This window comes from Molothrus ater, chromosome 24 (genome assembly GCF_012460135.2).
Source record: "Molothrus ater isolate BHLD 08-10-18 breed brown headed cowbird chromosome 24, BPBGC_Mater_1.1, whole genome shotgun sequence".
NCBI classification, from domain to species: Eukaryota; Metazoa; Chordata; class Aves; order Passeriformes; family Icteridae; genus Molothrus; species Molothrus ater.
Window position 1 is genome coordinate 6,024,704 of NC_050501.2, and position 67,985 is coordinate 6,092,688.

Here is a 67,985-nt window from a genome sequence, read left to right on the forward strand (position 1 = left end):
TGGCTGAGACCCATTTCCTACAGCCCAGGGGAACCCTGGCTGTACCACCTCGGTGGGACACCACAAGAGGGAAGCAGCACCCCTGAGAATTGTACAAATCCTGAGCCAGGTCTTACCACTCCTCCAGGACTCACTGCTCAGGGCCAGCAGCGCTGGAAGGGGTGGCTCAGGGGACACCACAGCTGCGAAAGGCATCCCAAGGGGAGTGCAAAGCTGCCACAACACGGCTGCCTGCACGGCTTTTTCATTGCTAGCAGCCCCAGGCCAGGGCTGCTCTTCCTGCCTAGGGTTAGGATTAGTGTTGTCAGAGTGATTAATAGATATTATTAGAGATTAATTAGAGATCGATATTGGAGTACAGGTTGGACATACAAATGGGGACATGCAGGACTGAGACCACCTGAGCTTAAGAACCCCCGTCCACACCCAGAATGAGGGTAATTTCATCAACACTTTTAGCTTCAGCAGAGGTGTGATGGAAGGAAGTGCCTGATTTTACACGGGGCAGATGCTGAGCTACTCCGTGCACTCTGAGCAAGAGCTGGGTTTTTCTCTGCAGTTCTGCAGCTCAATTTAACCCCCTTCATCTTCATAACCTCTCCTTGAGGTGTTATTTTCTCCCATTCTTTCTGTGGATTGCACAGAAAGGTGTTTAAAGCAAGTTGTGCAGCCTTGGATTTCAGGGAACAAGGTCATCGTGGACTTGTGTAAAAACACACTTGTGTAAAAACACACTACAACAAGCAGGCGAAGAGGCAGCTGTGGGGTACCCCAAACCTGCCTGGATTACAGTAAAATGCTGTGCCCAAGCCAATGGAACAGGACCCCCCTTCCTAAAAGCTTCCAGGATCCCTCATGCAGGCAATGGGATCGTGAGTTCCCTCTGCTGGAGGAGAGCACTGAGCTGACAGCGTTCCCTTTCCCCCAGAACAAACAATTCACTGTCCCTCGCTGCCCTGGGCTCTCTTGTGAAAGAGGAAATGTCCCAAACACCCGAGGCACGGCCAGGATGTGTGACAGCCACAGAGCAAGGGCAGGGCTGTGGGTTCCAGCCTCCTGTGCCCCTCTCCTGCCTGCTCTGTGAAATTCAGCTGCTGCTGGAGGTGACAGCAGCCAGCACTGCCCAGCAAACCTCAGTCCGTGACATCTCAGCAGAGATGGGTTTATAAAACATGGGTGTTTTAACTGGCCTGGGGACTTCCTTCCCCACTGATTCCCCCAACACTCATCTCTCATCCTGTGTTTCAGGAGTTGCAAAATACCCCAATGACTCGAGAGGCTGCCCAGGAGGTGACAGAGAAGAGCCCCAGCCCCACATTTGACTCCTGCTGCCGGTCAGGGCTGGGACAGTGGTGGCTGTTCAGTGCAGGTTTCAGGCACAGCAGGGCAATCCTGATTTCCTGACTGGGATTTCTTGGTGTTCCAGGCTGGAGGAGTCCTGGGCTTTGGGCTGAGTGTTGCAGCAAGCTGCCCTCCTCTTACATCAGGCTCCTGCATGGGGTAACAACACAGGAGCGGATGTTGCCCTCAGATCTCAGTGCTGCTGTTTCCTGCAGCCCTTCTCAGGAACATCTCCCAGGCAGCAGGAATTACCAACTGCTGGTATTAAACCTGACAACATCCCTCCCTCTGGAGGGAGATGGATTTAGCAGACAGATGGACTTCTCATACAGCAGGGCTCACCAGGGACCAACTGCCTCGAGTTTCCAAACCTCCCCAACCAAACCCCAGCATCCAAACCAAGACATTTCTTCATTAAGCAGCCTCCAGCATCACCTTGGCATCCATTACCTGCAGCCAGCATTCCCAGGACCACCATAAATCCTCAAACCTGCAGTTGTGCAATATCCAGCTAACATCCTTAGGAGCCTGGAAACCACTGAACACCAGGCAAGGGAGTGAAGGTAGCAAAATGCCATCCCTGATGTTATGCTGCTAGGGGAGAGAACCTGATTATAATGTTAAAATAACTTCTGTGCTGCCTGTCCTGGCCCAGCTCTCTCCACTACGCTGAAAAAACTCAGAAAAGGCTCAGTTCAAAGTCGTGTGCTGGGCTCACAGCAATCAGCCAGCCCTGATCTTCCTCTTCCACATCTGTTCTGTCTCAGGCTGAATGACAAGGACAGATCTCTGCTCCCCAGACCCTCCTTGCAGCTCCTGTGTCCATGAGGGAAGCACAGGGCTTGTTCCAGCTAAAGGTCTCCTCTGCACAAGCATGAAAACACAGGCAGTGCCAAGAGCTCCTCTCCTTGCACTGCCTGTCCCTCCTTTTTTTTGCTTTTTTGGCCACAAAGCTGCTTTTCCCTGCCCAGGGGACATTTTCCTCTTGTCAGATGGGCCCCTGGATTTGTTTGACCGTGGCCTCTGCCCCCTGCCTGCCTTAGCTCCTGGGAAAAGTGCCAGCCCATATCTGGTTCCTAGGGGAGAGCTGACCTGCAGCATCCTCCATGGGACAAGTCCCACTTCCAGGGTGGAAACCCCTTGCCAAGAGCAGATCTCCTCTTCCTCAGGAATTCCAGCCCCAGGCATAGCTGTGCATCCAGCCTGGCAAGCCCAGGGAGTCCCAGCCCCATGGGCTGAGAGCTCAGCTCCACAAGAAAGAGCCAAGTCTGGCCCTTAGCTCCAGGGGCTGTGGCACAGAGGAGCTGAGATTCCCTGGGCTTCTGCACAGGATGAACTCTCTGATCACAGCACGGCATCTCCTGCCAGCAGGAAGGCCCAGGGTAGGGAATAATTGCCAAAATAATGTGGCCTTGCAATAGGGACCCCCCTTGGCAACAAGATCAGAGCCCCAGCAAACAGCAGGGAATGAACAAGGAGTGAGTTATCAGGAACAGAGCCCAGATCAGATACTTGGGAATGCAACATATTCCTGATGCACCCCAGTGACTGCAGAGGGAAACCTCCCCTCCCATCAGATCTGCTGCAAGCCCACTCACTCCAGCCTAACAGCTCCAAAGGCTTTGGGGGAAATTCAATTTCCAAATGAAGGAGTCCTTTTCCCTCTCAGTGCCTCTCAGTGCCTGATTCCAGCTGTGGGGCTGGCAGTGCCCTGCACACAGCAGCACCAATCCTGCTCCACTTGGGATGGCTCTGCCCTCACAGAGCCACCACAGCATCCTGCTGATTAAAAAGTTATGTACCAGTTGCTTAGATAATGTAAAATTAAATTTTCCTGCTGCAATCAGCCAGTGCATTGTGCCTGCAGCACTCTCTGAAAGTGCTCTTGAATATTTCATGTTCAGAATATCTGAGAGTTTTGAGCTTTACAGTAAAATAAAATGTCCTAAATGATCACCTACTACAAACATGTGCAGCGATTTATGCAAAAAATTGTCACTAATGCTTGCAAATTTCACTTGCTGAAGAAACAAAGTATCTTTTGCTTTACAAACATTTTAGTTTATATGTGATTTCCTGGTTTAGTTGCAGAAGTTTTTCCATTATTTTGGAATCAGCTGCTCATCCTGGTTTGTCCTGACCACATTAACTGATGCCGAGTGGAATTCCCTCCCTGATGTAAGACCTGTCTGCCTCAAATGCCACACTGAAGATTATTTGATTCTTTATCAGCTCTGCCCATTGTGACTGCCTGAGGGACAGTGAAACCCAGGACGGGGTGGGTGCAGAGCAGCTGCAAGTGCAACTTTGGGTACAAAGCAGGGCAAACCAGGGCTGCTCTCACTGCACCAAAACCATCACAAACACTGAACTCAGCGTCACATCCCTGTGAGACATTTGGAAATACCTCTGCCAGAGAATCAGGGAATGCTGTGGGCTGGAAGGGACCTTAAAGCCTGTCTAGTGCCATCCTTCCACCATCCCATGTTGCTTCAAACCCCATCCAGCCTGGCCTTGGACACTTCCAGGGATCCAGGGGCAGCCACAGCCGCTCTGGGCACCCTGTGCCAGGGCCTCCCCACCCTCACAGGGAAATATTTCTTGGAACCCATTCCCCCTTGTCCTGTCACTCCAGTTCCAACATTAACAATTCCCAAAAGTATCTGTAAAGAGCTAACCCACAGCCTGCTATGAAGCACTTACTTTTCATCTCCTTAAGAAAAGATCCATCCTAAAAACCAGTTTCCCAGCCTCTGTTACACATTGCCTTGCAGTTCATCCCAAAGAGCTGATAGAGAATCCCAGGAATCTCCCGTGCAGCCGAGTCTCCCCAGCCTGCCTTGTGCACGGCAGCACCGAGGGTGATATGAAAAAAGGGCCCAGGGCTGCAGGATGCTGTGGGTCAGCAAACACAAACCACTCACCTCCCCACCGATGCTCTGGGGCTTCCCATGGCTCGGGCTCTCAGGGCAGCTGCTGCAGCTGCGGACAGCGCCTGCTTCCCTCTCCTCTCACGGCACTTCTGGTTTCGTCTGCGTTTCTTGAACCATTCTGGTTCATTCCCCTGGGTTGGAAATCCATCAGTGTGAATCCTTCCTCTGCTTCCTTGCTCTCTGTCACATTCTTTCGGAGAATGTGTGTCGGGTTTTCTTTCCTTCCTCCCTTCTCCTCTGGGTGTTGTGTTCTGCTGCCTGCTCGTGCCACATCTACAACCACCCAAACCCTCCGGCTTGCTGAAATTGTCCTCCCAGTCCCTCTCATTTCTCCTTGTAACTGCAGACTTTGAGGCAAGAGACATTCAGGTCCTCCTTCTGATTTCCCTGGGAACATGGAAAAGTATGGGGGGGAAAAAAAGCAAGGAGGCAGATGTGGAAGAATCTGGATGTACCTGGCTGTGTGCAGGTCTAAGGGCAGGATCAGAAATCTGCTGTCTGTGCCTGCAGCTCCATGAGCAGCACAAACCTCACCTGTGCCCCTGAATATCTCTGTACACAGTCCACTCATGCCAGAGGAACGAGGTGATTTTCTCTCTTCAAGTGGAAGGAAAATCAAGGTCTTCAGCTCCACAATCCGTGTGGTCAGGAAGGACCCGGGGCTGCAGAGGCTGTAGTGCTGCTGTACCTGCTCTCATCCATCCATCCATCCATCCATCCATCCATCCATCCATCCATCCATCCATCCATCCATCCATCCATCCATCCATCCTTCCTCCAGTGACCACTTCCCCCCTAGGCTGGGCTGGGCTGGGCTGTGCTGGTGCCGCTGGAGAGCAGGGACAGCTTTCCCTGCTGGGTGACACCTGGGACAGTATCACCGGTCAGGGGGGACAGGCAGGCTGGCCCCAAATCCCAAAGGAGCTGGCCGCATTGTGGCTGGATGTGACCATCCAGGCTGTTGTGAGGACCTTGGAGGCGAAGCAAGGACGTGATCTTTAACCCTTGGCTGCTCCTTACCTGGCTCTGCCACCCTCAGAGCCACCCCACAGCCCCATGCCAGCCCCAGCGGCGCGGTTCCCCAGCTGGGAACTCGACTTTCCCTCCTGCTGGGATCGCAGTTCCCTCATTCGGCGGCATCACGAGCGGTTACACCCCGTCCTCTCCAAAGCCCGCTTTGCCTCCTCGCCCTCGAGCACCGCGTGCGGCTCCGGGGCTCGGCAGCAGCCGCCGGAGCTCAGCGGTGCTCGGCTGCCCTCTCCAGGGAAACCCGGACAGCGCCCGGGGAAAGCTTGAGGAGGAGGCAGAACCGGGAACTCGGCGCTTCCTCCTGGCCCCCGGCCGGGAAAAGGGGGTTCCCCGGCTCTGCAGGGAACTGCCCGAGCCTTCCGGGGCTGGGAGGGGGTCTGGAAACCACAATAACCATGAGAGGCATCACGGGCTGGGATGGAAGCACAGGAGATGATGGGTTGTCAGCTCTGTCCTAAAAAATAATTCTTCCATTCTTGTTTCCAGGAACTGAGAAATTTTGCAGGAGCAGGTGCAAGATTGTAAAGAGCAGGTGAGAAACAGAAAGATTATTTATGCTGGTCCTGAGTTCCAACAGCAGCACCTAGCTCCAAATCATTCCCTGCTCTGACACAGCTTCACATCCAGCAGCATCCTGTGAAACATGCACCCAAGTTTCCTCTGTCTGCAGGGAGAACTGTTGTGTCGCAGGAAAGATATATTATTATGGCAGCATAGTTAGGAGCTTTTGAATTGACTCTGATTTATAGCAAAAATTGTCCTGCCAGACTAAAGGAAAACCATCAGAGCTGATTGTTGTAATGTAAAGGGTTTTTGCTGGAATAAGCCTGCTGTGGGAACAGCCCCATGCTCGGGGTTGAAGCAATGCTTCAAGGAAAGGGACTGTGAGCCTGGTATCGTTCAGGAGTGCAGGAGTTTCTGTCCCAGAGCAGAGTGAAGAGCCCTGGGGCTGTGCTGGGACACTCAGACACCAGCCCCTGCTGGAAGGGTGTCCGTGCTCTGTGGGAGGACAGGGATTGCTCCTCTTCCTCTGACTGTTGTGTTTGCTGGGCTGAATTTAAAAACTGGGTGGTGCAGATAGGGCTGAGGGTCGGGCACTGCTCACCTTGATAAGGTGTGACTCAGAGAGCCACGGTGAGTGACTCTACTGCACTCATAGTGAAAATGCTCAGAAAAAAAAACCAACCCATCTTTACTGCCGTGTTCAGCACAGCTCCTGAGAGCAAACAGGAGTTTGGGGCTTGGCTGAGGGATTCTCCTGTGCACAAACACCTCTGCTGCTCTCGTGGAGGGAGGAGGGTTCAGGTAGAACTGTTTTCCCTGCTGACAGGACGTGAACCAGGCATATTGATTTACATGGGCTGAAGGTTCCTGCAGGGCTCTGTGACTCAGAGCCGGTGTGGGTTCTGAACGAGGAGCTGTTGAGGCAGAAAACTGGGTGTGACTCGGCAGTCGTGCCTGGATGTGTTTGTTTTCCAGAGTGGGAAAAGCTGTCAGCTGTGACAAAGCTGCTTCAGCACAAGCCCTTTACACCCCCCAGGCTCGGGCTTTGGCTGAGGGCTCTCTCGGTGTCCAGGGGGGTTTTACTCCTGGTGCTGTTTGCTGGGTGCTGTGCACACCCCACGCACCAACGCACAGTGCAGGGCTGGATGTGATCTCACACTCACGAGATCCAGCAGTGCAGAGGATGGAACTCGTGTTCTGGAGCTGATCTGACTCAGGTGCTGGTGGACACCACCTTAATTCACATCTAAAGCGTATATCAATGTACTTATAATGAGATTTAAACAATAAAAATGTGTAGTTTTATCACATTGTTTGGGTTCTTGAGCCTCTTCTCTATTTACCCTGCAGAGGTTCAAATGTGTGCTCAGTTCCTGTAGCTCACTGCTGTGAATATCCTGAGCTTCATTTAATGAACACGGGTCCTCTGCCAGGCAGAATAAAGGATATTCTAAACATTACTGTACACCCAGTGCTTCCATGCAGATTTTAAAGAAAACACAAGCTCACACGTTTCCCTCATAAGGAAACTTAGATTAACAATCTGGTTAATGTTTGGCTCAGGTGGAAACGTCTAACGAGTTTCAAGTGTGTCATGGGGCTCTTGGAGCCACAAAATGTAAATATCTTGGGTTTACTGAAAGTCACCCACTGCCGGAAACTCGTCACTGTGAAATAAAACTGGGGCAATGGTTCACTATTGATTTAACAAATGAGTCATCCGTGCTGCAGACTTCCTGCAGCATCCACGCTCAGCAGCTCCACTGAAACACTCGGCCAGGAGCGTGTGTGTGTGCTGAGATCCAGCTCAGCCACAGCTGGGAGCATCTTAATTTGGGGCTAATGAAGCTCTGGAGGCTTTGTCTTCACTGGGTCTTGCTGGTTGGGGCAGTGCCAGCACAGATGGAGCTGCATCCCTGAGCTGGATTAATGTTTGCTCTGAGAGGGAGTGGAGGTGCTGAGTGAAAAATAAAAGTGGCTGGGGAATTCCTTGAGGTGCTGTCACTGTGGCAGCAGGAGCGTGGTGGGGAGCTGAGGAGGATTTGGGTAACAAAGCTCCCTGGGAACACGAGGGAAGCTGGGATTTATTGCAGCCATCTTTGGACTGCCTGGAGGAAGTGGAACCATCCAGACAGGGCAGACACTTGCACAATAGAAAACTCCTGCCTGTGCTGTGTGCAGGTTACGAGAGGATGCAGTGGAGGTCACTGAGTCTGTGGCACCACGTGTCACAGCAGGGTGGGTTTGGAAGCACTGTCCTGTTCAGCAGCGTTTGAGGGTTCTGCCTCTGGAACTGGGTCTGCAGCACCTGCAGGGCTGCAGGACATCAGGGTGAGCACAGCACGATCCTGGAGGCAGCTACAGCATCCCAGCCTGCCCGTGAGTACCTGAGGTCGATGTAGTGTCACATGCTTAGGAGTCACAGATGTTACATCGAGACCTTTGAAAAGGAAGGGGGTTTAAAAATCAGCATTTGAAGGAGTGAAGTCGCTCCTGTTGAAGGAATCTCGGGTGGTGATGATAAAGGATTGAGACAGAACCTCAGGGTTCAGTCTGTGCTGAGTCTTTAGGATGCAGCAGGAACTCGAGTGCTTCTCTCTGTGTTGTGATTTCCACAGCCCTAGGAACATCTCCTTTCCTTCCACTGCAGGGGAGGAAATCAGCCCAGGGCTCTAACAGCTGAATCAGAACTTTGGAAGCTGGACTTTGTGGTGTTTGGGGTATTTGTCCCTTTGATTAAAAAAATACCCTCATGTTCCTGCTTGGCCTCCAAATGACTCCATTTGTTTCAGTGGAACAGTTCCTGCACAAATACAGGAACGGCTTATCACTGACATTTCCTGCTCCCCCAGGCTGAATGTGTCAGCCTGACCCCAAACCAGTTCTGAAAGACAAGATGTTTCTTTAATTATCTCAGAGATAGTGAGGACAAACAGCCAGACCTTGTGTCATCCTTGTTCTGAACTGAAAAGTACACGCTGTTGTGCTGCCCAGACAAGAGCAGAACATTTGCAGCCTGCAAAATGCTGTTTCTCAATCCCACTGACACGTCCTGGCTTGAGAACCTCCACACGCTGGGGTGAGATCGTGCTTTAGCAGAAATAAACACACTGGAGATAGAAACAAAGCAAAAATCTGCCGATGTGCATTGGAGGAGAGCTGTTAATTAATGAGTGGAATTTCCAGGCTTACAGCAGATATTGTTGTCTTCCATGTAAAGGCAAAAAAAGCTGCTATAAGGACCTCAGCTATTACATTGTGCCAAGAAATCCAAAGCAAAGGGAGAAAAACAAATTAATTTCAGCTGGCTTTGTTCTAACGTACAATAAAGAACAGGAACAAAGGTCTGGGCTTAGGTATGTCAACACATCTTGTGTATTAAAATATATGCTGGCTTTTTAAATAACTTCAGGATGAATACAAACTTCTGTTAGAGTCTTTACCTTGTCCTGGGTTGGGTCAGAGCCCTGTAACACCAGGTCAGTAAGGAAACAGTTTTGTTTTAGGGATGAAACAGGATTTTTTCCCTTCTGTAGTTAAGAATGCAGGGTTACTCAATGAAACCAGAGTGTTTACTTCAAAACCTGACTTGGTGGGGTTGGAACTGAACTCTTTCTTTTCCACTTTCTTTGAAACTTCTTTTTTTCAGCCTTTAATGTGGTGCACAGTGCTAGACTGGCCTCACAGTGGTGGGCAGGGAACAGTCTCACATGTGTGAATTTCTTATGTATACCTAATTTTTAATCATTCTACACATGGCAAAGTGTAGGTTTTTTCTTTGAAACGATCCTTTGAGGCACAATAAGGGAATGTGAATATAAACACAAAGTGCAGCCACTGGCAGGGGCTCCGCATACCCACAGCTCTGTTTTAAACCTGGGAAATCTTTTCCCTGTCTTTTGACCTGAAATATCGCTCTACATAATTTTCAATACTTTAAATTTAAACATTAAATAGTTTAACAAAATGCAGGCTGGGGAATAGGTACAACACACCCGACACCGTCCATTTAACACCAGAGCGCTGCGGCCATCTCCGGGGGGCCGGATTTTACTCTTTGTTCGCTGAATCCCTTCTCTCGACGCCCCTCGCTCGCACAGCCGGGTGTTTTTTGTGCGTTTCTCTTTTTTGTTGTTGTTAATTATTTCACCTCTTTGAAGCCCCCAGCGGCAGCTGGCGCGGGCGTTCCCCGCGATGTTTGTTGTGCTAATTCGCGGGCGGGGCGGGGCTGGCAGCGGGGCCGGGGGCTGTGGCGAGGGGTCGGAGGGGCCCCCGGGCGGTGCCGGGCGGCGGGGCCGGCCCAGGCGGGACAAAGAGCAGCGGCCGCTCCCGCGCTGCCCTCCGTGAGGGGATTCAAATGGCGGCCCCGCCCGCCCGCGCGCCACGGCCCCTCTGCCCCGGGCCCGCCTGGCAACAGGCGGGGCTTGGCTCCCATTGGCGGAGCGCGCAAGGGGCGCGCTCCCATTGGCTGCGGCCCCGCGGCCCCGCGGAGGAGGGAGGAGGGAGAGGGTGTTAAACGGCGCAGGACGCGGCCGCCATTTTGTGAGGGAGAGCGAGGGGCGGCGCGGAGCGGAGCTGAGCGAGCTCTGGGGGCGGGGGTCGGACGGTGACGGCGGAGCAGCGCGGGGTCGGTTCCCGGAGGGCCGTGTGTGTGTCCGTGCTTGTGGGAGAGCGGAGCGGACAGAAGTCGGTAAGGGCGGAGCGGTGCGAGAAGGGCCGGGCGCGGCCGCCGCCATGTTGTGCTCCGTTGTTGGGGAAGTGGGAACGGGGGGTCCCGGCTCCCCCCAGGTGTCGGTGAGAAAAGGGAGAAAGTTCGGAGGCGAAGAAGCTCCGGTCAGCGGGAGCAGAGGGCAGCTGGGCCGGGGCCGGTGACGTTATCTCGGCTTTTGCTTTCAGTCCAAACAAGGCGGAAGCTGGAAATGGAGATGGGCGGCTCCTCTGGAGCTCTGTGAGGGATGGGCAGGGGGCTGCTGAGTTTGGGGAGCGACAGGAGCTGAACAGACTAGAGTGTGTCAAGATTAAAATCTCAGAGATCCCAGGAAAGACTAGGCATGAGTAAAACAGGAAATTAGTGTAAGAGTTATTAAGGAATTACTTGGCTAACGAAGATTAAAGAAACAGCTGACAGAGACAAATGGAGCTCTGTAATGGCTGGGGAAGGTTTGGGCAGTGTGTGGGCAGTTCCTGTATTGTCCCAGTTCCCAAAGTATTTTAAATTGTACTTTACTTTTTCCCTACTAAAAGGAAAGGGATAAAGTTCTTGTTTGTCTGTTAAAATGCTTTGTAAGACAGAGCACGAGCAAAATGTTACTTGGGATATGCTAAATATGATCGTGAACTTTATGTAAGTAGAGAAAGACAAAGCTGTGTCTTTTTTGGGTGGGGTTTTGGGGTTTTGTTTGTAGGATGTTGTCGTCTTTAACATATAAACAGAACAGCAGAGTCTGAATTATTTCCGCTTGCCCTTCTTTCCACCCCGAAGTGAAACAACTATTTCCATAATCTGGATTGAAATTTTTTTCTCGTTTCTGCAGCAGGACTTCTCCCTTGGAGCTTCTGTGCCGAGAATCCGATGTTGGGCTCGGCTCCCTGGCTGAAGACAGCAGATCAGCCCATGAGAACTTCTATTCCCAGCCAAAGGAAGGAGTCCAGCACAAGGCAGCACCTCTTCTTTCAGGCTTGGAAGCAAGAAAGGGGACAAGAGTTGGAGAGTGTGGAATCGGAGAAGACCACTGAGAGGTAAATGGAGGTGGGAGAGGGGAAATAAACCTTGCAGGAGAGCCAGCAGGGAAGTGCTGAGTATGCTGTGCTGGAGGCTGGACATGGGCTTTGGGAATTGCACGTAATCTGCTCCACTTTAGGTGCTTTTCGGTTCATTTTGAGTTTGTCAGAGCAATTTACACTTACCAGGAGTTTGGGCAGTGGCCTTATCAGTGCAAACTTTGCCCAGTCTTAAGGTGCTAACAGGCTGAATTTAAATGTCTCCAGCACTCGATATTGACTGATAAAATCTGGCTCTGCCTTTTCCGGCCAAGGTTTTGTCAGTCCCATTCCTCCAGTTAGACCTTTTCTGAGGAGAGGCGTGGTGTGTTTAGAGCCAGTTCTGGTTAGGTTGTTTTTTATCCCTTTGCTTGAAATCTAAACATTCTCTGTTATACTTTGTTTTAAATAAAAGAGTAATAAAGACTTATCCTGACTCCCCTTGTTTTTCCAGGTGACATTTAAGTTGAAGATGGGCGGTGGAGAAAGATACAACATTCCCGTTCCCCAGTCTAGAAACACCACCAAGAACCATCAGCAACTTAAAAACAGGCAGAAGAGCAAAGACCCCAATTCTCAGATGAAAACCTACGTGAAGAAGGAAAGAGGCCACGGCTGCAGCTCCTCTCCTGGTGCATGGCAGGCCATGCAGAAAGGGGGGAAGAACAACGTTCACTTCCCCAAGAATCCCAACTGGAATGCTGCTCTGTCCAATCACAACCTGTTGTTCACCCCTCAGAGCAACCAGAACTATGCTGGAGCCAAGTTCAGCGAGCCACCCTCCCCAAGTGTTCTGCCTAAGCCACCAAGCCACTGGGTACCTGTTTCTTTTAAACCTTCTGATAAGGAAATAATGACATTTCAGCTCAAAACCTTACTGAAAGTCCAGGCCTGAGGTACAACTTGTGTGATTTTCAGAAGTGATTTCAACTGTCAGGGTTTCAGATTTGAGCATTGTTATTCCAAACTCCAGGTGTGCCAGGACCAGGTGTTCTTGCTGCATGTAGTTAGTCACTTGGAGAGGGTGAAAGTTTACATTCCCCTCATCTTTTACCTCAAAAGTTCAGTGCTGTGTTCACCTCACTGTGAAATAGATATTTTCTTGTAAATCAATCAAATCCTGAGCAGTCACCATTTACTGTATTTAAGAATAAATGGGACTGTGTGCCAGAATTGGAATTGTGGCTTTGAATTGTTAGAAAACCACCTTTTACCTAACTTAATGCAGCATGAACTGAAAATAAAAACGCACTGAAAACTTTAGTCAGGTGATTTGCTCCTTTTCAGGCTGGTGTGAGATTTGCTAAACACTCTGCAGAGCAGAAACCTCCACCTGGGCACCCGGGGAGGCACAGCTGATCCCTGCCCTGGGAGCTTTAGTGGCACTCCTGCAGTGGTGGGTGAGCGTTTCAAGCCCCTGACTCCCATCTGGAATGTTCTGGAAGGGTGTGGAAGAACTCCCCGGGCAGACCCAGCTGTGCTTCCCAGGAATCTCCATGAGTGCCAACTAAAGACCTTGCATTGCCAGGTGACTGCCAAAAAAGCTCCCCCAGATCCTTTGTGTGCCCACTGCACTGAGGAGTTCCAAACCACATTTTTCTATCAGTTTTTATAAAAAAGGTGGAGTAGTTCCTTAGTTTGGTGTTAAATTGGTTCCCCTGTAACAATGAATAGTTTGGGGCAGGTGTTAGATGTTCTCACAGGGAAGACAGAGCCATGTAAATACATGTAAAACATTGTAGCATATGTAAATTTCTGCTGGGCTTTCCTGCACAGAAGTATTTTTAGTACAAAACTGCTGAATGTAAGATGACCATGTTGAGTACGTGGCCTGGTTTAAAAAAATGATATTTTGTTTTAAAAAAAAAAATTAACAAAAAAAAAAAAGACATTTGTGGCTGTGCCCTTGCACTTCACATGCAATGAATATGCACATTGTATTTGGTTCTGATCTCTTTTTTTTTAAGTAAAATCAGTGAAAAAATGCTTATTTAGTTTTTTTTTTTAATTAAAAAAAAAAAAAAAAAAACTTAAAAAAAAAAGCTGCTGGAGTTTCAGATCCCAGATCCTCCTGTTGTGAATGTGTAGGAGAGGAGTGTGTTCAGTGATGAAAAAACCACTGAAGTGTTCAAATCAAGTGTTTCACAAGAAATGCAAATGCCTGGGTTCAGGTGCTGGATAAAACGGAAGGATTGGAATCATTCTGTGTTTCTGAAATGCATCAATGCTCTGTAAAACAACATTTTGTCCCAATCTGCTGCAGTCCCTCGGCAGAGGGACAGGGCAGGTGGCTCCTGAGCTGTCACCCCCGGCAGGAGCAGCTGGACGGTGACAGCTCAGGAGCAACCAGGCTTCTTTCAAAAGACAAGGATTTACTAAAAAAACCAAAGTGCTTTAATTTGAACGGGCCTTTTGCAGATTGTGAAATGTTTGGAGGTGTCTTTCTGTACATTCCAAATGCAGTGGCAGCTGAGCTGAATGTTTACAAAATTCTTGCTCCAAATCACACGGAATTGGCAGTCTCTAAACTTGTGTTGTGACCTGGACCTTCACCAGAGTCTGAGCTGTATCCCAGTTAATTATCTGTTCTCTACTTCAAATTGTCAATTACTGATGATGTTTGTACAAATTGGAAACAAAACATAAATAAACTTTTTTTTTACCCCCTAAAAGCATTCCTTTGTTTTCAGATGGAAATGGAAAAGTGGGATGACCTCATTTTGGCAGTTCCCTTCTCAAGGGAGGTTTCCTTAACTGCAGCCTTCTCTTGATGCCTTTGCAGTGGTTAGGGAACACAGGGCTGGAGAATTAACACTAATTAACGTTCCTGACAAAACCAAAAGCTTGGGGCTCCATCTCCCACACACTACAGCTGGATTAATTAAGTCAGAAGGTGCTCTCAAGTTATAGTCAAAACTTGTACATTTTATTCCCAATTCACAGGGTTATTTGCACAGATGGAACACAAAACTCAAGAAGAAAGGATGTGGGTGAATAAAACATCAGCATCTCCGATCAAACACACTACAGGGTACAGAGTCTTCCCTTCCTACAATAGTCTCAGCAGCAAGAGCATCTTTAGACAAATATTAATTATAGCAATGGACTACAGACTTTTTTAAGCAAGTTACAAGATAAATGGAGAAAACCAGCAATTCTTAATGGGTGATTATGTCCTAAAAATGTGTCAATTGTATCCCTTTGTACTTGCCTGGCAAGGCCCGAGCAGCAGTGCTGGGTGAGGCTGCACTGCCCTGCTCTGAGCACACCCCAGCTGGCACCAGAATCAACAGGCAGGAAAAAAAGCTCTGTCCAAGCAGAGAGCTCCAAACAACATTGAAACCAAAAGATTCCACTTTGAGTAAAACCATGATACTGTACATTAAACATCTTGAGAAGACATAGAAAGGATAACATTGAGCTTTCAGAGACCAGTCTATCAGAGTCCCTAATTAAACACCCAGCTACTTAACCACTAAATTGAAGATTTTTAATTACCAGTTGGGTGCATGGACTTTAGGTGAAAAAGAAGTTCCAATAGAGCCTTCTATGACTGCTGACACCAATCGATTCGCTGCAGATATTTTGGAGCACAGCCATTAATTTCAGCAGAGGTTTTTTTTTACACACTACTTCAATTCTACAAATTTTGCAGGAATGACAAAATCTAGATTTACCACAGAAAAACGTAATTCCCACCGTTCTTGAGACTCCAAAAGAAAGATATCTAGACATGATCTTTTGTAGCCTGCAAAGTTCTTGCATTCCAGCTGTGCATAACCTGCAGGAAGCTTGCACAAGACAGGCTCCTGCTTTTTTTAGGGCAGGACTGGGATACCTGCATCAAGGAAGGGAGATGTTATCTAGATGGGCTGTGGCTTGATTTGCATGAATGCATAAACATTCCCTGCCCTTTTGGCCACATCCTGCTAACTCGTCCCCAACTGAAAGGCCCACAGAACAGCTTCTTCACAATTTTTCCATGGGAGCAAGAACTAGGACAACATCTTTATTCATGCACTCTTGAAACATCGTGGGTTTGTGTTCGGCTTTTCTGGCTTGTTCATATACACAAGTCAAGTCAAAGTTTAGTCCTACCTCTGGGAGAGAAAGAAAGAACCATCAGAACTGGCAGACACTACATTATACTTGCAATGATCTGGCTTTTCAAAACAAAAATTAAACTGTGCTATACATAAACGCTGAGGCACACAATATAAGGACATGCTGACACAACAGTTAAGGAATGGTTACTGTTACTCTGCCTGGACATGGAGATTCCTCCTCCCTCCTCCCACCCTTCCAGCTCCAAGTGCAGCTGGAGCAGCAGCAGCACCAAGCACAGCAATCCCTGCAGGGCCTGGCAGACACAGCCACGCTCTCCCCACCACGCAGGCACCAGGACCCCTCTCTCAAGCAGCAGTTGGCCATGAAGACTATATTTATATGTATATAACTCTATAAAGCTGAAAAGAGTGGGGGTTTCTGCTGCTAGAAGCAGAAATAATCACAGCTCAACTTAGAAAGGGTGACAGTGGCTTTATGAAAGCAATTCAGTGCTTTACAGAGGATTTTTGTCTTGCAGGGCAGAACCTTCAGCTGGGCACACACCAGTGCCAGGAGGCAGCTCCAGCCCTGCTGCCACCTCCCACAGAACCACTGCTGGCATCAGTTTGGATATGGCAATTATAAATTGTTATGGTGATACCATAATTTTGATTCTGTATGAACCTTTAGTCTTTGCTTTTAAGTAGTTTCATAACCTGGCTAATAATATCTGAATTATAACCTATGGGGCAAGTCCATCCAGCAATAGTGAAAGTTAATGACAAAGAAAATTCAATATATTAGAGTACAACTTATGCTTAGTGTTCTCAGTTTGTCTTGTACCCCTTCAAAAATGTGAAGTGACATAATTTATTCAGACACTAAATGAAAAATTCCTGCCCTTACTGAAATACCATAGCAAGGATTTTACTCCATAAGGGATGCATAGCTCTACTCCTAACCATGCTCTGGAGTCAAATTCTAATGCTACAATAATTCCAGTGGATCAGTATTTCCTTCATTTTTTTATTACAGCATGTTTGCTAAATTTACAGCAAGCAGAAAATAAGCTGGGTCTTTAGTTATTTTGATCAAAACATCGATGTTTTAAAGGTAGTACACAATATTTGTTAAAAAGAACATATAAAAATACCTTTTTAGAAGCCTCTATAAGAAAGGAAATACAAAGTTTAATCCCACAACTTTCCTCTGCTAGAGCTGCACGCTAACTGCTACAGTTTTAAATAGACTTTTTGCTGTTTTTAAACTATACATCCAGGAAAGTCTACAAAATTAAAGGAACGTGCATATAAATGATTGCATAGCAGAACATGAACATTAAACTGCAAACAGTAAAGAAAAAGTTAGAAATACTATTAAATGTACAAAGGTTCTAGGATCAACCCCTAAGCACGTTCCGCTGACGAGACCCCAAAGCCATCTGCGCTTCTTTAAAGGCCCTGCTGAAACACTAAACCCAAACCCTAAAACATTTCTCTAAAAAAGAACTTTTGGAAATCAATGTCTTTATATGCTACAGACATCAGACAGCGAGGAACATTAAGTGTTTGATGGTGGCTTTTGAAGGTAAAGAGAAAAAAAAAACAATGCCAAAAGCCATTTCCATAACAAAGGATCTTGCCTCCTAGAGAAATACTGGTAAGATTACACACTGGGTTTGTTATTTTTCACGTTCAATTTTCTAAATATACTGTATTAGTGATAAACTACATAACTAGAGATGCAGCTCTTGTTCATATCCAACTTCAAACATTTGTTCTGAAGGAAAATGAAATCTTTTAACCAAACCACTATCCATTCTGAGGAAGGAGTGATTCAGGCTTGCTTGACCAACTGCTTTTTTTGCTGTGTAAAAAGCAAGCAAGCCTGGTAACCCAGGGAGATGGCTACAGTTTGATACCTATGAATACACCAACTAACCACAGGAGTCATTGGCATAAAAGTTTAGTTCTTATATACTGTACACACACAACTCGAAACGATCTACTTGTATCTAACAGCAGGAAAACTAAGCAACTTCATGGTTAACTGCTCACTAAAACTGAGAATAGATACAAAAAACTGCATAAAATGTACACACAACCTAATATTTAGTTTCTCTGCCGTTTGCTGAAATCTGAATTTCGATTTTCCATTTCAAGGTGGGTTTCTCCCTCACTTTCAGCACCAGCAGCCAGGGCAGAGGCAGTGAAGCCTCTCCTCTATCCCGGGGCTCTGAGCGAGCTCCAAGAGCAGCTCTCTCTGCCCGTGTGGAACATGCAAGGTTAGTACCATCTCTCCAGACAGCAGGCTAAAGAGAAATCTCCCAAATCTCCCTCCACAGAGCTCCATGTGCCAACCTGCTGGGGCTGGGGGGCACGGAGAGCACCGAAACCTGCCCTGGAGCCATGGAAACAAACTCTGCCAGGCTGATTTCCCAGCAGCCAGTGTTGCACTACAGCTGTCCAGTTTTCCTTTTCCTCACAAAGTTTAGAGAGTTGAAGAACCAGTTCAACAGCTGGTTTAACTGCCCAGCACAAACTGGTACCAATTTCTCTATGGGTGTGACATTTGTAAAAGGACAATGTTGCAAGTTACGATCAATCAAGTCATCACCAAATATCTAAGCATTAAAAATGCAAATCTTTACAAAAATATACATAGAGACACCACAACCAAATCAGTAGCTGCCCATGACATTTAACCAAGTGGACAATCTCTCTCCCTCTCTCTCTCTCTCTGTGGCTTCTCAACACTGTTTTAGTTTCAACCATTGTCGGCTACAGGGAAAACTGACAAAGAAAATATTTTTTAGCACTGTTGCAACATCATATTCCTGATAATTTAAGTAAACTGAACTGTGTGTAAATGAATCTTACATGCCTAAACCAACATGGATACACTGTTAGTGGCCACTGGACTTGGGACTAGTCCAAGACCTCGATCTGGATTTTGACCTAGATCTAGAATGTGATCTTGACTGTGATTTGGATCTAGCTGGTTCTTTTTTTCTCGACTCCTTCTCATATCTTGAGCTGGACTTATAGTGTGTTTTAGAATCTGTTTTAGAGGTGCCTCTAGATTTGGTGTGAGATGCAGACCTAGACCGTGATTTAGCCTTCATTTCTTTCTTGGGCTGTGACTTGGATCGTGATCTTGAATTGGACTTAGATCTTGAAAAAGATCGATTGCGGTGTTTGAACCTAGCAGAATAAAGGGGAGAGAGGAGATTTGAATGTAAAAACACTATTCTTAGACATCTAGTACATTAAAAATTGTTTACCGTTTTTGCAGGAGAAACTTTTTTTTTTAAACCTATAGTTAAAGGAATACAGTGATCTAGCTTGCAATTTAAAGGGTGTAAAAAGTGATTTTTACCTATCATTGTCCGAATGGCTTCTGCTACGACGGGGTCTTCCAGTAGGTCTACTGCTAAAAAGGTACATCAGAAAAAGTAAACGGTGACAAATACCTAGGTAAACGTACAAATACTTTACACATTCTATTTTCAAGCTGTGCATTTGCTTTTAGCTACTCTCCAATGCAGCACAGAAAGGTTTCATTCATTATTCCTGATCAGATGCAGCATGCAAGGTACGCAACTCCCACGATAGAAAAAAAGGATTCTTGCAAAGTGTGCCAATGAAATAGTGAGCGTGCTGTGTCTGGGCTGTGCAGCTGAGGCCAGCCCCACACACTACACTTACTTTCTGGGACTATAGGATCTTCTGTAGCTGTAATCAAAGGAGCGACTCCTCGACCGTCTGCGCTCGTAGCTGCGACTCCGAGACCGCCTGTATCTGTCATAGTCATCGTAACGAGAGGAGCTGTACAGGTTTCTCCCTTCCTTGGCTTTCATTTGGTTTGGTGCTGTAAAAATAGCAATATTTGCAGGTGAAGATGATGCCCTACTTTTTCCCCCTCAAGGTTTAAGCCGTGTATTTGGTGTTGAGCAGAAAGGTTCATTTGTGATTTGATGCTTATGAAGGGACAGGTGAGAGGCTGCTCTGTGCCACTTGAGCCACTGGACACAAATTAATGCAGCCTTGGGGGCACTGTAAATCTAGAAAGCAAAACAAACAAACAAAAAACCTCAAAACCAGTCAGAAAGGACTAATGCTCCATAAAACCAGAACACAGAGCTGGCCAAGGTGATCTCAGGCCAGCTGGAAACTGGTACAGCAGGTCAGAGCCATGACTGACACATTCTGACATTCCTGAATTTACCCAGCGAGTGAAAGCTAATTAAACACTTTCTCCTGGCTGCACAGCACCATCCTCACACCTGATCCACAGCTGTCTGTGATGATTAAAGGCCCAGCTTACACAAAGGCTTTGGTGGATGCCACACAAAGGGAAGTCTGATTCCAAAAGGAACCCCTCAATAAAACAATTCACTTTCACTCTGCAGCTTAGTTATTAAAGTAATTAAGAATGAATGAACCTATTAGTCTTCCACTGTATTTCCTCTCAGCAGCACAGCTATCCTTCCTTTGTATGAAATTCATGCTCTAAGTATTTAAACATGCTGGAACAAACATCCTCTGTACTAAACAGCTTCAAATTCCAAGTTTTTAGTGCTGCTTGCAACACACTAAGGTGGATTTAGTTAATTTTGCTCAGAAACTTGTTAGAAATCCCAATGTTTGTACACAGGGCAGAAAGTTGTCCTTTGGAGTGTAGAATTTCCACTGACTCCATTAAAGTTAATTGAGAGGACCTGAGGGAGAACTGGACAGTCAGGTTGTTTCTCTGAGAGCTGTAACTAAAGCCCTTTAAGGTCTCTTTATTTCCAGGCATCACATGAGTATTACAGTCCTGCTTTATTCCAACAGGGCTGAGCCAGGTTTTACAAATCTGTATCTCCCTGCAAATTAAGACTATGCACACAAACAACAGATTTAAAAGACCCAAATTCTCTTTGCATTTATCTGTTCAGAAAATACAAGTTCTGCTCCACCTTGAATTGAGATAACTTGAAACTGACTTTTATCCTGAAGCCAAATGAAAATGAAGACATTACCTCAATCCTGGAAATCACACAGAGCTGCACAGAAAGCTCTGAAGAATGACTGTGGTGACTGCTGTACTTAGTTAGCCATTTATAATTAAACGAGTCATTAACAGTCACTGGATGAAAGGCAGAACATCCATGTGCTATTTATATACAACAAGAACACATCACAACAATGAGCAGCACGTGCAGGGCTGGGTGCTGAAATCAGGGAGAGGAAATGCAGGGAGAGGAGGAAATGCAGGGAGAGGAGGAAATGCAGGGAGAGGAGGAAATGCAGGGAGAGGAGGAAATGCAGGGAGAGGAGGAAATGCAGGGAGAGGAGGAAATGCAGGGAGATGAGACGAGGAAATGCAGGGAGATGAGATGAGGAAATGCAGGGAGATGAGATGAGGAAATGCAGGGAGATGAGAGGAGGAAATGCAGGGAGATGAGAGGAGGAAATGCAGGGAGATGAGAGGAGGAAATGCAGGGAGATGAGAGGAGGAAATGCAGGGAGAGGAGGAAATGCAGGGAGATGAGGAAATGCAGGGAGATGAGATGAGGAAATGCAGGGAGAGGAGGAAATGCAGGGAGATGAGGAAATGCAGGGAGAGGAGGAAATGCAGGGAGAGGAGGAAATGCAGGGAGATGAGATGAGGAAATGCAGGGAGATGAGATGAGGAAATGCAGGGAGATGAGGAAATGCAGGCACTCACTCTTGCGGTCCCCCTGTGCAAACTGGATTTCTATTTGCCGACCACAAATCCACTTCCGATCCAGGTTATGGAGAGCATCTTCTGCATCACGGACATCTTCAAATGTGGCCAGTGTTAAGGTACTTGGCAATTTGAGCAGTTTAACACATTTGGTATTTAAAATAAAAATTTGCAAGTTATTTTCTCATTTTACAGCCATGGTTTAAGTTTTTTAGTCATGCTACTCTACACACTAATGTTTTCTTTAATTAACACCAGCTAGCTGAGAACTCCTGTTATAAAATTAAAATCTTGTAATATGACCATGAATTTATCCATCAGCAAGCACTTGCTATGTGATACTCTTAATTTTTTTCTTCTCCCACTTGTACTTATGCAAAGAAAACAAAGGTATCCTTTCAAAACACACTTGTTAATGGTCATTTAGTTCTCTCCACTGTATTGAGTTTATTAAAATTAAGCCCTAGTTCTTAAATTATGTTGGACGTACCAACAGTAAATATTAACTATTGACTTTGGAATTGGAATAAAGCTTTTCTTTTTGTTTTAAACAACTGATTTTAGGTTTAAGTGATGCTATGTCACAGCCCTGTGTGCAGAGACAGCCTCCCCAGTGTGAGAGGAGAGCAGACACTGGGAGCCCTGCACTGCCTCTCAGGGCCAAGGTACAGTGACAGACATTTGTTTTAATGCTGCAATTTACACCCCTAATTCCAGCTCGTGGGACCCAAAACAATGAGCTGCCTTTCCCCTCCAGGCCACTCATGTCTCAGCAGCATCATCTCTGCAGGAGAGAAACTTCCATTTCATTCAGACCACAGTTACAGTAGCACTCACAAGAGAAATATTACAGGTTTTGTCAATGGACTAAACCAGAATAATTCATCAAATTACTGCTTACATGACAGACAGAAGAAAAACTGTTACTCTGTAGGATACATCAGGTATGACTCCTTTAATCTTGGCCACCATTCAACTTCATCTTGACCTTTAACTCTTTAAGTGCTTGTCAGAAGGACTTGTCATGAGATGCTTGGCCAAAAATGACAGATGGCTTTATCTTTAACTTTGAAAAACAACCTTTTCCCCCTTTTGTAGATAAAGCGCAGCTTTGTCTCCCATTATGGCTTGTCCTTCTTCCAGCTTTTCTTTATTTTTTCTTTTCCCAAACTCTCCCTTCTCTTCAAGCCTGATCCTTAAGAGGTCTTTGGCTTGTCTACTTGCCTTAATTGTTGAACTCTACTCTAAAGGTTCTTTCATGCTTTCTCTTTGGGGTCGCCATTACTGTACAGCTTTACATTCTGAGGCAACAACAGAGGACAGCAAATTAGGGGACAATATTAAAGAAAGAAGTTCACCTCATTTTTTATACAATCTGATTTTGATCAAGTGATTCCAGTTTCCATTTGTTAAATTAACAATGAATAGCAGCCACATTTTGCTAAGCACAACTTTACTTACACACCAGTGATAATAAAAACGTGCTAGACAATTTTGAGTCAGTGATAAATTTTCATTTAAATCATATAGTATTAATTTCAGTGGCATAAGCAAGCTTTTATATTACTGGATTTAAGTTTTGCAAAAAAGGCAAAGAACAATTGAGAGAAGTTAAATCTTCAAAAATAACGAAACATCACGACATAAGTAAGACACTTATTAGATACAACACAAAAGTAAACTGCTTTTTCATGGAGATTGGTTACCTCTTACACAAACTTGAATTTCAAACTTCAACACCCCTCACTAATGAGCCATCTGAAGAAAGGATATTGAACATAGGCAAATCCTCGGGGACGACGAGTGTAGAAGTCAAGGGGAACGTAAACATCAACTATAGGCCCATAACGCCCAAACTCCCGGCGCAAGTCTTCGGACCTGCAACACCACAAACACCTGATATGGCTTTGGCACTGCCTGAGTGCCACAACACACCCACCAGAAAGAGACTGAACGGCAAAAAATCAAATCGACAGTTGATATCAGCATCCTGGGGTTTTGGAAGCATTTGGTGGAGGATGAAAGTGGCGTTTTGGGGGGAAGAAGCGTTTGGGCAGTGCTGGGAGCACACGGAGCTTTTCTGAAACCCTCGGGATGCTCAAGTACACCCCGGCAGTTTGAAACCAGCCTTCAGCACAACCTAAAACAAAAATGTCAACTGAGAAGCGATGCACACCACTTCATTCAATGCAAGGTTGGCAGAAAGTGGAAGAAAGGATTAAATTATCGTTATTATTATTCAAGCGCCTCGACAGTGATTTTGCAACACACAAACATCAATTACGAGATCCAAATAAACACTGGGAGACCAAACCAGTCACCCAAACTCATTTCCATAGAATAATCAATACTCACAACCACATCAAACAGAACAGATCTCAGTGAGCAGCCACTCATGCCCTCGGGATAGTTTTTCCAAAGAGTTGGCTTTAGAGAGCTGAGACAAAACTGCTCAGCTGCAGCCAGCCCTGCAACAGCCTCTCCTCAACAGAGGCTTCTTATTCACATCAGCTCCTCACATTTAATTTGAGGACAAAAACCTGCACGAGAAGATTGATGCAATACCATATTTAGGTGGTATGTGAGAGTTACTACTGGGTTTTAATATTTTTTCCTTTCTCTTGCACCAGTTGGGAAACAAATCTCCAGAGTCAGTGCTGGCAGAAGGGAACTACCACCAGCATGGAGATCTCACAATGAAAACACCTCCAAGAACTCAGTGCTTAAGGTGAATCCTCAACAGGATCCACATTATTGTAGAGAATTTGGAAGTGATCATCCTCTGCTGTTCTTAAAGTAAAATAAACTACTGGAAAAATGAACAAATTCAAGGGAAAAAAAAAAAGTAAAAATTTTACTTTCACTCCATTCCATCGTGCCGACAGGACGATGTGTAAATGTTCCACAAACAATAACAAACACCAAAGGTGGTTTTTGGTCACTAAACTGCCCAAGTGAAATGAAGAAAACCAGCAGCTCACTAAAAGCATATAAGGAATAAATAAGAACCTGTGCAACGCTCTGTTTTTGTTGTTTCAACTCCCTACGACAAGTTCTTTCACTGCACACGTTTAGTCCTTACGGGCTCTCGGAACCACACGATTATAACGGAGACCAAGCATCGCTTCCCTCGAGTCCGGACTGAGCGTCCCGAGAGGCCCCGGTACACAACAAGCACGGCAGAACAGCACCGGCAGCAGTCCCGCACTAACGGGACCGGCCGCGCCAGAATTTTGGGCACAAACGCTCTATTTCCTCCCATCTAGCAGCAATACTGTAATTCCAGAGGAGCATCCCAAAGTGCAGCGGCTGTCCGGCATGGCCCCGGTGCCACATCCCACTGGACACACTCCAAGGGCTGCGGGGAGTTTCACTTTGTTGCGGCCCAGCTTTGTTCTGTCTGGACGCTGTTTGGAAACGAACCCGCGTGGAGAGGCGGGGAGCGAGCAGCAGCATCGCGAGGAAAATGGAAGGCAGGGCAGGGAGAAGGGAGAAGGCAAAGCGGAGGAAAGGAGCGGGCCGGGCTCGCCCCCTTCCTTCCCCTCCCCCGGCTGCGGGGGGACCCCCGCGCCCGCGGCCTAGCGAGCCCGCCAAAGCCTGCGCGAGCCCCCGCTCCGCCCCCACTCACCGGGTGTCGTCGGCCACGTTTCGCACGAAGAGCGAGGTGTTGGGGGGCCGCAGGTAGCGGGACATGTCGGCAGCGCCGGGGCGGACGGCAGGAAGGAGAGGAGGGAAGGAAGGAAGGAGGGAGGGAAGGAGCGAGCGCGGCCCGGGCGCGGCGGGAGCGGCTGAGGCGACCCTGGGGGAGCTGCACCGCCCGCCCGCGCGCCGCCTCTCGCGAGACTTCCCGGGGGGGCTTCCGGCGAGAGCGAAACGCGGCGCCAAAATCCTGCCCCGCTCCGGCAGCGCGCATGCGCCTCGGCCCCGCGCGGGAGCTCGCGGGTCCGCCGGCGCGCGCCGCGCATGCGCGCTGCTCCCCCCTCCCTCCCCTCTCGCTTTTCCCGCCGAAAGAGCGGGAAGGGGGAGCGCGCGCGGGGCAAGATGGCGGCGGCGCCCCCGCCGTGAGGGGAGAGCGCGGCCCGGCCTTGTGCGGCCTCCTCACGGCGCCGTGGCTCCCTCCTGTGCAGCCAGCTGACACCGCCTCGGGCTCTAACGCCCTTCCTGAGGCTCAAGGGATCGCTGTCCCGTGGCATTGCTGTTGCAAAATGTGGAGTATGTATAAGTTCTGTTAAGAAAAGGTGTTCTTTGATGTTTGAGGTTTTCATGCCTTCTAGCCTAATCAACAAGAAGGCAGATGTAACCCGTGAAACGGCAGGCAACGAGCTCTAAGCGATGTGCCTGTGTTAGAATAACAGATTGGTAGAACTGCCTTGTTAAAGTTGAGGGCTGGACATGCTTCGATGATCTCAGACCTAGGGGGAGGTTAACAAAGCTTGAGAAAAAAGGATGCCCGCTGATAGAGGACACAAAGAATACAGAATTTATGGGCCATCTGGCAAGAACTCTGAAGATAAGGAAGAAACTAATAAACCCAACTCAGCAACCGTGCTGAAATGATCTCCAGCTGGGTAAAATGTAATTTTACATCTGCAGGGGTGGGTCATGACCATCAACCCACAGACCACTGGCCCAAAAGGACAGAACGGGACTAATTAGCATGAGAAACCACAGAATAATTAACCAACAGAAGATAGAATACTATTTCAGAACTATGTGACCTGTAGCCAAGGGACACTAATTCCTTTGTTTGCTAAAATGTGTAAATAGTAATAAATTTTGATCATCGGTGAGCTCGATTTGTGGAATCCCACAGGTCCCCAGCTGTGCAACACTGAAATAAATGACCAGTGTCTCTCTGGAGTGTGTAGCTATTGTTGCACACGGAGTAATTAATGCAATTTTTGTGGAGAACACCGTTACCCACTGTCCTGCTGAGCCCCAGGAGTTTTCACCAGGCTGTTTGCACAGGACCAGCCCTTTCCATTAAAGTTGTTTGTGTGATGAAAACAATCCAGTTGCTGGGTGGAGAGATTATTTCTCACCATGCTCATGTGTGACTTACATAAAGGTGGATAAAAGGCACATCTGACCCCACAGTCACAGGGTTTGGTGAAGAGTTCAGTGAGAAGTATTTTCATTTTCATGTGAGGGATTTTCAGCAAACTCCTGCAGGGACAGAAAGACTTGGAGCTGATGCAGCCCTGGTGTCTGCCACCAGGGTATTTTCATCTTTATTTTTAATATTCATGAATGAAAACTGGTGGGTGGACATTGCTGTTCATATCTTGGCAATCTCACATTAAGAAGTGCCTGATTTTTACAGGTTTTGAATGACAGATGATTCAAGTTTGAATGGCAGGTGAAGTTCAGTCACTAACACAGGAGATGTGCAGACATATACACCTCCAAAACAAGGAATTTATGTGCTTGTATGTTCATGGTCTGTGTGCAGGACTCAACAGAGAAGGGATGAGGATCTCTGACCATGTTTTTTGCATTAAATATTTACAGTTAGCATTTTTCTGTATGCAAGCAGCAGGTCGGGTTGTTACCTTGTGCAATATAAACACAGATCTGCTCACACAAATCATTAAAAGAACCTAAAAATCAAGCCAAGAGCTCACATCAGAGACTGGAGTTGTGGTGGGAGTGCTTGGCACAGAACAAAAAAGAAAAAAAAATATTTTACAGACATTCTGAAAACAATTAATTTACCAGAGAGTGGACTTTGATGGATAGGAATCCATGCTGCCAGGATTACCTTGTCAGAGCTTGTCAGATTGGGAATCAAAACTTTGAACAAGATCCAAGTTCAATTATAAATACTCCAGTGGAGTCCTTCACAGAAAAATGCACAGAAAAATTGTTTTTGTGGAATAGTGAATTCAGAGCTGCCGTCCCAGGCTGTTCTGCCATTGAGGAATGTTCATTCCTTTGGGCCATGGGACACAGATCTCAGTCTGATCAAAATCCTTCAGGTTTTGACTGCTTCACATGAGGACCTGCACTGAATATTCCACCCAAGTCTGGGGTGCCCTGTGGCAGAAGGACATTGCCAGAAGGATGGGAAAGATTGGCACCATTGCTGGAAAAATGAAGTCATTGCAGTTGTGAAGAAAGCCAGGTGAAGTGTTCTTTTAATTTTTTAGAATTTTAGCCATTAGAATTACTTGGCCTGAGTTGAAGTTCTAAATAAGGTCATTGTGCTTTTTGTGTGTGGTATCTCCAATAATCCTTTAGTAACAGGTTTGAAATGAGTAATGGAGGATCTCTGCCTTGGTTTAGAAATAAACCTGAAGTGTCTTGCATGTTCCATGCTCCAGTTTGCAGGCACAGCCTCTGATCCTTGCAGACCTGCAGCATTCTGGGAATTTCCTGCTGGAAAACCACAGCGTGGGTTGGGTTTGGTTTGGTTTGGTTTCAGGGTGTGTTTGCAGCAGTTCCCCAGCAACTCCCAGAGAGAAGGGTGCTGAGGTCTTGCGTGGCTTTTTGCAGCACCAGTGCTTTAAAGCAGCTTTAAAGCACCCCCCCTCCCTCCTCCTCCTCCTCCTCCTCCTCCCTGGGTTTTACCAGCCCCGGTTTCTGTGCTGCTGATCTTATTTCTGTGTAACTCACATGGAATTGAATTCTGGCTGCAGGGCTGTGCTTGGCATTGGAGCTGCCTGGGAAGCAGAATGAGCACAATGATCCTTTATGCCAGTGAAACTCCCCCTGAGAGCAGCCTCATCCCAGGATGAGAATACACTTCCCAAATTGCTTGTATCCCATTGTGTTGTTAATAAAACACAACTTCTCCCCTCACAAACTGCTCTTCTAGCACGGGGAGATGGGAACTCAGCACTCTCCCCTGGGATAAAACCTCCCCGTGAGGGGTTTAAATGGCATTAGCAGTCCAGCAACTTTGTTCATGGAGGTCTTGCACCTCAAACCAATTCTAACAAATCTGCAGCGACTTCAGTTATGAAATGGGGCTGCTAACACATTAATAGGATCTAATCAGCAGAGAAATGGTTCTAGGCACAGCTCCTGTGTGTTTTATACTTAATGGAGACACAGGGTCTGAGCAAAGTCTGGTTTACTTCAGCCTCACAGACTTGGGCCATGACAAGACTCTGGGAGTTCACTGCAAATTGGAAGAATGTTTAATTCTCTTTGCTCTTGTAGTGCCTCTTAATTGTACTTCTGTGTAATTCAGTTTAAGAACAGCCATCCCTATTGTTAATGACTGCTGAGTGCTTCACAGCTTTTCAAATATTGCTGTTTTATTGCTGGGCCATGTGGTACAGATCAGCTCAACAAATGCCTGATTGTTCTGTGCTGGCCAGGTCATAGAGAAGGGCTTTGGTTAAAGACTAACCTTCAACAGAAGCAGGGACCAAGGCTGAGTGTGTTCAGTCTGGGTGTGAGAAATCAAGGAGCATTTCTGTAGCTTTTGGCTGCTCCCAAGGATTACTGTGCTGAGCTGGAGCTGTGTGATTTATGTCCAGCTTGGGTTGTCTGGGAGGCAAATTTCTGTCACTCTGAGGACAGAGGGGAAAACACAGTCCTGTAACAAGGGGCTGCTGTGAGAAAGGAGAGCAGAAATCATCATGATTTCCTATGGTGTTTGTTCAGATAAAACAGAGATCACAGCTTGTGGAAAGTGCACTTTATTTCAGGTATGTAAAGGTGTCACAGAGGAGGGGATCTGTCTTTAGGCTTTCTTGCCTCTTCTGACAAGTGTTACTCCACCGTATGTTATGGTCTGTGGGAGACAAATACACATTTTTATAGCAAAGTGGCAGAAGTGTCTGTAATTCATGCATAAATCCATCCTAGTCCACAAGAAAACACAATCACAGCACCTGCCTGTAAATATATGTACAACACTTAAATATATGTACAACATTTGCATGAAGGAAGAGTTGGAGTTGGTTGTGCCCTCGGAGCAGCCTTTATCCACAGGGACACTCTGTAGACACTATGAGCTAATCAACATTTTTTTCCTTCAGCATTTTTCTGCAAGTGCCTTTATTTTCACTTATTTGCACTTACCTCCACCATTTCATTTCCTTTTACTTCCTGCTCATGAGAGAATTTATCTGATTTGCACACCAGCTTCCCATTGACCAAGTTCACAGTGCACTGTTGGAACATTTAAAAAACATTTTTAAAAATTTAGATTTTGGATTCAATTCGAGTAAGTAGAGGACTAATAAATAGAAAATAAATTACACTGATGTTTCATAAGGACAGCTTTTAATTTAAACTAGAGAGCACAGCATTTGAATAGGAGTTTTAGGAACATTTCTGTTTGTTAAAGTGGTAGAAATATTTGCAAATGGAAGTGGTACAAACAAATTCCACTCACACATAAACAGAGGTTTAGGGATAAATGAAGATGTCTGAGGTTTAGGGATAAATGAAGATGTCCTATCCTTGGAATGCTTTACCTTCAGCTTCCTGCCATCCATGGTGGTGATGTCAGCCTCCTTGCCCAGTGTAAAGGAGTTGGTTACAGATTTGTTGGGTGTTTTGGAAGTCACAACAAAGTCGTTGCCTTTTTGTTGTATTTCAACAACAGGCTTAATATCTTTGGCCATTTTGATGGTGTCATCTGGCAACCCTGCAAAAATGGGCAAAACAGAACTTTTTGTTATGGAAATAGCAAAATAGCAAATTGTGCCTTCCAACAAAGGCACAAAAGATCCACAGCAGTACTGGAAGGCGATGTCCAAATTAAAAGACAAATCCTGGTTTGGATTCCTCTGTTCTCTAGGAGTTTTTTGCTCCATTCCTTCTAGTCTGGTTAGGTTTTGCTGTGATATTTGGTGATGTGGCAGATTCTGCAGTTTCTTCTCCTAAGGGCTGCCCATGGGGTGACAATGCTCCATGAAAAGAACCACATGTGCATTGCTTTGTTTTCCCAGGGAGTTGGGGGATTTTCTGTCCAGTCAGAGCTGGAACAGCGGGAGTACCTCAAACTCCCTTTTTTGGGGTGTCCCTGGCATGATTTGAAGGTGTCATTGTCACCAGGAGAGGGTTTGGTTCTGTCACGCTGTCAGACCAGGCTTTTCAGCTGGAACTGGATCTCACTCTCCTGAATATCTCCTATTGACTCCAAAACCCCAACAGGAACGTTTTGTTGGCAAAGGTAAGTGCACATTTATTGGTGTAGCACCTCCTAATCCTCACAGATTGGATTTGATAATCACTCAGAGATTACTGACATTAGCACACTGGATAAGCACTGTCAGGTTACTGACCGCTTTCCCCACGTGTTAATTGTTCACAGATTACTGACAACATTTGTGCTCACAAAAGGCTTCTCTACCAATAATTGGGAGGCTGAATAAGTAATGGATTGCCTGTTTCTACTTATATGTGTTTATAAAATTACAGGTAATCAACACAACAGCTCTTCCTTGGGGGTTATCTGTAACCTTTCTCCATCAATTTATGCAACTTTCAGCTTCTTTTCACATCCAAATTTGATCAAACAGCCTGAACCGAGCAGGGCAGTTTGCCACAGAAAGCAAAGGCCAAATCCATGGAGGTGCAGCAGTCAGAGCTGTGGGGGCAGTGATCGGGGAGGAGCAGGCACTTACCCAGAGCCTTGAGGAAGGGCTCGAGGTTCTCCTGAGCGTAGATGTGCCAGGTGCCAGCGAATGCCATGGTGGGACTCAGCAAGGGCTGCCCCTGCCCACGGGGATGCTACTTATGGAAACACAGAGGCCAGCCCCGACTGTCAGAGGGCTAATGATTAACTGGGCACAGCAATCATTAATGAGTTATTTGTTCTGAGTGATCATAACCTCTGGTTCACGCTGCTCTTACCTTGAGGCTTGGGATGCTGTGTTGGTTGTGGGTTACTGACCTCCTGTCCAGCCTCGTTGGAAAGTGTTGCAGTGCAGCTTCATTTGTTTGCTTTTTATTCACAACTTCTGTGTTTAACACATCCTCTGTGTCTTGAGTAGAACTCTTCAGATAAAGTTACAGTGGATCAAGGTGATTGGTATTGTACAGCAGGAAGTTCCTAATTATAACAGTGTTCTCTGCTGTGAGCACTTGAACCTTAATGAAAGAATAAAATAAATGAATAAAATCATTCTATTTCTTTTAAAATTGTGGGCCTCCCATGGCTTGAGGACGGGCAAAATCATATTGGAGTGGGACATGAATGATGATTTTATCCAGCAGATGTCAGTGATGTGCATCTAATGGAATTGAATTCAACTCAGTTTCTTTTAAATTTTTATTTTAATAGAAGATAAAAGATAAAACATGGAACATTGCTTGGAGAGTGAATGCAGGAAGCAAATAGGATGTGTTATTTTTTCTTCTCACCAACTGCACAAGGATTTCTTCACTCACTCCAGCTCTCGAGTGGTGTTCCTTGCTGTCTGTGCAGGCCTCACTGTTGATTTTGGAAGGCTTTCATTAGATGTGTCTTGCAATTAGATTGCTTAATTCAAACAGAGCCTGTATCCCAGGGGTGGGTGACCTCTCTAAGTTAGCTTTTCATTCTATTTAAATAGAGACCCAATGCTCAGCTTTCTCTTACCAACTCACCCTCCTTTTTAGTAGGTAATTTTAAAGAAGGTTCACACAGAAAGAACCAGATTTGTAATTACATTTACCTGTGAGAATTCCTGATTTGCAGGGTCATTTTTATGTGTGGAACATGTGCTGACTTCCCATGCACCCACAGGTGGAGTGATTTCACCATGGATAGACTCACAGCAGTGCTGAGGTGTCACCAAGGGGTTGAGTTTAATCACACACACACAGGCTACAAGAGAATCTGTTACATGTAGTGATTTCATACAAAAACCCTCCACTGAAAGCCCCACGTGTGGATCCTCTGGTATTTCCCACACAGATTTACCAGGGCAGAGTCTCTGTGGAAGGTGAACATGCAGTGTACACACATGTGAACACACACACACACACAGAATTGTTCTGTAACAACTGCCAAACCACTGAAATATTGCTACAATAAACACAGAGACACCAAAAGGCATCTGAAGGAGTTAAATTCCTTTCAAATTCAAGGAAACAATTCATTCATTTTGGCTTTTTTGTGGTAATCCCAGCTGGGACTTCCTGCTCTGTTGCTATTGGGATCTCCCCGTGTTTATAGACACTGATGGTGACCTGCCCTGTTTCAGAGCCATATTTATTCTTGACATAGATGCTGTATTTTCCTGTGTCTTCATTGCAGACTCTCTCTATGGTGATTGTGACCATTGAGCCCTTCACATCCATCTTGTATCTGTCCTTGAACTCGATGGCCTTCTCGTTTTTGAACCAGGTGATCTCTGGGTAGGGGTCTCCAGACACACAACAAGTTAAGCACAGGGTCTGTGGTGAGACAGAACAGAAATGGATTGTGGAGCTGTAAATGTGCAGGGAAATTCAGTTCATAGAACAGAAATGGATTGTGGAGCTGTAAATGTGCAGGGAAATTCAGTTCATAGAACAGAAATGGATTGTGGAGCTGTAAATGTGCAGGGAAATTCAGTTCATAGAACAGAAATGGATTGTGGAGCTGTAAATGTGCAGGGAAATTCAGTTCATAGAATCAGCATCATTTAGGTTGGAAAAAATCTTTAAAATTGAGGCCCTGCCAAGGCCACCACCGAACCTTGTCCCCAAGTGCCACATCCACACATCTTTTGAATGAAGAACAATAAAAATCCGTTCTCACATTTTCATTAGGTGACATTCCAACACTGATATCTGATATTCCTTTTCCTGATTTTCTCCAGTACAATCAGGATTAACCTGTCTGAATTCACTGGGCCTGACTGGTGTTTGTCTCACTGGTTTTTTATAGCTCCCTGTGCTGTCAGGTGGCACTGAAACAGGCACATGGTGAGTTTGCAGTTACTTGGCAGGGGTTTTGTGCTGCCTGAGTAAAGGGAAGTGTGACTCAGAAATGAAAGCAGGGAGTTGGGCTGATGGGAGAATCAGGCCCAGCACCTGAAGGCCTTCAGAGTCCAATCCTGTGAAAAGGGGGGACAACAGAAAGGGTCTGGCAGTGAAGGTGACCCAGGAGGGCACCACTTCCCACCTCAGGCAGTGCAGCAGCTCAGAAAAGCTGCAGGAGGATCTTTCCTCCCCTCAGTGATCCCTCTGTGGCTGTGCAAGGAATGAATGGAGTTACTCAATATTACCTTGTCCTCCATGATGGTGGCAACATCTGGCAGACCTTGAACGACTCTGGCACGGCCTGGGAGTGAACAAATAGAACCTTTTGGTTTTTCTTATCAGCAAACCTGCCTTTGTTTCACTGAAGGGAAGAGATTCATTCACTTACGCTTCTCTGCTATTGCTGCTTCCCTGAAAGGGAGAGAAAATGATTGTGGTTTTATTTATTAGCCATTATACTAATGTACAATGTGAGACTCCAAATAGATTTAGCTGTGAAAATATTTAGGAGGAACTTACTTTAGCCTCTTGTGCTCAGCCAGGGCATCTTCAAAAGCTGCAAGAATGAAAGGTTTTAGGGAAAGTTGCCTTTAGTTTTGTTTGACTCAGTAGATTCAGCATTATGTTGTTGTTACCAGTGCTGGGATTACGTGGATAAATGTAATTATCCTCTAGATGGTACCTGCCCCTGCCTGAAGGAATCACAGCTCTGTGTACTGTTGAAATAAGTGGGAGCGAGTTCTCTCTTCCCAAAGAGAAGTTCAGAGGAGAAAGAACCTCAACAGTTTGGGAAAGCCTTTGTAAACCTGGGAGTTCTCTTTTCCCAGGTGCCACCTGTGAGCTCCGTTGTGCCGGGGAGGGTTTGGACCCATCCAGGAGCAGCTGCCCTGCTCTCATCCTCTCCCCAGCACTGCCAAGGCTCCCTAAAGGCCTCAGTCCTTTCTCCTGCCCACTTCCCCTCTCTCCATGTTCTGTGGGCTCTTCCCTGTCCTCCTCACCCCAATTCACAAGGATTGCACTTGGAAATCAGCTCCAGCTCCAGAAGGGAGAGGGGAATCCCTGCCCAGCTTTGAGGGCTCCTGGACAGCAGCTCAGGAGTGCCTCAGCTCACCTTGCCCAGCCAGGTCTGCTGACAGTTTGTGGGAGCTGTTGCCATCGAACATCTCCAGGGTGTATCTGCCCTTGTCAGCCTCCCTGGGCTCCAGGATGTGCAGCCAGATCTGGTTCATGGTGCTCCCAGCTCTCGTCCTGTCACGGCTTTCCAGTTGTTTCTCCCTGAGTGAGCGAGGGATGGCATTTCAGTCCTGGTTAGCAGAGCTGAGAAATCACTTTTTTCTAGTGGGAGTCAGGATTCATTTCATGGAAAGAGGAAATCCCATGGGGCTGGACTTGGAGGCAGTTTGCCAGAGCTTCATAAACTCTACAAAAGACCTCCTCGTTCTTATTTAAGGGATTAAATCCCATTTAGATGTTGAATATTTGTAAGTATTTAGCCCTTGAATGTTATTAAAAGTTCACCTCCTTATCTACATGTGTAGGTGGTATCTAATAAAACACCAGCTCTCTATTTAGGAAGACGTTATGAGGCTAAATTATTCAGTGTTTGGGAAGAATTTTGTCATTTTGGGAATATTTTTTATTCAGAGTGGGGGAAGAAAGTGGTTTAGGAAAAGATGAAGTAGTAAAAATAAAGTGTTTGAAAAAATTCTGTCTGTAACCAAGGAGGCTGTAACTGAGCAGTATCATAAGTGCAGCATCATTATTATTCTAGGAAAGATGATCACTTCTAAATATTTCTGCAGTGCTACCATAAAAATAACATGACTTTGCACTCTGGAATTCCCAGACATGTTCCAGGATGGGAGTGAATTGTGGATTTCAGCCCTTACTCAGACAAATCCACAGCTGCCTGAAAAAGTTTATGGGCTCAGGCCCAAATGTTTAATTTTGGAAAAACAGTTCCAAGGAACAGCCCTCCAGAAGCTTTGCAGATATTTTTTGGGACTTACTTGTGGTACCAGGTGGTTTTCATGTAGTCTGTGTAGTACTTGACATCTGTGTAGATTTTGATGCCCTCCTCAGTAGGCTGAACTCTCAGAGGTGTGGCAGAAAGAGCTGGTGGTGTAAGACAGAGACTGAAATCGAGGAGGAATGCCCAGATTGCCCTGCTCAGGACAAAACCCCAGGCAAGGAGCAGGGAGGGCTGGAGCTGTGCTGCTTCCACAGCCAGGGACGGCTGTGCCTTCCCAGCTCTCCCTCTGCTGGGAGCTCACGTACCGCTGATCCTGCACAGCTCCTTCAGAAGCTCCTCAAAGGCTGAAAGACAAAGATTGAAGTGTCTAGAAACACAAATCACAGCAAAGCACCTCCAATCTGCCAATGAATTTCACTGTGCTTGGGGTGTTTTATATCCACGGGTTATTTGCTGTCTTTTTCTGTGGCAGAGCTCACTGGGAATGGAGTTTTTGCCTCTGATTCATTTGTTTTCAGATGCTGGGCATTTCTTACTAAATTTAGATGCTCCTATCTTCCTTCCCACTCACCATGTGCCTCCCAGACAGGAGATTTATGTACCAGGTTCACAGGATGGATTCCAGATGTGGGGGCAGCAATTAATCTTGGGCAGCAGAACCTTCTGATTGATTCTGGGTTGGAGTGACTGAAACATCCCTGAGCTTTTATCTGTGGGGCTTGGCAGAATTTATGATGCAGTCCTGGCTGGAGAAATGACTGCAGGTGGAAATGACAGCAGCATGTAGAGCAGGAAACTCTTTAAATTTGACCAGTCATTTTTTTGTGTGGGTTTTAACTCCTGTAAAAGCACTTAGGACATGTAGGTTTTACAGAAAGTGAGGATATTTGGGTTTAAATCCAAAATGAACTCAGGGCAGGGGTGTGAACGTGTCTTACTGTGTGATCCAAGGTGCTCTTACCCCCTTTGGTGAGGTCCAGCTGGGTGGAGTCCTCTCCTCGGTTATCTGAAACCACTGCTTTGTACAGGCCCTCGTCTGCTTTGGTTACCTACCAAACACGTGTGTGCGTGTGTAATATTGATTAAAATAACCCACACAAAGGCCAAAACAAACAACACCCCTCCCACAGAAATCTCCCCTATCACTGAAGCAGGGCAGGATTTGGAAAAGGGAAAAAGCTGAGATTCATTCCTTCCCAGTGAGTTTGGTTGAACGGAGCAGAAATGAGGGGGAAAAGGGTAAATGTGTCCCAAAAGCTCCAGTGAAAGGAGAGGGGGGTCTGGTTCAGAAGCTGTTGGTTTTGGGGGTCAGTAGCTCAGCTTTTGCCTCAGTCCCTGTGTGAAACTGGCTCTTTCCAGCCTCTCAGGGTGGGTTCAACGTGGAACAGCCACCCACTGTTACAAAGATCTGATTTCCTATTAGGAGCTTCAAACCACAGCCTGCACAGGGACCTTAAAGATTGTTTAGTTCCAACCCCCTGCCACGAACTGCATTTGACCTCAGACTCAGAGCCTGACTGGAACATGAGAACTTTCTCCTGCTTTGCTTTTCTCAGCGTTTCTTTCACTCAGTGGGCACTGCCCAGAACCCACATGGAATATGAATAAGATCAGCCCATTTTTTCTTTTTGCCATTTTCCTGTGGACCCCTGAGCTGTTTGGTGTTTCACCTTTGGGATCTGCAGAGTTCCCATCCCAGTCTGTGGATCAAACACTCCACCAGCTCGTGCCTTGTGATTGAAGAACCACTGGAAGCTGGTGTCCTTCCTCAGGTTTGTCGCCTGTTTGAAGTCAATATTTAGAAGTCAAAATCCATTTGATTTCTTAATTCTTGGATGTCCTAATATGAATCATCACTTACATTACTCCAGAATCTGAGAATTTCCCTTCTTTGTTAAAGTTTCTGCCCAAAAGAAACCATCTCCTTAAAGTCACTGCAGCAAAGCATTTGCACTGCTCATATCCTCTGAAAATTGCACCTAAAACTGAGTGCTGAAGGAATTCTGTTACCTTGCAGGTGAGGAGCACTTCACAGCTCTCCAAAACTTTCCATGTCAGGTTCTCTATGAAATGTGGACCTGGAAAAGAAATGAAATCTCTCTCGTGGTGCCTTTGGCGAGTCCCTGCGGGAATGGTTCCATCTAGTGCTGGATTCCCGCAGTGCACCTGGGAATTCCCGAGGTTCGAGCGAACAGGGAGGGGAAGCTGAAATAAATTCCTTTGGATCCTTTCACCCCATTCTGGGCAGCTTTGAACCCGAGAGGAGACTGGATTTATAACGTGCTGTCACAGGCACTAACAAGCGAATATTTTTAGCCTCACTAGCAGGGAATCACATTTCCAATTGTGGTATTTTTCCAATGAACTTGTTTTATAAACTTCTTTATTTATCAACATAAGATGGGAGGTGAAAGTGGAATGCATGGATCTTTACAAACGTAGCTAGAAATCCCGGTTTTTAATTACAGAATGTGTATTCAGGTTGGGCAGTTTTCAGAGTTTGAAAGTGTTCAGTGCCACAGCACTGGTGCAGAAGATCTCCACTGATAAATCTGCCTAGCTTGGCTAAAACTAGTTCATTATTTGATTTTTAAGGGCAGGGCAAAGTATCTGAAAACAAGGAGTCTTATCCTGGTGTCCTAATCAGCTTGAATACTGTGTTTAAAAAGATGATGGAGTGAAATAAATTCATTTTTGCCATCCTGGCCTCATTCTGACAAGTCCTTAACCTCTGGCTGACCTTACCCTGCTTTTTCTTCCATTGTCTCCGTTTTGCTTCAGCTTCTTCTGCCACTTTAGCAAAAGCTATGGAACAGCAAAGGACAAAGTCAACAACCCCCCCATTATTGGATATTCCCTCTACAATAGAGATATTTCCTCCTTGTCCTTATTACCTTTAGTGCAGCGAACCTGCTGCTAAATACACTGAATTTCCAGGCTGATCCTGCCCTGAGATAAATGACTACACAGTCCCCACTCTGCTGCCAAGGCACAGTTCACCACTGCAAGCTAATATGTAAAATATTTGGAAGGAAGAACTGAGCATTCCACTTCAGCACACTGCTTTTATCATCAGGCACCTATTTATAAGACTAAAAGCTTTAATTTATGGTAAAGGGAGATTCAGATCATTTCTTAAATGATTCCTGGACCTTAAATCTGGGCTAAAATTTGCTCTCCCCATTCCCAGTGTGCCATTAGAACTGTTGGAAATACTTTGGCGCCTTAAGTGCCTCACAAAGTTTCCACTGAGCATGGCAGTCTATATTTGATCCTGAATTTCACTTACATTCATCTATGAGAGCAAGAGTGAATTGATTTTTGGCTTTCCCATCTTTGAGCTGGGCTGTGTACATCCCTTTGTCATCAGCACAGAAATCCTGGATTATCAGTTCCACGAGACCTTTCTCTTTCACAAAGTTGATTTTGTGTGTCTGTGTAAAACAGAGGAAATAGGAGAAACTGAGAGATTTCCACAGTGGAACTGCTCCTGGCACAGCAAATATTGCAGTTATTTTATACCTGTATCCTTATAAACTCCCCTCATGTTACAGGATGAGGAAGGCAGAGCTCTGTGCTGTGCCAGGCTGTGGGATTCATCTGTTATTTATGTGTGTAGGAATGGTAGAATTGCTTCCAGCAGAGACAAAGTCCTGGAAAACCACCTAACCCAGACCATCCTTCCCTCATGGGTACTACAGGGCTGAAACCAGAGTAGCTGTGATTGTCAGAGGCATGGGAGTGTTGCACTTGGCTGTAATCTGTGATGTGCACTTCCACACTTGGCCAGGGTGAGGAATATTCCCCCTCTTGCTGAGGTGCAGGTACCACTGAGCTCCTGCACCAGGAGTGCCTGAACACAAACATCGTCACTCTGCCTCACTGCCTGTTTGCTCTGAGCAAATATTGTCCTTGCAAGGAGCCTCATAAACGGTGCAGATCCCTGTCAGCTCTCCAGTGGAGAGGAGACAGATTTTAGAAGAGATAAAGCCTTGGATGAACGTGTTACATGTTGATTTAACCCCTCCAGCAGGGCACTGACAGCTCTGAACTGCTCTGGCCTGGACCTGTCCTTTGTTCTGGGGGTCCTGGTTGTTGTCTGGGCACTGCTGCTCTGCACTGAGCTGACAGCCCATGATTTATATTTGTGCTTCATTCTCAACTGTTCTCCCCTCTGGTCCTCTCATTCCAAGTATTTTTTAAATGTTCTAATATTAATTTGATATGGGAGGACAAGGAGGAGGCCTGAACATTTTTGTGGATGTTTGAGGAGGTTGGAGGGTGCTGTAACACACAGGGTTATTTTCAGTGCTTTGGACTGAGAAATAAATCTCTCCCATCTGCTCTTAGAATTCATGAGATTTGCCTGCATTCAGTTCAAAATCCCCATCAAAATATCTGATGGCAATTCAGAAAACTGGGAATGTGCCATGTCCAGCAGTGGGGAAGTAAGTCAGGATGAAATGCAGAATAAAACCTACTGGGGTACTGGTGAGCTCCTTGTCGTTGAAGATCAGGTGCAGCTCAGCGTTCGGGGACAGCTTCTCCACCTCCAGCCACAGCCTCACTTCCCCTTTCTCCAGGACGTCGATGTTCCAGCCAGATATCAGCCTGATCACTGGGGAGCAGAGAGAAGCACAGGGGAATCCCAGGCACCGCTCCTGGCCCAGCCAGGCCTCTGCTGGCTTCCCTTTTCCCAGGCTGGCCCCTGCTCGTGGCTTTTTGCCGCTTCAACTTACGTGGGTTCCTGATTTCGTGGCTACGTTTCAATAACTTGTCCAGATCTGAAATGCAGAGAATTAAAAGTCAACACTCAGCCGAAACAAATTAATTGTATCAATTTAATTGGTTGATGAACTTCACGTCAAAGAGAAGATAAAACATTCAGTAATGGGGAGGACTAGAAAAGGTGGTGAAGGGAATTGTTGGGATCAATTCAGGGAGCGTGCTGAAGTTATAAATCATTGTCACAGTGTAGCCAAATGTGAAATCTGAACTGCAGTGGAAAAATGACTTTGCAGGAGCATGGAATCTTTCCTTAGGGGACTGTAAAAGAAACTGCCCTTGAGCCTTCAAGGAATGGGAAACATCTTTTTAGTGATACCATTAAGTGACATTAGTCACTCACTATCCTTCTGCAGGAAACTTTCCTCTAAACATCTAAGATTAGAAAATGAGGGCACCTTAGTTTTTTGTTGTTGGCAATTAGCAGTTTTTACCTTCTTTTGTTAAAGTGCAGCTGGCAGAGATATCATCATCTACATCTGTGACTTCCACTGAATACACACCCAGGTCCTTTTCTGAGGGTTCTTTCAGTATCAGTTTTGATCTAGAAGTAAAAAGAATAATAGCAAAAATTATATCTTTTCCTCAGAAATGATGTCTCCTGGGACAGAATTCGATACACCCAGAACAGGAAGTGTGGAACTCATTGGAATTTATAACTGACTCTGAGGAGCAAGGTAAAGATATTGGGGACAGGATGGCAGCTACTCCCAGATGGCACTGACCAGCTCATTCATGGGCTCCAGGGCTGGCAGTCAGGGAAGGGACAGGGAAACTTTTGGCTTCAGGCTTTTCTTGGTGTTCAATGTGTTCTTTACTCACCAGTGCATTTTCTCAGTGTGCATTAGATACTCACCTATTGCCTTTCTCTTCAATCTGGACTCGCTCAGGATCTGGAGGTCCCTCATAGTCCTTTGACCAGATAAATTCAGAGGAGTCATTCTTCTCAGGAGCTTCAAAGGCCATGTAAATGAAACCCTCTTCATCCACCCCGACTTCAATTTCATTTGTGCCTGGATGTGTGAAAAACCCACAAAACATTCCTTACCAAAGCAGATCAGGGCTGAGCTTCTGCACGTCTGACTCAAAAAACAACCCCCAAAACCAAACCACACAGTTAGAGCTAATTAATTTGGGCAGCTTGATTTGTTAATCATCGTCTTACTGAGTGTTTCTTGCTGTGAAACAAGCAGCTGATGCATCACAAAGCAGATTTTCACCCAGGTCATACATTTATTTACAGAGTGGCCCAGTCTCATGGCTTTTAGCTTCATACCAGGTTTGGTTTTAGCCACCACAGGGTCGGAGGGGAGCGAAGGGGGTCCAACTCCAGCCTTGTTCAGCGCTCGTACTCGGAAAATGTAGCACTTGCCTGTTTCCAGGTGTGACACCTGCAGGGAACACCACCAGGAATTCATGTCAGAGTAGGACAAGCAGCACTAGGACACTAAGGGCAGGTACAGACCTTCATGTGGGTGCTGGCTGTGGGCTGCTTGTTCATCTGTTTCCACTCTTCTGAGCCTTCTTCGCACAGGTCTATGAAATACCCTGTGACCGGCCCTGCCCCCAGGTACAGAGGAGCTTCCCAGTGCAGCTGCAGGGAGGAGTCCCTCACCTCCGTGCACCTGACATCGTAAGGAGGGCCTGGCACAGAGGGAACAGGGAAACTGCAGTTGGGCTGGGGTCAGAGAGCACAGCTTGGGGTAGCACTTGAGTAGTGGGTCTGTAGGGGATGGTCTCTATGGTAATTAGGGGTAGGTTTATGAAATGGCATCACCAGCTGCTTTAATGGTATTTGCTGTGGTGTAAGGAAAAGGATTTAGAGTTTAGATCCTGATTCTTCATTCTCTGGAAACAATATTATTAAAAATACCTGGGTGCTCTATCTGTAATGCAGGAACAACACCCTGCATCACAACACCCTTGGAAGTGTTTTGTGCTTTTCTGTCCTGGGAGCAACCATTTCTGTGGTAGAAATCCCTTGGAAGAGTGAGGAGATAACCAGCTCAGCTGGTGACATTTTCCTGGATGGTTTTCCACGAGGGATACCTGGCTCTGGCATTGTCCATTCCTCACATCTGAACAGGTCACTGGGCTCGGACACGTCCCCAACTCCAGCCCTGTTCATGGCACGGGCACGGAACTCGTACAGGTGCCCCTCCTGCAGGCTGCTGACCTTGGGGTGCAGAAGGACAGGCATGGTCAGTCCAGCAGGACACTGAAGGAGCAGAAGCAGCCCAGCTCACCCTTGGTGCAGCTGTTCCCAGCTGTGCCCCAGATGGATACCGTGCAGACGCGCCCAGGAATCGGCCGAGCGTTGACTTCGTGCCAGTCGGGCTCCGAGTGCTCGTGCTGGTCCAGGAAATATCCCAGGATCTTTGTTCCTCCTTTGTGCTTCGGCGCTTTCCAGCCAATGGTCATCTCAGCCTTGCCACAGTGCAGCAGCACAAAGTCCCGAGGGGCCGAGGGACAGGCTGGGCACAGAGGGACAGACGGAACAGCAGGGGACAGACAGAACAGCAGTGTCAGCACAACATCCACGGCCTCACCTGGGAGTCACAGCAAAAGCCTCGGATGTGTCTCACGAGGTCCCTTGCCTGGTGCTTTAGGGTTTGTGTGGCAGAAAAGGTGGGAGCAGGGGGTTGATAAAATGGGGGACGTGGAGGGTTAGGTCATGGATGGTGTCGTTGTAGGATTTTCTAATTTTCCTGGGAAATTCCCAATGTTGGTTTCCAGACATCACACAACTGAGCACTTTAAATGGTCACTTGTACCCAGAGCCAAGTTAACACCACACATGTAACACACTGCTAGGACAAAATGCTAATTAGTTAACTCTGTCCACGCTTGGCAAGTGTAATTGATGGCAGAAGCTGCAGGGTACAGGAAAATGAGTTCCCTTTTGTTTTGTTTCTCAGACACTGTCACCATAGCAGGCAGTGGTGGCTGTGCCTGACAGGTAGGGTTGGAGGGGTTTCATTTTGGTCACTACTCACCAATTGCTGGCCTGACAACGATGGGATCTGTTTCTGGTGAGCTCTCACTCAGTCCTGCATCACTGACAGATTTCACACAAAACACATATTCCTTTCCAGGCTGCAGCCCAGGAACAGTAAATCTGGGAGAGCAAATTAATATGTTTGTGTTTGCCTGTGCACAGGTAAACAGTGCTGAAACAGATATCAACACACTTTAATAAGGCTTAGTTCTTGCAAAATCATTATTTGTCATTACAAATGAATGTGTCACATGAAATGGCTCCAGATAACTCACAGTGGGTATGGATCAGATGGAGATGAATCACCCTGGGCAGGGAGATAAACAGCACTTTTTAATGGACTTTTTCTGCTTGCTATGTGACCCCCACAGCTGGAGAGTGACTGTAAATTCTGCATGTGACTGACACCAACTTACTCTAGTGGAAAACAGGCCAACCCATGGAATGTGGTTCTGCTGGTGCCCCAGGCTCAGTGGGGCTGTACAGCCCAGGCCTGGAGCAATCCTGAACCCTCTGAGAGGCCCTGCTGTTGCTGTGCCTGCCAGCCTGTGCCTGGGGACTGTAGGAAGGTCTTTTTTTATCTGAAACACGACTCCAGGCAGAAACAGAGGAATCCAGGTTGGGCCCCTGGCATCCCTCAGCAGAGCAGAGAGCTGCACTCACTGGCTGCCTGTCACTGGTTTGTTATTGACTGTTTGCCACTGCTCCGTGCCCGTCTCCCGGCAGTAGATGTAATACCCAAGGGGCTCTGGGCCCTCCTTGGGCTTGTCCCACTGCACAACAACAGATGTCTTGGTGTCTCTGAAGGCCAAAACCTGAGATGGTGGAGGTGGAGGAGCTAAAAAAGGGAAGAAACAAAAAACACAAGACAAAAGTAGTGAGGGTTAAAATCTATAATTTAAAAAAGTCCAAAGTATTATAAATAAGTTGGCCTGTTTGATTTATTCACCTTTTCCACAGCACCATTTTCAAATTGTTGCCCAGGGAAGCTGTGGCTGCCCCATCCCTGGAAATGCCCAAGGCCAGGCTGGATGGGGCTGGAGCAATCTGGGATAATGGAAGGTCCCTGCCTGTGGATGAGCTCTGAGGTCCCTTCCAACCCAAACCATTCTGGGATTCAGTGGAATTAGAGCAAAATGCCATGGACAGGCATCTCTACTCTACAGGATCTGTGCTTGGGTTTGCCAGATGACTTCTTCCTCTCTCACTGATTCCTGTAGTTACCTCACACAGCCTCCTCTGAAGCAGAGGAAAAACAAAGCTCATCTGTTGATTGTCCTTGGCTCCACCCTGAACTGGGACCTGCTCCCCTCTGCATTTCCATCTATGAGTGAACCCTGGAGCAGCTTCAGTGTGGGACAGCACACAAATAAAGATCAGTGCTCATCCCTCTGCAGAAGAGAAACACCAGCAGGAGCCTGTGGCCCTCTTTCTGTAATCTCAGTCCAGGGAGAAAACAGCCCAAAGCAGCCCTGCAGAGGCTCCTGGCATTCCTTCCACACTGTCACCTCCCTCACACCATGCTGGAAACATCCTTGGATTAAACACAGGCTTCCACTGTTCCTGTTCTATTAAATGTAATTCCCCGCTCACTGCTTGCTCAGATTAACACTGCCCTGACCAACTGCAAACCAATTAAAGGAGGATTTAGGGCTTCAAGAGATTTCCTTATATCAAAGTACTGCTGTGTAACCATAGACCATGAAGTTTAGAGGGGAGCGTGGGCAGGGGATCCCCCTCATTGCTGGCAGCCCAGCCCTCTGTGGGGCTGGTGCAGGAGTTAAAACCGTGACGTTTGGAGTTCTATTTTACTTGCCTTGCACTAGGAACCCTCTGCAGGGTTAGTGCAGGAGTTAAAACCATGAGTTTAGAGGGGATGCCCCCCATCCCTGGGTTGGGGCAGGCACGGCAGAGCAGAGTTAAAACCATGAGGTTTAGAGGGGATCCCCTCATTCCCGGCAGCCCATCCCTCTGCAGGCTGGTACAGGAGTTAAAACCATGAGGTTTAGAGAGAGGATCCCCCTCATTCCCGGCAGCCCATCCCTCTGCAGGGCTGGTACAGGAGTTAAAACCATGAGGTTTAGAGGGAATTCCCTCATTCCCGGCAGCCCATCCCTCTGCAGGGCTGGTACAGGAGTTAAAACCATGAAATTAGAGGGGATCCCCCCCTATTCCCGGCAGCCCATCCCTCTGCAGGGCTGGTACAGGAGTTAAAACCATGAGGTTTAGAGGGAATTCCCCCCTGTTCCCGGCAGCCCATCCCTCTGCAGGCTGGCGCAGGCACGGCAGAGCAGCGCTGCTGTTACCGGGCTGTGTCCCGGCGGGGACGGGCGCGCTGGGCACCGAGGGATCGCTGATGCCGAACTTGTTGACGGAGCGCACGCGGAACCGGAAGGATTTTCCCTTCTCCAGCCCGAAGAGTGCAAATCTTGGGGAATTCGCTGGCGTCTCCAGGTTCACCATCTGCCAGGAGCTGCTGCCTACGAGACACTGCAAAGGAAAAGGAGATGATTTACAACTCCTAAAGTGAGCACAAAACCCTCCTGACCAATAACAAAGCTGGGCTTTGTAGGAAAGGAATTGTAAAAAGCTCCAAACAAAACACAAACCAAAGCCATAAATTATATATTTCTTGTTGATGTACCCACACTTTTCACCCTTGGCAGCAGAGGGCCCCTTTGCTACAGGAGGTTAGAAGTAGGATGCATAAATGGAGACGGGCAGAAGACGTTAATTAACCAACAGAGTGATTAGTGGGGAACAGGACAGTGAGATATTCTCAGTTCTTCACAGCTTTTCCACTTTCAGGGCTGTAGGGCAGGAACAGTTCTTCCTGTTAGAATTCTGCCACTGTTCTGTGGTGTTAAAATTCCTCGTCCATTCCTTGTTAATCATTAGTCCTTGAGCTGTGTCAGAGTCAGGGCCATGGCTCAGGGCACCTGTGGGGCTGGAGGAGGCTGAACCAGCTGGATTTGAGGCTGGATCTCCCCAGTTCCTCTCTGGGAATGGCCTCACCTGTATCATGTCCCGCTTGAGACAGAAATGGTTCTGCTCTGCAGCTCCCCTCCTGTGTGATGTTATTATTTTCTTACCTTTTCCACATAGTAATTCAGTGGCTCTCTGCCTCTTGGATCTGGTTCATCCCAGGCCAAAGCCACATAATCCTCTCTGACCTCACTTGCACGGACATTGGTGGGTGGCAAGGGAATTTTAATGTGTCCTATGGGAAGGCAGAAAAGGCTTTAGTGATAATGTGGCAGGAAAATTAAAGTTCTTTTACAGTGGATGCTGTTCTCCCACTATAAATTAAGATTCTTCAGTATAAAGAAGGAGACAAACACTTTGGGGAAATTTGAACTCACCCTCCAGGTCATCCTTGGATATTTCTATGGTCCTGCCCTGATCATATGGAATCACTGCAATGACAAACAGGGCAGAATTACCCACCCACAGGAGGTGCCTGGGGAGAAAGACAGAACCCAGGGCTGGCTCCTTGGTTCTGTGCACAATTATAGACATTTTATGTCACAAACAATGGCATTTTGAGCTCTTTCTGTTCAGAATACTCCCAAGATGGGCTCGGCAGAGGCTTTTGTGGGAATGGGGACGATCTGGACACTCTGCACTCAGTTACTCCTGCAGCCTCCCGTGGTTCTGAGGGTTTGGTACCAACCTGTCACTCTCTTGTCCCTGCTGGAGTCCTGGGTGGTGACAGGGTCACTGGCCCTTGAAGGGTGGCTGGTGCCAGCCTTGTTGACAGCCTTGACCCGGAACTGGTACGTCTGTCCCTCTGCCAGGCCCAGCACTGGGCACCTGCAGCCCTTCACAGGCTGGGCACTGCACTGCACCCACTGCTCCGAGCCAGCCTCACACCTGCAAGGACACACGGCCCACGGGGCTCCTTGCTTCTATTTCCACCATAAAATGGGGGCTCTTAGCTCTGACACGATGCCTTACAGACCTTTCAATGAGGTAGCCCAGGATGGGGCTTCCTCCATCATCACTGGGTGCTACCCAGGAAAGGACCAGGCAGTCTTTGTTCACATCGTGGCACCTCACGTTGAGGGGGGATCCTGGGGCACCAGCTGTCAGTGCTGCAGCATCTGCAAAACACCAGGGGAGGCTGGGTAGCTTCTGTTCTCTTCCAGAATTTTCATTGAGGAGATTAATTTAAAGTGTTTAAGGGCCTATCCCAGTAACACAATGTTTTAATACTGAAATCATCAATGAAAATAAGATTTGGTCATTGCGATAATTGTATCCACACACAAAATTAGGAGCTGTTTCCTTGTGTGTGAGGGGAGGAATTCCTTTATGCCAAGACCTTAGGAAAGGAGATCTGCAGGTACCTCTGACAAACACATAAGTGGTCTGCTCCTTGTATCCCTGCAGCGAGGGGACACGGATGGTGTAGAAGCCCTCGTCCTCCTTGTGAGCACACAGCACTGTCAGAGAGGCCTCAGACCCCTGGCACCTCAGCTCCTGACCCTCTGAGTCCTGCAGCAGCTCCCCTGTGGAGCAGAGAAGGGGAAGGAAATTCACCTGGATTTGCCTGGTTAGGAGTGGTGATATTTATTCCCAAATGCCTCAAAAAGCACAAAATGGGATGAGGGATCTCTAAGACATTCCTGGATTATTTTTGTGCCTCCAAATTGCAGCTGTGGACTCTGATCCACAGAACGACCCAAGCAGAACAACACAGAGAATGCAGAAGTTTTTCTCACAGGAGAACAACAGGCTTTTCAAACTAAGGCTCTTCAAATATTCTTATGAACAGGAATGTCATTACCTCCAAAACGTTTCAATGGCATCATCCTTTACCAATGGGGAAAAGACAAATATTAAATAGCAACACCTGTAGCTTGAGCAGAGCTGAGAACAGCTCAGCAATCCTGGATTTTAATAATTTTCTTTTTTTTTTTTTCTGTGAACATTCAATCCCAGCTGTGAATTCCAGTGGGGTATTCCCAGAGGTAAATGCACATAAACTCAGCTGTTGCCTACAAACCATCTCTGAACCAGGTGATGCCTCCTTGGTGCTCCAGTAAATCAGAGGAGAAGTAACAGGAGAGGGTGAAAGGCTCCTTTTCTCTTGCAAATAAGGGTTTCAGTGGAAAAGCAAAATCTGCCTCTCTGGCCAGAAGGGATCCTGTGCAATGAAAGTCAGCATGATGAAGAGACTTCAGAGCCTTCCTCCTGCAGTATTTTTATTGTCATATATTTAGAGTGAGCCTTGCACACTTTGCATGTGCAGTCAGGCTGACAAGAAAAGCTCTCAGGAAAAAAATAATCAAATTGCATCAGGCTATAAAAATAATTAATAATAACACCAATTATTTACTCACTTTTGTATATTTCTGAATCAAATCCTGACGCCTTTCCATAATATTCTATAAGAGAAGAGAAAACACATTTAGCCAATCTCATGGAGTGTTTATCTTCTTAATAACACCCAGTGATGCTCAGCAAACTGTTTTTCCCTCAAGCCAGCCCTTGATTTGAACCTTTAAAGTGTCACCATGGGCTCAAAGTTCAATTCATTTGACCCCTGATGCCCTTCACGAGCCTCTGGGGATGTGTCTGCAGAGAATTGTTCCATGAATGTTCCAGGGGATGCAATCCTGCTCCAAATGCTCTCAGTTATTCAGAGCTAAGGAGGGCTTTGTCACTTTGCCTTCTGCCTTTTCAAGCAGGCAAGTTAAAACCAAATTAAATAAAGATTTGAATAAAAGCAACCCCTGGGTTCTAACAGCATTCCCAGAGGATGATGTGGGATTCTTGGAAACCACCAGTGGCTGGGAGCTCAGGATTTAACCAAAGGAAAGGCTGTTTGTGCTGAGACAGAGGCAGTTCTGGAGCTCAGGGAAGGATGTCCCCACATCAGCTGTTCTGGGTTCTCTGGAGGTGTCACAGCTCCTCCACCTGCTCTGGCCTCTCGGCATCACAGCACAATGTGATGCTGAAATCATCTGGGCCTGAAAGCCAAGAACTGCTGCACTCAGGATGAAACTGAGGCACTTTTCTCTCAAGTCACAACCAATGCCCATAGAATAAAGCCTGTGCTTCCAGTGGTGAAGTTGGGCTGTAGCAGACCAAACAATGAGGGGGGAGTGTGACCACTGGAGAGGAGGGAAATACAAAGCCCTGGAGCTGAAAGAGCCCTGTGAGACCCTCGGGGATGCCTCAGGGAAAGGGGATCCCAGGACCCTCCCCTGGCATCGAGGCCTTTGCAGGCAGCCAGGGCCAGGGGAGGAGATGCCAGGGCCTGCCTGGGCACCAGGAATAAAAATAGATGGAATATGAACAGCTAAACTGTGATCCTGCACGACTGCTCTGCATATTTCCTAAAGCTTGAGATTATTTTCCTTTTTAAGTGCTGGTGGTTTATTTACTTCCTTCCCCACGTCTGGCTTTGGCTGTGCACAGTTTGTACCTATGGAGTTTGTGCCAGTCATTTTAAGAACAGCCCAAATCCAAGAGGAAAATCTTGCATTTGCCCTTGGTAGGTGCTGATTTCAGGAAAGAATGGGGCATTCTCTGCAGTAATGCCCTGAGAGGTCCCACTGAGAGCCACAGTTCTTGGGGAACCATTTCTTGCTTATCTTTAGCAGACTCTCTTGAGCCTGTTGAGTTCCACCGTGGGGCTGGTTCATAGAAGAAATAAGCACCTAAATTTAGTACAATTTTATCCCACTGAAAGGACATCTGTGTCCATATGGAATCTGAAAGGAAAACCTTTGGCTGGGCCCAGAAGTGACTGAGGAAGAGAAGCTGTTCTGTCCTTTTCCAGAGTGCCTGTGTGTGCCTATCCAATAATGGAAATGTTTGGAAGACCCTGCAGTATTGGAAAGTTGAAACCCAAAGGAATATTTGTACTTACTCCTGACAAGCACTGTAGCAAAGGAATAAGCTTCACCATATGGATTCTTCACCTCCACACTGTACTCAGCAGAATCTTCCATGGAGCATCTGAAAAAAAAAAATAAATTTCCCCTCCTTCATATTTCACAGGACAAATTCAAAGAGGTTCACCTTTAATCCCAGGGATGTTTGCTTTTCATCCAGGAGCTGCGTTTCCTTTCAATTACAAGGATTTTTGGTACTTTGTCATCAATTTTTTCTCTTGAGACCCAGAAGGAAAATATTTTAAGTACTGAAGAAGCAAAAGGCCTGTGGAACACTTGATTGCACTGAAGATTTGCATTTGTCTGTCACTGATAATTCATAGATCAGAACTAATGTTGCTCTGATTACACTGATCCATCCCAAATCACATTTTTTTGTCTGATGAAGTGCTTAATGTGCATTCCTTACCCTGAAGGAAAATGTGTTGCTGATACATAAAAAGAAGGGCAGAAGTAAATTGAGCAATTTAATTTTGTTTGGTTTTGGTTTATTTTTCATAGATTTTTTAAACCTTGTGAACTGCTGTGGAGATTGGCAAAGGTTTAGCTCAAACACAACAGCCTAAAGGCAGGCAAGGTCGGATTCCTGAAGGATTACTGGGATTGTTTATCACACACAGACTGGGAATTTAGGGCGAGCAGGGCTCACTCAGCTGAAGGAGCAGCTCAGCCAAGGGCACAGCCCTTACCTGCTGATGTGCAGGGTCAGCATCCCAAACTGATTTTTCATCTTGTATTTTCCTGCTGGGGCTCGGCGGGGATCGATGGGGATTCCGTTTTTATACCTGGTGGAAAAGAAGGAAATTGGCTGTGAGGGAAGGACCCACATCAAACAGCGCAGGAAAGAGGAGCAGACACAATTCCCTCTTTCACAGATCTCCCTCTTCAATCCAAACCAGTCTGGCAGTGAAACCCAGAGCCCTCCATGGTCCTGTGTGGCTGCTCAGCCCTGGCTTTACATCCCCTGCCCTGCAGCTCCTGTGAGTGAGTTCACAGATGTCTCTTCCTTGTGTTCCCAGGGATGTGTGGGAGGTTCAGATTCTCTTTGCTCTCTGAATAATTCAGGGAGGTCGTTCTGGAAGGACACAGGACATGCAGAGCTCCCACAGTGGCAGAGCTGCTGCCCACGAGTCATTAGTAATGCAAATGTTTGCACACTTGAACCTTCCAGAGGAGGAATGGCCAATCGCTTCAAACTGATCAAAATACACTGTGCAAATTGGGCTTTTGAGGTGATCTTTCATTTATTTCTGGTATTTATGGAGTGTGCTGCACTCAGGCCCAGTCCATAACACTCTCCCCTGAGGTTGGTTAATATACAAAGGGAGTAAGTGACAGTTGTGTTGTATTTTACAAACTGTAGAAGCAGCAGCAGTTTAATGCTGACACTCTCATGGTGTCCAAGGCAGCCAGGCCTTGTTGGGGCATGGTTGTGGTGATTTAGTGCTGAGAGGAGGTTCTGCTTTTTGAGACTTAAATCCCAAGTCTGCTTGTGGGAAAAGCAAACAGAGAAACCTCCATCAGCTCTGTCCCAGAAGGGTTCCACAGGAATGTCCAGGGAATCCTCCGTGAACACCAGCCCTGTCCCAGAATGAGCCTCGTAGGAGTGTTCAGGAAACAAGGAAACCTCCATGAGCATCAGCCCCGTCCCAGAAGGATCCCACAGGAACCTCCAGGGAATCCTCCATGAGCACCAGCCCTGTCCCAGAAGGATCCCACAGGGATGTCCAGGGAATCCTCCATGAGCACCAGCCCTGTCCCAGAAGGATCCCACAGGAACATCCAGGGCAATCCTCCACGAGCACCAGCCCTGTTCCAGAAGGGTCCCACAGGAATATCCAGGGCAATCCTCCATGAGCACCAGCCCTGTCCAGAAGGATCCCACAGGAATATCCAGGGAATCCTCCATGAGCACCAGCCCTGTCCAGAAGGATCTCACGGGACTGTCACTGCTCAGGCCCCCATGTCCCTGCTGCTCCAACCCCTCTGGCCCCTGAGGTGTTTGCTGTGCCCCCTGCAGCTCTCCCTCCCTCGCGGTGCCAGGGCAGGCTGTGCTGGCAGTGCCATACCAGGTGGCCTGTGGCAGGGGGCTGCCCAGGGCGGTGCATGCCAGGGTGACATCCATGCTCTCCCAGACGGCGTGTGCCCGCAGCGGGATCCAGAGCAGGGGCGCCCGCGCCGCGCGCAGCTCCAGCAGCTCCTTCTGCAGGCAGGCCTTGTGCAGAGCCTGAGCAGGGAGACACTGCTCAGGGCAGGCCAGGCCAGGCCAGGGCAGGGGGATCTCACACAAACTCTCTGACACCAGGGACCTCTGGCTGTGTTTCAGTGGCAGGGGTGCAAGGCCTTTGGTTGGAGGGATTTTGGGGATGTCCTAACACCTGTTTTGGTGCAGGATCACAGCTCTAGCCCTGTTGGCATCTGGTGCCAGAGTTTGGGGTTGTCCTAACACCTGTTTTGGTGCAGGATCACAGCTTTAGCCCTGTTGGCATCTGGTGCCAGAGTTTGGGGATGTCCTAACACCTGTTTTGGTGCAGGATCACAGCTTTAGCCCTGTTGGCATCTGGTGCCAGAGTTTGGGGATGTCCTAACACCTGTTTTGGTGCAGGATCACAGCTTTAGCCCTGTTGGCATCTGGTGCCAGATTTTGGGGATGTCCTAACACCTGTTTTGGTGCAGGATCACAGCTTTAGCCCTGCTGGTGCCAGCAGAGGGGTCTGTTCTGACCTTCCTGCGCAGGCCCTTCCTGTCAGCCCTCACTCGGAGCTGCCTGCAGATCCTGATGAGCTCCTCTTCCATCTTCTCCATGTCATTCCCAAAACGAGTCCTCTTCTGCCCCCTCTGTTCCAGCTCCAGGAGCTCAGCTTCCCTTCTCAGGTTGTACTCCCTGGAACTGCATGATGGTAAAAGCCAACAGAAGTCAAGATAAAACTTTTTTTCTCTTTTTATAGGGGTGTTTTTTTGTTTGCTTAAGTCAGGAGTGGTAAGGACAAAACCACCGGCTGATGGAGTGTGGGGAGGAATGTCAGGGAATGATCCCCCACAGGAACCAGCACCCCCAGAAGAGATCAGATTTCCGTGGGGACTGTTTGGCCACTTCTAATCCTGGGGAGGAAGCTGGGAAAAGGATCAAAGGGAGGAGAGATGTGGCTGAGATTTTCTGGGAAAGAGGGAGAGTCCCATTTGTTACTATTCATTAATTAAATCTGTCAGTATTTTCCATTTATTCCTTTAAAATCTGGTTTCTCTCACAGCCCTACATGTGAGCAGGGCAATGTTCCTCATTATCACATGGCAGCATCATTTCATTTCCTGCATTTTAGTTGAGGCCTGGTGTTTTTAAAGGAAGAACCTCTGGATTGAGCCTGCTCTTTTTGCTTCCAGCAGAATAAGTTGGGAGCTGTGCCCCTGGTGCAGAGCTGCAGTGTGGCCCACAATGGTTATATTGGAGTTACAGTAATTCCTGACTTACTGAGCTCTTTCAGAGGTCAAGGCAAGGGCAGCTGCTATCGACAGGTCTGAAAGGCTGAAGGTCTCCTCTTCCTCACTTCCAGGTGCAGGTTCATGGAAAAGAATCCAGATAATGTTCCATCATTTCACAAACTCAGCATTCTACAAAGCCACGAATGTGCAGAAAGGCCTGTGTGCACCTGATGGACTCAACCTGTCCCTGACTCTGGGACTTACCTGGTTTTAAACCTTTTTTTCGTGGTTGTGGAGCTCATTTCCAAGCTGTGTTTCCTCTCCTCCTTCTGCTCCTCCTCTCTGTGGTGGAAAAAGGCTCTGGTTCCCATGGTGGGATGTCAAAGCCAAACTTTCTTACTGGAATAGATCAAAACATTCAAATCAGACACTTCAACAGAATCTTTTAAAGTCCTGGCTTTGGTGTTCAGGGGCTGTGAGTGAAGTTCATAGAAAAATATTTTCTGACATCCATGCTGTGAGAGGGGTTTGCTCCATGCTGCTTCTGTGGAAAGTGGGATCAGGGGGAGGAATGGAGTCTCTCAAGGCAGCTTTTTCTCCTGTTTCTCCTGTTTCTCATCAGGACTCCTGGAATGGTTTGGCTTGGAAGCTAAAGCCCATCTGATGGGCAGGGACAGCTCCCACCAAACCAGGCTGCTCCAGCAGTTCCAGGTGCTGAAGCCGAGCTCTCCCTCCTGCCCCAGGTACAGATGTGTGATTCCCCTTGGCCAGGCTGCACACAGAGCAGTCCCAGCTCAGCACTCCAAGAGGAAAATGCTTTATGCAGTCCTTTGCATCCTGAGGGATCACTGAGTGTTTCTGCTGAGCTCTTAGGGAAAGGATGAAAGATCATGGAGCAAACAGCATCCTCCCAAATGTCAGCCTGCAAGGAAGGGCTCAGGAGCAGCAGGATTTTCCCAAGGAAAGCTTCCCAAAGAAATCCCAGTGCACAGGTGGAGCACAGGGGCAAACATTGGCACTCCTGGCTCCCATCCTGTTCCCAGCCTCTGCTCTGGAACCCACAGCTCTCTGCTTTTAGTCTCTGACTAATGGGTGGGCATTAAAGGCAATTTTTAAAGTGGATTCCTCTTCATCTCCCTGTCCCTACAGTTAAATCCCAACCACCCAGCAGGATCCTGGCCCTGGCACGTTCACAGGCTCTAAAAGCTCAGGTTACTTTGGAAAAGCAGCTTTGCAAATGTAATTGTTGCTGAATAGAATTTGTTCAAGCATAGCTGTAAATCTTTCCCTAGCTCGTGTTCCATGACTGAAATTTTCCCTTGGCAAATTTTCCACCTGGATTTGAGCTTTGCTGCTTTCAAATCTGAACCTGATAAAAATACAGACCCTCAGCTTTTCCCAGTATAATTTTCTTGTACAGTTTTTTTACTTGTACAGGCTTCTGTTGATGTAAATAAATTTCTTATAAACAGTCCATGGAAAAGCAGGGTTGTTGTGGTAAATGCAAAATATCCCAACATGCAAATGAAAATACAGAATTATCTTGATAATGTTTGCTTTGTGGGCGCTAACTTTGGAAGAAACAACAAATGCTGACAAGTAAAAGAAGAAAATGAAGCAGGCTTTTATGAGAAAAAAAAAATTGTAATTTCATAGTTTCTGCTGTCTTCAGAAGTGATTCAGCTGCAGAATGAGTCCTGTCAGCCTGGGCATCAGAGCCTTGTTTCCATGCTCATGAATAATTACTGATACAGATTCATTTTTACAAAATAATGGGTTTTATTTTTCCCTGAACAAATTTCATTGTTTTATAATCACTATTAAAACCTACACTTTTCAATTCAAATGCAGATTATTTTCTAAACATGCTAGTAAAGCAGAGCAGCGTCTGGTGAGAAAACATGAAGCAAACCAGGATTTTCATAACACCACTGGAAAAACAATCATTAAAGCAGATACAATCACAAAGCACAATCCACTTCTGCAGTGCAAAGCTGTCACAAAAACAACTGATGCTGCCCTGGAGATCCTACAAAATCCAGCATAAACATCAATTTATTGGCAGATAAACCCAACTCACCGGTGAAGGCTGCAGGGAGAGCCCCTGTCCCCAGGCAAGGCAAGGGACAAAGGAGGTTTCCTTGTCCTGCTGGTGACACGAGGATGACTGTCCCCAGAGGAATGCTGCCCATGTTGGAGTGCCCACCCTGCAGTCAAATATAGCCCTGCCAGCCCTCCCTGGACAATGGGGATGGCCCAGCTGGGGACACTCACTGCTCCTGCAGTGCCCACCCAGCGCCCCCTGCCCGGTCCCTGCCCTGGGACCGGTGCCTGCGAATCCACAGCACTGCCCTGTGCTCTGCTCCTTTGGGACACAGCTCACAGAGCATCTGAACTGGATTCGGGATATGTTAACCCTGTCCAGGAATGGCCTTGGGGTAACCTCGCCATTGCTGCCTGACAGAGGGAAGGCATTTGCTTTGACATCTCTTTAGGGAATGCCAGCTCCAGGCAAATCCTGGCAGTGTCTGATTGCAGCAGCAGCTCCAGCAGCTCAGGTTTTGGTGGGCTGGCACTGTTTTATTTCCTTTTTCCAGCAAACAAAGGCTTGGTGCCTCAGAGCAGGGGAGCTTTGTGTATCCAGCAGCCCGTGGTGGTGTCTGAGAGTTTGGGGCAGGGGCAGATTGCAGAGATTGCTGATTTTCCATTTATTTGAGGTGCTCCTGCAGTTCCAGAATTCAGGGAAAACCCTTCCCAGCAACGTGAGGAGCAGGTGATGTTCTTGAGGTGTGGGAATGAATTCCACCATCAAATCTGGCACAGCACCAGTAGGAGCCATTTCTAGGAACCTTGTTTGCTTCACCATCCAAACAAAGGTGAAACCCAGCAGGACCAGCACCACACTTCAGCTGTGAAGTCCCTTTGGTGGCTGAGTTTGTGACATTCCTAGGAGAGAATAAACAGGAGGGATGGGCTGGCGTGTCTGAAGCACTTTGGGGTGAGCTGAGCTGTCAAAGGGAAGGAGCACTCCCCTTTCGTTGGTTTTGAATCCATGGCCACTCCAGTGTTTCCCTGAATTTTGCATTATGAGAAGTAATGTGTAATTACAATCTATTCTGCTTAAAATCAACAATTTCTTTCATTTTGTCACATCAACCCTCTGTTACAAAATTTGTTTAATTTAGAGGGGCGGGCACTGATCTTTGGTCACTGTGAGCAGGGACAGGACTGAGGGAATGCCTGGAGCTGGCTCAGGGGGGTTTAGGCTGGGTTTAGGGCAAGGTTCTGCCCCCAGAGGTGCTGGCACTGCCCAGGCTGCCCAGGGAATGGGCACAGCCCGAGGCTGCCAGAGCTCCAGGAGTGCTTGGACAATGCTCTAAGCACAAGTGGGGTTGTTGGGGTGTCTGTGCAGGGCCAGGAGTTGAATTTAATCATCCCTATGGTCCCTTCCAGCTCAGGAAATTCTGAGATTCTGAGAGCTCTCCTTCATTCTGTCTCCAGAACCTGGAGCTTTCCTTTTGTCCCTTGTGTAAGATTTTCCTCCTAGAACTTGTTAAAAACTCACCAGTGATTTTTCATGGTGTTCCAACACCCTCCAGTGCCAAAAGAAAGGAACAAAAGGGAGGGGGAACGGGATCCTTGGCTTGCAGAGTGCTCAGGCCTGGGCAGGGATCCCTCGGGGCTGCTGGGGAGGGGGTGAGCAGCGCCAGCTCCCAGATTTAGCGCGGAAGACAAAGAGCAGAGCTCTGCTCTAGGGTTACAGCTGCCACCTGCTGCTCTGCTGGCCTTGTGACAGCGGGGCTGCGGCGCTCACCTGTCACCGCTGGGACATGGGCAGGGACACGCACTCCCTGAGGCAAGGGGAGCTTTTATTGCCCAGTGTGGGATCTTCAGCTGCTCACAGTGACCCCGAGAAAAGTTCCAAAATCTCTTTTCCCAGCCTGGCGCTTGAAGAAGGAGTCTGGGCTCTTCATTTCTCGGTCTCAAGGTTGTTTATTGTTTCTTATCTATAAAATTCTTTCTCCAGCCCTGCCGAGGTCCATCCAGCAGGGCAGTTCCAGGCACTCTGCCTGCCCCAGGTCAGGGTTATGTCTTTATTCTAAAAACTACATCTACAATGTTTACAATTCCTTCCAATACCCATCACCCATGTTAGACACTGAGCTTCTACTCTGAACCAATCTGTCAGTGCCACCATCCCAGCAGGAGATGGAGGCCAAGAAGAAGAAGAAGGAGGAAGGCTGGACCTGCCCAGTTCCCTCCATCTTGCCCCCTGAACCCCCATACCAAAAACCCCAAAATCTACTTTTCCACCCCATGATAACTTCACTATCATTCTACTTAATTTGTCATGGCTTGCAGATCTTCATCTAAGGCTGGTAATTTGCTCCACAGGTCATAATCAAAACCACAGGGGAATTCTGGGCTCTGTGCCAGGGTCTCTGAGCCCCCTGGCAGGGCTCTTGGCCATGCTGGGCAGCCAGAGGGATGTGCTGGGTTCCCACAGCCCAGAGCTCAGAGCTGGATTCAGAGAATGGCTGAAGAGGAGAGCACTGCTGGGCACACGTGGCTTGCATGGGGAGACCTTTGGAGCAATGTTGAAATCCTGCTGTTTGTCTGGAAATGTTCCTACCCAGGAGGAGATGGAGAAAAGGAGGTTCTGGAGCAGCTGTTTGACACAAATGGATCTGTTTGGTTCTGAGCAGGGTGACCGTGTTCACAGGGTCTGAGGATGAGGGAAGAGAGGAGGATCTGACTCCATGTTTCACAAGGCTGATTTATTATTTTATGGTATATATTATATTGAAACTATACTAAAAGAATAGAAGAAAGGATTTCATCAGAAGGCTGGCTAAGAATAGAAAAGGAAAGAATGATAACAAAGGCTTGTGGCTGACTGAGACAGTCAGGACAGCTGGGCTGTGATTGGCCATGAATTAGAAACAACCACATGAGCCCAATCCCAGATGCACCTGTTGCATTCCACAGCAGCAGATAACCATTGGGTACATTTTGTTCCTGAGGCCTCTCAGCTTCTCAGGAGGAAGAATCGCCAGGAAAGGATTTTTCAGAAGATGGCAGTGAGGTCAGCAGGGATGACGTGTTCCTTGCTCCAATACAATTCAACAGCATCAACATTTCTTTCCAAGCTTTTCCAAAGAGAAGCAGCATGAGAAGGGATGATCTGTGTGTTAAATTTAGGAGGTGACTCATGAGACAAGAATCAATTTCCCTCAGCTCAGAACATCCAGGCCTCAAAAATCAATATTGACTAAGCCATGACGAAAGCAGGAAGTTGAGGATATTGCAGCAGGACAGGGCTCTCCTGCCTGTGATCTCTGGGCAGTGGAGCTGCTGGGAGGATGGGCTGGGGCTGCAATCATTCCTGCCTTTCGTTCAGGCAGGGGTAATGCAGCCCTGAAGGTGTTTAAGGGCCTGAAGGGGAGGTGGATGTCTCAGCTTGGGGACACTTTGCTTCTTTAGGCACCTCTGTGCATTCTAAAAATCCATTCCCAGGCTCTCCACCTGTCCTCCAGCAGGATGAGACATTTATTACAGTCTGGGCATGATCAGACCCCGTGGCAGGGCTTCTGCAGAGGGATTTGGAAAGGCTTTTAAAATAGAAAAGAACCTCATTTTAGCAGCAGATTCCAATGCTCTCCCAAGGGCCCCATCCCTTGCACACGACTCTGCCCATACTCATCCTCTGCTGGGGGTTGTGTTTCACAACACAACCCAAAATGTTGATTGTTCCCTGGGCAGCATCTCTGGGAATGGTGTTGACACAAGATATGCAGCTCACAGGCAACTCTGAACAAGGTAATTGGCATCACTGCCTTTAAATGCCTCTCCAGGGGGGTTTAGTGGAAAAAAATGTTACCCCTGGTGTCTCCCAGTCCTTGGGAACAGCTCCAGGAGCTGCAGCATTTCTCTGTGTTGTTTTTTGGGGCACAGAGTACAGGAACCAGATCAAAGCACATTCCACAAAGCCTTTGGTGGTGAGTGGAATGGAGGGAGCTCCCTGGGAATGTCCTGCTGGTCACTGCCCAAGCCATGCACCTATTTCAGTCTGTGATACCCTCACATTTCTTCAGCACACTTGGAATTTTGCCCTTTTGGCCTCACAGGGCTGTGGTCCTTCAGCAGTTGTTGGGGCTGGAGCTCAGGGCTGGACCTTGGCCTGTAAAGTTTCTAAGACTATTCCTTTAATCCTGGGTTGAATCATCAAAAATCTTCACTTCATGAGCCTATGGCTTATTTGCAAAATCACCCCAAAGAAAGTGGAATTTCACCTTTAGCCTCAGCTTTCCTGGGCTGAGAAAAGCCCCAAGTGCATTTGGAGTGGGAGCAGCTGAATTTTACCCCAGGTCAGATTGGTCTCTTTGAGTAAATACTTCCCCATACCAGTCAAACCTTGCTTATTTCTGTAAATGCTTTCACTTCCCTAAAACCAATGTCCTCAGACACGTTTTTTCCACCACAGCAGTGGAAATGAACAGGCTGAACTGTGCTTTCCTCTGAATGAAAAATAATCACCTCCTCTGGCCCCGGAATTAGAATTTACCTTCCTTTTGGTGGGGGTCCAAGTGCTCCAAGGATTTTGACTCCCAAAAAATGGTCATGGCAGCTCTGGAGGATGTGCCAGGAACGGGGAGCAGGGAGAGCTCCAGACCTCCCCGGGCTCCTCCATGGATCACTGGTGCATGGATTGGGATTGGGATAAACTGGGACTGAGGGCTGAACTGGGAGTGCTGCAATCCTCACATCCCTGCCTGCCTGGAGTGTGATTCCAGCTGCCCCATCCCTGGGGACCTCAGGGGAGGAAGAGAATGTGTGAATGTGCAGAGGAAGAAAGGAGCAGCAGCCGAGAAAGCTCAGAACTAGGGCAAGGCTGCATTAATCTGTGCTGAGATGAAAAAGGCTTTATCTTTGTACAGGTATTAAAAAAGGCTTTATCTTTGTACAAGTATTAAAAAGCACAGGGGACAGGGACAAATATCACAGAACTGCTGCATCAGGAGCTGTTACTCAGTTTCAATGACTCCTTTGAAGGCAAAGTCCATTCCAGGAAGGTGGAATATTCTTTTCCAAGTCATTTATCCAAGGATAGAACACCAGTAACTATTTACTTCTTTTACTGTAGCGTGGTACATGAAATACTTCTAGGTTTGCATACCTGAATTTCTTCAAAGGGAGTTACATCTATCTTAGGTGTTGGTAAAGAGTACATAGAGTTTGTGAATTTTGCTAAATTTTCAGTAAACTGAAGCTGGGATGGAAAATTGAATCTTCACTGATCTTTTAAAGTAATCCAATTCATAATCAATTTGAGAATATGCTAGAAATAAAGACCTGTTGTTTAAGTGCAAAGGTACAGCATGGCAGTGTAACAAGGAGCAGTTCTATCAGTAAGGGCACCAAATGGAGCAGTGTGACAATGGAACAGTGTGACAATGACAATGGAGCAGTGTGACAATGGAGCAGTGTGACAATGGAACAGTGTGACAATGGAGCAGTGTGACAATGGAACAGTGTGACAATGACAATGGAGCAGTGTGACAATGGAACAGTGTGACAATGGAGCAGTGTGACAATGGAACAGTGTGACAATGACAATGGAGCAGTGTGACAATGGAACAGTGTGACAATGACAATGGAGCAGTGTGACAATGGAGCAGTGTGACAATGGAACAGTGTGACAATGGAGCAGTGTGACAATGGAACAGTGTGACAATGACAATGGAGCAGTGTGACAATGGAACAGTGTGACAATGGAGCAGTGTGACAATGGAACAGTGTGACAATGACAATGGAGCAGTGTGACAATGGAGCAGTGTGACAATGACAATGGAGCAGTGTGACAATGGAACAGTGTGACAGCCCTGAGCTCTGTTCGTACAGCCAGGATCAGCTGTGGGTTTGCATTGCTTCTGGTCCATACAAGAAAACACCATCTGGATTTAAATACCATTAAGTCATCCTAATAAAGTTCCGTGCTCTCCTCGTCCCACTGCACTTTCAGGTCCAAATCCTTGAAGAGCATGGTGAGAGGAGTGGCGCTGGCGCTGTCGCGGCCCGGGCTGCTGGCTGGGGACTCGCCGAGCTCTGTGCAGCCCGGCCCCTTCGCTGCTGGCAGCATTTGCGTGGCTGCGGTCGCCGGGAGCTGCGCTGGGGCCGCAGGGCGTGGGAAGGGCTCCGGCAGCTCCCAGCGCTCCCCGTGGCCCCCAGTCCGGAGCGAGAGCAGCAGAGGTGCCAGCAGCCCCTGCTGGGCAGCGTAGCCTGGGGCGGCTTTCCCCGCGGGCAGCGGCAGGGGCAGCGCTGCCTGCTGTCTGTAGCATCCTCCCTGCTCCAGCAAGGCCAGGGACAGCTGGGACAGCTCGGGATCCTCCAGCTCCTCGCTCTGCAGCAGCAGCGGGGCCTGCCCAGGGCTCCCCTGGATCACCACCGACTCCAGTCTGTCCCTGCTCTTCCACAGGGCCACCTTTGGCTGCTGCTCTTTGTAATCCCAGTGGCTGCAGCTCTTTCCCAGCACGTGGCTTCGGAGCTCTGCATCCTCAGAACGATCTGGAGAAGATTCCTTCAGCCTTTGCTCGGGCTGGGAGCTCCTGTCCGTGCCCTCCACGCACAGCCCGTAGGTCAGGGCCAGGCTGGAGCCGCCTGGGGCAGCAGCAATGCCCTGCTCAGCTTTCTGAGGAGTGTAGGCAGTGATGGGGGCTGGCATCTCCACCTGGCAGGGCTGAGGGGGCAGCTGCAGTGCTGGAACATCCACCTGCTGCTGGTAGGGACAGGAGGGCCGTGCTGGCTCCAGGGACCAGTCCAAGTGTTGGCTCATCTGGGCCAGCTGCACTTCAGGGATGAAAGGGGAAGGTTTGGAGAAGCTGAGGGGCTTTATGATGTGCTCCACCGTCAGTGTGAGAGGCTGGAACGATGGAATCCCTCTGAAGTCCTGGTGGAGTAGATAAAAGAGCGCGAGTTATTCCCAAGAAGCTGTGACCTCGAGGGTTTGCTGTAGTTACTGTAGCGTTGTCTTTGGAGAAGTGTCAGTAAAAGCCAGTAACAGCCACCAGGGATCTGCTCTGCTGACTAAAGAGCTCTGCTTTTTTTTCTTTTTTCTGCTGGAAAATGACCATTCACAGGAACACAGACATTTCTCAGTGTGTATTATCTGAGCAGCCTTGAAATATGAGGAAGAAAATCTCCTGCTTTCACTTTTGCAAGATTTGTCCTAAGCCCTGCAGCATGAAAGTAGCATGAAAATCCTTGAGCTCATCAGCATGAAACCCAATTCTTGCTGTGGGAGATGAGGGATAGGTGAGAATCCCAGGGTTTCAAGGGGAGCTGGGGATTTGGGATGCCTCAGGTTTAGCTGCCTTACCTGAGGGGCTCAGTTTGGGGCAGGTTCTGAGCACTTTAAAATACCAGTAACCTGCAGTGATTGCCTCGACCAAGCTCCTTAACCCTTTAAATGAAGGAGGGTGGGTTTAGATTGGATACTGGGGAGAAATGTTTCACTCAGAGAGTGCTGAGGCCCTGGCACAGAGCAGCTCTGGCTGCTCCTGCATCCCCAGCAGCGTCCAAGGCCAGGCTGGACACTGGGGCTGGGAACACCTGGGACAGTGGCATGGACTAAATGACCTTGCCAGCCCCAGGCAGGGCTGATTCTGTGATTTGCAAGCTGAGCTTGATCCCTGAGCATTTGCAGCAGTGGCTGAGGGCACTCACCAGGGCCCTGGGCTGGGCACTGCGCTGTTTGATGTATTTGTAGCTCACGTAAGCAGTGGCAGCAAAAACCAGCCCAGCACAGAAGGCCAAGGCCACCAGACAGTAGAGAATCCACGTCTTGTCTGGGGAAAGAACAAGTGGAAAAAGAGCTGGATTAGAAAAATGTCACAATTAGCTAGGTGATGTCACAGGTTTAGTCTCACAGGAATTAATTTTTAAATTATTAAAATGTTCTGTGCTGAAAAGCAATGCATTTTGTGTATGCAATATCCCAGCTGGACTTTCCAGCTTTCAGCAGAGTTAACAGCCTCACCTGCCAGTGTTTTGACCCAAAACACCTGAGGTTTGCTCCTTCTCTGGAGCAGGCAGATATAAACTGTCCCGTTGTATTCAGTGTCTGGGTCCAAGTTGGAAACTTCAAATTCTTTGTTGTGCTCATTCTTTGTCCACTGTTGAAAAGAAAGGTAAAATCTGTATTTGGGCAAGATGAAATTTTCTTCAATTCAGATTGCAAAATTCAGCATAAAATATTATTTACTAATGAGGTCTTACAGGGCTCTAATTATTCTGTGTGTATGGAACTCTGATTTTTTTCTGAATCATATTTATATGATTTTGCTTTCCATTATTCCTGTATTTAATTCTGCATTTCAGTTTCTTAAGACTTGAACTTCTTAAGTAATTTTTAGCCACCAATGGTTTTATTTTTTGCTACTTATACAGTACTCTTAGAAAGTCCTTTGGGTTTAAGAAGAAAGCTTAAAGTTCCTGTTGTCCTGAGAGTCAAAGGCTCCAAGACTTTCCCTTGTACATCAGAAATCTCCCCCATCCTGTGGAAACTGAGATCCTTCCCCAGCTGATCTGAAATGGGATTTACAGCATCCCAGAGCCCGAGGCTGTGCTTTACCTGCTGCTGTGTCCTCTGGTTGAATATTGTCAGGTGATAATCCACAGCCCCAAATTTGCTGTAGATGTCCTCCACAGTGAGCGGCTGCTGGTCCTCCCCCCGCAGGGGCGTCAGGGGCGGCCGCACCAGGAACCTGATGGAGCGGGCGTGGGGGACGTGTTCCACCTGGGGGGCGCCTATGATGGCTGGAAAGGCACAACAGGCTCTGTCAGCCGTGCTGGCATCAGCTGATGTCAAACACAGCCCAGGCTCGCTGAAATGGCCTTTCTGTTTGTCCAAAAGGTGTCTGAGCTGTGTGAGCACGGCAGGAGTCAGGACACTGCAGACAGAGGTGGTTTGGGGTTCTTGTCCCCAGGAATTCTCATCCCAAGCTTTTCCAGCTCCATGTTCCCTGTCCCTGTGCAGGGTGTCCTCCTTTGTGTGTATGTGAAATCCCACCACAGGCACTCAGGTAGCAGCTGCCCAAATCCCAGTTCCCGTCCTACACCGGATTTACAGGGATTTGTGCCTGCACTGGTCTCTGGTGTAGGCACACACTACACCCAGCACTGCAAAGAGCTTTAAGTTCTCACCGCTTTTTTGGTGCAAAGATCTGAAGGCTCTACACAAGCATTGGCTGCTGATGCCACCTTGAATTATTCTTGGTGATTTTTCAGTGGGAAGTTTTAGCCACAGAGCCAATGAGGCCCCCCCTGCGTTGTGTCTGCAGTAGGGCTCACTTTGGGCTTGGGACACCAAGTACCCCCTGGAATGGATGCTTATCCCAGTGTTCCCATTTCACAGCTGCAGGAACTCCCTGTCCCCAGGTTGCCCATGATGTCCCTCACTCATTTCTCTGTTCTCTCACCAGCAGCTCTCCCTCCCATCACACCAGGCCTTTCCTTTCTCTGACCCCCAGCTCCCAGCTGGGACCCTGCCCATTTCTCATTCACCTCCTTGCCCAAAACACCAAACCTCCAAAGTTTCACTCTGCCCCAGCAGCACAGTGCCTTGCAAGTCTGCACGGTGGGGAAATGCTGCCCTGCAGGGGCAGGAGCTTTGGGAGCTGGGACTCACTCTCCTTGCGGGGCTCGAAGCGCTCGGAGCGCACCCAGCTGGAGGAGCAGCCCCGCGCCCGCACCCGCCCGTAGAAATGCTCTGTGAAGTTCTCTGTCTCCCTGCTGAGGTTGCAGAAGAGCTGGGTGATGCTCTGGCACTCCTGCTTGGTGAGCCAGGATTTCTCTCCATACCTGAGAACAAAACAAGGATTTGGAGTGGTTTGGTTGGACAGCAGTGGAGGAAAATGGAATAGAGAGAAGGAAGTTGCTGAAGGCATGACTAGCTCGGTAATGGAGCAAAGCAACCCAAGATGGAAAATATTTGCTTAAATGAGCATCATCCCCCACTTTGAATAATCCTGAAATATTCATAGGATTATATGAACCATTATATGAACCATAATACAGCAAAAACCATAAACAGCAAAATCACCTTTTCTCTCTTGGCCCTTCTCTCTCTGAGACCCCTAAGAACAGCCCAAAAGAAGCAAACTTCACATACTGTTTGTACTGGACATCAAACACAGTGCCAGGGGGAATATCTGCCTCTGTTTCCCATGTCAGGATGTTCTCAAAGTTTGTGGAAGAAAATGCTGCACGTTTCAGACATGATGATCTCTCTGTAGTCCCAATACCTGGAGGAGCAGAGAAACTGGTATTAAAAAACCTCTTCTGACATCTCAGCCCTCAGATGAAAATGGATCTTGTGGTATTTTGCTAAAGCTGGGCTGAAAAGAAGGAGCTTGAGCAGAACAAGGCTTCAAACTGTGTTCACATCACACTCTTGCAGACAACTGACTCATCCCAAAGAAATCAGGAATTTATACAGAAAAGCCTCAAAAACACAAATCAGAAAGAGAATCCTGGAATTTCTAGCTAGGTTTCTTTAAGAGCCTTTACATGGGTGGTAAAATAAGACCACTAATCTGTTTTCAAGCCCAGAATCAGGTCTGTGAATGTCTCTGCTTTCTGCCCCTGCTCAAGGAAGTGACATGCAGAGCTCAGTGTCACCTCCTGAAGATGTGGCTCTGTTCTCCTCTCGTGCTCCATGTTTTATTGGATGGAAAGTGCCTGTACAGTGTGACACCCAGTGTCTGGACTCTGGCCTGGGTGTGCCAGGGTGACAGCAAACAACTCAGCCCAGCTCCCTGCTTTCTGAGCCCTGCTGCTCTTCCCTTGGGGTCAGGAATGTCACCTGTCCCTGCAAACACGTCCCTGCACAGCAGGACCCCACCTTGGCCCCCCTGCAGCAAACTGGCTCTGGGCTGCTGCAGAAAAGTCCTCGAGGATTTTGTGTCTCTCTTACCAAGAGAAAACACAGTGCAAATCTTTCCCAAGGCTGATCCACAAGAGTTTCTAACTTCAGGATTTATAAACTCTGAATTCAGATTATGGGCAGACCCTCAAAGGTAAAGCATTTATACATTATTCAGCTCTGGGCTTGTGGCACTGATGAACACCTGGGGCATGTCAGGGCTTCAGCCTGCAGTGAACAATGAGAAAAATGGTGAAAAAGTGAGCAATTGAAAATAGCACAGATGGGCAAACTGAGCATTGGGATGGAGCTGCCTTGGACAAGATCACATTGAGCAGAGATTATAAATCCCAGCTGGATCCTCGCTCCAGGCTTTCCCCCATGGAGCAGAACTGAGTGTGAGCAGTTCAGTCTGCTGGCTGCATGGAGGAGGGTTAGGCAGAGGGGCACAGATCCCCTCTCAGCCCTGTATGTGGCATTTGGGCAGGAAGGTGGTGCAGAAATGGGCTGCTGGCTGCCCCAGATGTTGTCCTGACTTCATCTGCAGCTCCACATTTGCCTCTGCCCACCCAGGCTCAGCAGGAGCAGCAGTGTGGCTATGGAGGAGTGGGATCCCCTCTCTGAGCACCCTGAAAACTGAGTCACAAGTACCCTGATCTTATCAGGAGTAGGAAATCTGTCTTCCCATATTTATCCATGCTGGAACACTTATGCAAAGCAGCATAACACAAGCACAGTCAAGTGTGGGCAGGGGAAAACCAGGATATTTTACAATGTGAAATACAGTCCTTGGGCTGAGGAGTTCCACAGGGTGAGATGGCAGACACAGCAGATGAATGGCACGGCTGAATGCTGAAAAGCTGGGGTCTGGAAAGAGCAGGTTTATCCTTCATTCACCCAGCAGTGAGCTTGCCACATCTGGAGTAGGATTCAATGGCTTTAGAGGGTAGATCTACATTAGATATCAGGGAGAAATTGTTTGGGGAGGTCCTGGCACGGGGTGCCCAGAGCAGCTGGGGCTGCCCCATCTCTGGCAGTGCCCAAGGCCAGGCTGGACAGGCTTGGAGCAGCCTGGGACAGGGGAAGGGGTCCCTGCCATGGCAGGGGTGGGATGAGATGAGCTTTAAGTCCCTTCCAACCCAACCACTCTACGATGACTCCCTCACTTTAAGAGTCCATTATTTGTTTGTACCTCCTTTAAAATCAGGACTGTTGGTGTATTCATTTGTGCCTTTGCTGAAGACATGAGGAGACTGATCCAAAGCCCCCTGACACCAGGGAATGTCCTTCACTGCTGCAGGATTTGGGTCCTAGCACAGTGACAAACCCTTTGAAGTGACTGAATCTTCCCCTCTCCCTACTAATCCCTTAAGTGCCGAGCATACCAGCCACACATGGGAGTTACTACAAGGAGAGAGAAGAGAACTCAGAAGAAAACTCAGACAGCAGCTCATTCTCCAGGTGATAATTCAGGAAACAGGAGTGAAGTGCAGAGTCCAGTATCAAACAGAATCCCACAACCAGCGACAGCAGAGGAGAGCTCAGGACTTACCCAGCACTGAAACTCCAGCCAGGACGAGCAGAAATCCCTTCATGAATGACTCTGCAGGCTGGGCTGTGAGAGCAGGCAGCTGCTCCTGTGTGCAGGTGAATCACCTTTTGGCTGAATTCTCTCTTGCCAGGCCAGGTTGGATTTGTTGCTCAGTAACAGAGCAAAGCAGAGCTCCTGTCCTGCCTTCCCTGG

The 67,985-nt window shown here is 47.5% G+C and overlaps 5 protein-coding genes across 10 annotated transcripts; 1 reads left to right on the forward strand and 4 right to left on the reverse strand.

Annotated features, from left to right (window-relative positions):
* The first annotated feature begins 10,357 nt into the window (after positions 1 to 10,357).
* PNRC2 (proline rich nuclear receptor coactivator 2) lies at positions 10,358 to 14,242 on the forward strand. 2 transcript variants are annotated; one of them, XM_036397096.2, is made up of 3 exons: positions 10,358 to 10,497; positions 11,342 to 11,546; positions 12,022 to 14,242. In XM_036397096.2, the coding sequence occupies exon 3, from the start codon at positions 12,040 to 12,042 to the stop codon at positions 12,460 to 12,462; it is 423 nt and encodes a 140-aa protein (XP_036252989.1). In that variant the 5' UTR covers positions 10,358 to 10,497; positions 11,342 to 11,546; positions 12,022 to 12,039; the 3' UTR covers positions 12,463 to 14,242. The 2 variants fall into 2 exon arrangements, with proteins under 2 accessions (XP_036252989.1, XP_036252990.1); XM_036397097.2 differs by having other exon boundaries at positions 11,345 to 11,546.
* A 229-nt stretch (positions 14,243 to 14,471) lies between these two features.
* SRSF10 (serine and arginine rich splicing factor 10) lies at positions 14,472 to 25,156 on the reverse strand. 5 transcript variants are annotated; one of them, XM_054517231.1, is made up of 7 exons: positions 24,955 to 25,154; positions 23,098 to 23,204; positions 21,327 to 21,428; positions 19,322 to 19,484; positions 18,993 to 19,046; positions 18,716 to 18,817; positions 14,472 to 15,667 (listed from the first exon to the last, which is right to left on the reverse strand). In XM_054517231.1, exons 1-7 carry the CDS (start codon positions 25,017 to 25,019, stop codon positions 15,649 to 15,651), a joined length of 612 nt encoding a protein of 203 aa, XP_054373206.1. In that variant the 5' UTR covers positions 25,020 to 25,154; the 3' UTR covers positions 14,472 to 15,648. The 5 variants fall into 5 exon arrangements, with proteins under 5 accessions (XP_054373206.1, XP_054373208.1, XP_054373207.1 ...); XM_054517233.1 differs by lacking the exon at positions 18,716 to 18,817 and having other exon boundaries at positions 18,993 to 19,043; positions 24,955 to 25,153; XM_054517232.1 differs by lacking the exon at positions 18,716 to 18,817 and having other exon boundaries at positions 24,955 to 25,151.
* A 3,813-nt stretch (positions 25,157 to 28,969) lies between these two features.
* LOC118695511 (fatty acid-binding protein, liver-like) lies at positions 28,970 to 30,998 on the reverse strand. Its single transcript, XM_036397106.1, has 4 exons — positions 30,914 to 30,998; positions 29,759 to 29,931; positions 29,361 to 29,450; positions 28,970 to 29,070 (listed from the first exon to the last, which is right to left on the reverse strand). Exons 1-4 carry the CDS (start codon positions 30,978 to 30,980, stop codon positions 29,020 to 29,022), a joined length of 381 nt encoding a protein of 126 aa, XP_036252999.1. The 5' UTR covers positions 30,981 to 30,998; the 3' UTR covers positions 28,970 to 29,019.
* A 1,374-nt stretch (positions 30,999 to 32,372) lies between these two features.
* On the reverse strand, positions 32,373 to 53,690 carry MYOM3 (myomesin 3). Its single transcript, XM_054517210.1, has 36 exons — positions 53,584 to 53,690; positions 53,369 to 53,443; positions 52,624 to 52,789; positions 51,969 to 52,126; positions 50,589 to 50,684; positions 49,875 to 49,963; positions 48,340 to 48,384; positions 48,003 to 48,143; positions 47,344 to 47,505; positions 46,956 to 47,097; positions 46,668 to 46,867; positions 46,357 to 46,410; positions 46,087 to 46,214; positions 45,301 to 45,484; positions 43,658 to 43,832; positions 42,993 to 43,114; positions 42,283 to 42,470; positions 42,046 to 42,172; positions 41,462 to 41,640; positions 41,273 to 41,387; positions 40,853 to 41,009; positions 40,431 to 40,540; positions 39,951 to 39,995; positions 39,693 to 39,829; positions 38,501 to 38,645; positions 37,957 to 38,016; positions 37,222 to 37,289; positions 36,882 to 36,992; positions 36,173 to 36,260; positions 35,517 to 35,555; positions 35,249 to 35,354; positions 34,351 to 34,514; positions 33,759 to 33,795; positions 33,628 to 33,650; positions 33,485 to 33,540; positions 32,373 to 32,669 (listed from the first exon to the last, which is right to left on the reverse strand). Exons 1-36 carry the CDS (start codon positions 53,688 to 53,690, stop codon positions 32,373 to 32,375), a joined length of 4,296 nt encoding a protein of 1,431 aa, XP_054373185.1.
* A 7,610-nt stretch (positions 53,691 to 61,300) lies between these two features.
* Positions 61,301 to 67,836, reverse strand: IL22RA1 (interleukin 22 receptor subunit alpha 1). Its single transcript, XM_036396887.1, has 7 exons — positions 67,794 to 67,836; positions 65,489 to 65,621; positions 65,006 to 65,178; positions 63,950 to 64,134; positions 63,356 to 63,491; positions 63,043 to 63,164; positions 61,301 to 62,266 (listed from the first exon to the last, which is right to left on the reverse strand). The coding sequence occupies exons 1-7, from the start codon at positions 67,834 to 67,836 to the stop codon at positions 61,301 to 61,303; spliced, it is 1,758 nt and encodes a 585-aa protein (XP_036252780.1).
* Between the last annotated feature and the right edge of the window lie 149 nt (positions 67,837 to 67,985).

What these genes read in the sequence shown, in the direction of transcription:
- PNRC2 (XM_036397096.2), top strand. Translation starts at nt 12,040, where the DNA reads ATGGGCGGTGGAGAAAGATACAACATTCCCGTTCCCCAGTCTAGAAAC.
- SRSF10 (XM_054517229.1), bottom strand. Translation starts at nt 25,019, where the DNA reads ATGTCCCGCTACCTGCGGCCCCCCAACACCTCGCTCTTCGTGCGAAAC. An exon ending in AACGTGGCCGACGACACCCG is followed by an intron (nt 23,205 to 24,954) that starts GTGAGTGGGGGC and finishes GTGGTGTTGCAG; the next exon opens with GTCCGAAGACTTGCGCCGGG. An exon ending in TGCACAGGGGGACCGCAAGA is followed by an intron (nt 19,485 to 21,326) that starts GTGAGTGCCTGC and finishes CTATTTTTACAG; the next exon opens with CACCAAACCAAATGAAAGCC.
- LOC118695511 (XM_036397106.1), bottom strand. Translation starts at nt 30,980, where the DNA reads ATGGCATTCGCTGGCACCTGGCACATCTACGCTCAGGAGAACCTCGAG. An exon ending in GCCCTTCCTCAAGGCTCTGG is followed by an intron (nt 29,932 to 30,913) that starts GTAAGTGCCTGC and finishes CCATTTTTGCAG; the next exon opens with GGTTGCCAGATGACACCATC. An exon ending in AAGGAAATGAAATGGTGGAG is followed by an intron (nt 29,071 to 29,360) that starts GTAAGTGCAAAT and finishes TGTCTCCCACAG; the next exon opens with ACCATAACATACGGTGGAGT.
- MYOM3 (XM_054517210.1), bottom strand. Translation starts at nt 53,690, where the DNA reads ATGGGAACCAGAGCCTTTTTCCACCACAGAGAGGAGGAGCAGAAGGAG. An exon ending in CAGGGACAAGAGAGTGACAG is followed by an intron (nt 46,411 to 46,667) that starts GTTGGTACCAAA and finishes TTGTCATTGCAG; the next exon opens with TGATTCCATATGATCAGGGC. An exon ending in CAGCCAGCACCCACATGAAG is followed by an intron (nt 41,388 to 41,461) that starts GTCTGTACCTGC and finishes TGTTCCCTGCAG; the next exon opens with GTGTCACACCTGGAAACAGG.
- IL22RA1 (XM_036396887.1), bottom strand. Translation starts at nt 67,836, where the DNA reads ATGAAGGGATTTCTGCTCGTCCTGGCTGGAGTTTCAGTGCTGG. An exon ending in TTTGATGTCCAGTACAAACA is followed by an intron (nt 65,179 to 65,488) that starts GTATGTGAAGTT and finishes TTTTGTTCTCAG; the next exon opens with GTATGGAGAGAAATCCTGGC. An exon ending in TTGGGTCAAAACACTGGCAG is followed by an intron (nt 63,165 to 63,355) that starts GTGAGGCTGTTA and finishes TTCTTTCCCCAG; the next exon opens with ACAAGACGTGGATTCTCTAC.